This window comes from Mus musculus, chromosome 5, assembly GCF_000001635.26.
Source record: "Mus musculus strain C57BL/6J chromosome 5, GRCm38.p6 C57BL/6J".
In the NCBI taxonomy this organism is placed as follows: domain Eukaryota; kingdom Metazoa; phylum Chordata; class Mammalia; order Rodentia; family Muridae; genus Mus; species Mus musculus.
The window spans coordinates 95,771,965-95,844,053 of NC_000071.6; the positions used below are offsets into that span (position 1 = coordinate 95,771,965).

The 72,089-nt window shown below is 40.3% G+C and overlaps 1 protein-coding gene across 1 annotated transcript; it reads left to right on the plus strand.

Annotated features, from left to right (window-relative positions):
- Positions 1-3,905: 3,905 nt before the first annotated feature.
- Positions 3,906-32,266, plus strand: E330014E10Rik (RIKEN cDNA E330014E10 gene). Its single transcript, NM_001122668.1, has 4 exons — positions 3,906-4,121; positions 28,741-29,054; positions 29,719-30,309; positions 31,270-32,266. The coding sequence occupies exons 2-4, from the start codon at positions 28,768-28,770 to the stop codon at positions 31,835-31,837; spliced, it is 1,446 nt and encodes a 481-aa protein (NP_001116140.1). The 5' UTR covers positions 3,906-4,121; positions 28,741-28,767; the 3' UTR covers positions 31,838-32,266.
- The last annotated feature ends 39,823 nt before the right edge of the window (positions 32,267-72,089 follow it).

Sequence of the window (72,089 nt, forward strand, 5' to 3'; positions counted from 1 at the left end):
TTGGTGCAGTTTAGACCCATCAAGGAAATATACCTGATGGCGTTGTGTAAAGAGGTTTTGGGCAGATGCTCCAATCTGAATTTGGAGGTGCTGTTTCATAGGCTGAGGTCATCAACCCATATGCTGGTGTCATAAGAGAATAAGAAAGGGAGTGCAAACTGACTATGACTCTCTGCTCCAGATGGTGCAAACATCCTAACCACTTGCCTCTCACTCTTGACACCATGTCCTCCTTTCCATGATGAACAGTATTCCCTTGAACTTTGAAACAACGAAGATCCTTTTCCAGGTAAAAATGCTTCCCTTGGGAATTTCTTCACAGCAAGTGTCACTGGTCTTACTAGGAATCAGGCAGAGGTATTGGGTTTCTTAACAGATGTTAAAGGAAAGCTACTTTCTCTTGGGCATAGAATATGAGAGTTGAGTTATACACCTGACCCTGAGAGAACCTGCCATTTTAATCTGCACCAAAGATTAGAACATTACATTATATTATCCCTTTATCTTATGAGTTAATCCCACAAAGGAGACCATCCCACAGGAGGGCTGGTTCACCTGAAGATATTCCAAGGACATGGGAGGAATGATCAACCCCATAATGAGCGGCTATTCTTACACTTCCCTACTACCAGTATCTTCACTGCCAAACTAGCCTGTTGCCTTGGTTCCAACTCAAAGTTGTAAATGCAGTCTTTCTCCCTCCCAATACCTGTGTAAATTCTAAACATACCTGCTGAAATATTCTGGGCTTTTTGCCATTTTCTTCTGTAGACGGCCTTTTTCTATTCTGTTTGCAGACCTCCACTGCTGCCCCTAACTTTAAAGACATGACTCTTCCTCATTATCTCTTTTTTAAAAAAATTTTATTAGATATTTTCTTCATTTACATTTCAAATACTATCCCAAAAGTCCCCTAAACCCTCCCCCAACCCTGCTCCCCTACCCACTCCACTCCCACTTCATTGCCCTGGCGTTCCCCTGTACTGGGGCATATAAAGTTTGCAAGACCAAAGGGCCTCTCTCCCCAATGATGGCCGACTAGTCCATCTTTTGATACATATGCGCTAGAGACAAGAGCTCTGGGGGTACTGGCTAGTTCATATTGTTGTTCCACCTATAGGGTTGCAGACCTCTTTATTCTTTGGGTACTTTCTCTAGTTCCTTCATTGGGGGCCCTGTGTTCCATCCTATAGATGACTGTGAAAAACCACTTCTATATTTGTCAGGCACTGGCATAGCCTCAAAAGAGACAGCTATATCAGGGTCTTTTCAGTAAAAACTTGTTGGCATATGCAACAGTGTCTGCATTTGGTGGCTGATTATGGGATGAACTCCTGGGTGGGGCAGTCTCTGGATGGTCCATCCTTTCATATTAGCTCCAAACCTTGTCTCTGCAACTCCTTCCATGGGTATTTTGTTCCCTATTCTAAGGAGGAATGAAGTATCCATGCATTGGTCTTCCTTCTTATTGATTTTTTTTTTTTTTGTATTTTGGCAAATGTATCTTGGGTATTCTAGGTTTCTGGGCTAATATCCACTTATCAGTGAGTACATATCAAGTGATTTCTTTTGTGATTGGGTTACCTCACTCAGGATGATATCCTCCAGATACATCCATTTGCCCAAGAATTTCATAAATTCATTGTTTTTAATAGCTGAGTAGTACTCCATTGTGTAAATGTACCACATTTTCTATATCCATTCCTCTGTTGAGGGACATCTGGGTTCTTTCCAGCTTCTGGCTATTATAAATAATGCTGCTATGAACATAGTGGAGCATGTGTCCTTAATACCAGTTGGAACATCTTCTGGGTATATGCCCAGGAGAGGTGTTGCTGGATCTACTGGGTCTGCAACAAGTACTATGTCCAGTTTTCTGAGGAACTGCCAGACTGGTTTTCATCTTATCTGGTACCTTCTTGGATTTACTGCTGGCCTCTCTTCCTCTCAGACTCTAAAAAGATGATATAGACACTTCCTTCTGAATTTCATTTTCAATTCTTTTTAATGTAATTCATCTCAGTAAGAAGGGCCACGAAGGGATTCCCATGAAGCTGCTGAGTCTTCAGAGGCTGACTGGCTGACTGGCATTCACTGACATAGGGAAGATGGAATGCTTCAAGCGGGAAACTAGATGCAGTAGACTTGGGGAAGCATTAGTATCTTAAATAGCCATGCCTTGCTCTCCCAACATATCCCACTAAACATCCTGTCACTAACAAATAAAACAGGACCTAATACCCTAATAGATTTTTTAAAATCTTATAGTATATTAAATTAAAAACACCAGTCCCACCAATCAAAAACTTTAGAATGTTCTCAGATGGCATTTGAGGCTGATATGAGAGATTTTTCAGCTTTTCAAATCATACACAATAACATTTCCAGCAATGTAAATATTTTTTTAATTTAGTTTTTAATTAGGTATTTTCTTCATTTACATTTCAAATACTATCCCAAAAGTTACCCAGACCCTCCCCCCACTCCCCCCTCCACTCCTACTTCTTGGCCCTGGTGTTCTCCCGTACTGAGGCATATAAAGTTTGCAAGACCAAGTGTCCTCTCTTCACAATGATGGCCAACTAGGCCATCTTCTGATAAATATGCAGCTAGAGATACGAGCACCGGGAGTACTGGTTAGTTCATATTGTTGTTTCGCCTATATGGTTGCAGACCCCTTTAGCTCTTTGGGTACTTTCTCTAGCTCCTGCATTGAGGGCCCTGTGTTCCATCCAATAGCTGACTGTGAGCATCCACTTCTGTGTTTGCCAGGCCCTGGCATAGCTTCACAAGAGACAGCTATATCAGGGTCCTTTCAGTGCTCCACTATGTTCATAGCAGCCTTATTTATTATAGCCAGAAGCTGGAAAGAACCCAGATGTCCCTCAACAGAGGAATGGATACATAAAATATGGTACATTTATACAATGGAGTACTACTCAGCTATTAAAAAGAATGAATTTATAAAATTCCTAGGCAAATGGATGGACCTGGAGGGCATCATCTTTAGTGAGGTAACCCAATCACAAAAGAACTCACATGATATGTACTCACTAATAAGTGGATATTAGCCCAGAAACTTAGGGTACCCAAGATATAAGATACAATTTGCAAATCACATGAAACTCAAGAAGAACGAAGACCAAAGTGTGGACACTTTGCCCCTTCTTAGAATTGGGAACAAAACACCCATGGAAGGAGTTACAGAGACAAAGTTTGGAGCTGGGACGAAAGGATGAACCATCTACAGACTGCCATACCCGGGGATCCATCCAATGTAAATATTTTAAAATTTTTACCAATATATCTAAGAATTGATTTAAGATTTCTTTTTTGAGTTGCTACCATAAGAACTTCATGAAACTGCTTTTATGTTCAAATATGAAATTTGGTGTGAAGTAAATCTTTTTTCAGAACATTGCTACTCCTATTTGGCACCAGAATAAAGTATGTATTATTCCCTTAGAGATCAGAGCTGGTTTGTCTGGTTTTCTTTTGTTTTGTTTTGTTTTGTTTTGTTCTTGTTATTGTTTTGTTTGCTTGGTATTTTTTTGGGGGGAGGGGTGTTGGTTGTTCTTATTGTTTTCTTATCAACAAGAGGAACTCCACTTCTCCCCTGGATTGATGTGTCAATGTTAACTCTTTGTTCATGACACAAAGAACCTGAGCATTGTATTGTGAGACATCATGGGATCACTTCCAGTAACAATACACATACAAAATTACACATACACACATGAACTTACGGGTGTGTGTATAGATGCCTAATATATATAACTACAACCTGCTGAGTCTTATTTACTCTTTACTGTGTATATGTGTTTTCAAGTCCAACCACCTGGAACTGCACAGCAATTAGGAGGCTCAGGTTTTTGTAATAATTCCCCCCTCACTCAGCAGCCCTTAGTTAACTGCAATTTTTGAACTAGAGGTGGGGCTCTCTGAGATTTACCCCTTCCCATCGAATCAAATTGTAGCTTGTGGGTGGATCTGTGGTGCCAAAGAGGAGAAGTGAGGAGGAAAGTGGCTTTTTGCTCCAGAGGAGTCAGGAAAACTTTCAGAGTTGTAGAACCTAAAACTTCAGCCTGTCCTTGCTTGCAATAGGAACACTGTCACCTCAGGTAAGTTAAACACCTGCATTCTGCAGCCCACCCTGCCACTCCATGCTGAGGACATTGGGTGGCACAAAGCACTGTAATTTCTGACCCAAGATTTGCAGATTAGAGATTTGTTTCAAACCCAAATTCAGTTTTAGCTTTAACTGAGTGTTTTCTTTGATAATTTGTAAGTCTTTTAATTTTTGAGACAGCATTTTGCTATGTTGCCCAGATTGGCCTGGAACAGACCATGTAGCTAAGAGTGGTTGGAACCTGAAATCCTCCTGTCCCTGTCTCCTGAATACTTGAGTCATTGGCATGTGCCACCAAATCCAGCCTCAGCTCCCAGGGGCTCACATTACAGGCTGTTGTTACTCAAGAATCTTCTGTTTCATTTTAGTGTTTCTAGCTAGTTTGATTACTTAGTTAGTTTTTGCTAAGCTGAAACATGGTCTCCAGGCTACCCCAGAAATATATATGTATCTTAGATTAGTTTGAGCAGCAGAGACTTTCTGCCTCTACCTCATAAGTGGTGGGACACAAATCCAAGCACCATATCCTCTTAACAGCGTGTGGTGATGAAGAGTGCTCAAAGCATGCTAGACAAGCCTTCCTGAAACTCACTACATGTCTAGTATCTACATTTAAACTTTTATTTCAATTACTTTTTGTCAGCATTCAGGAAACATAGACTCATTAGAGAAAAGTGAAATTCTCATGGATAAGAGAAATTTATAGAAAAATACATTAAATATCTTGAAGAGGGGTTTTCCTCTGTTGCCAATAAGAGAAAATTCTGTTGGGTTGGAATTTGTGTGTGATTGTGTGTAAGTGTATAAGTGTGTGTGTGTGTGTGTGTGTACAGAGAGAGAGAGAGAGAGAGAGAGAGAGAGAGAGAGAGAGAGAGAGAGAGAGAGAGAGAGAGAGATGTGTATGTGTTTTGGACAACCTGACAGTGGCTAGAGTCATCTGAGAGGAGGGAATACGCCTCCATAAGACTGTGCTATAGGCAAGCCTGTGGAGCATTTTCTTAATTAGTGACTAATGGGGAAGGGCACAGCCCATTGTGGTTAGTTCCACCCCTGGGCTCATGGACCTGGTTCATCACAGCAAACAATCCCAAAGACATAACCTGGTACTGGCAGAGTGGGCTGTTGTTTTGACACACCTGGTCATGTTTTAGGGAGGATTGTGAAAGGACTTTGGAAATTTGGACTAGAAAATCCATTGAGTGAGGAGATCTCAGTTAGATGTTCTGTAGGATGTTGGGAGGTAAGAGCATTGAGAGCAGTACAGATGATGGAGGCATGGCTTGTGATGTTTCAGAGGGAAGCCAAGACGCTACTGAGTCATTTGAGTTAAGTCTTCATAGTTCAGATTTTAGCTTAAGAATCAGCTCTTGATTAACAAGTCACCAGAACAAGTAAAGTGAAACCTTTGATTTCCTTAAATATCAACAGGTCAGCTGGGGCTGAAGAATCAGCTGAGATAATAGACCAGCATTATTGAGGTAAGGTCATCTGGAAAGTGTTCTCTCAGAATCCAAAGAAGCTTTATTCCAAGGTTGACAGGTGAACTCGGTAGTGAAAGAATCACCCTGGTGGTGCTGGTTTTGAAGTTACGGGAGAACAGGTGAAGCTTGGCACTGGAAAGCAGTGCTGGAGTCTTGGAGTCTAGGAAGGCTATGGGTGAAAGTGCTACCCAGTTGAGAGACCCCAGCATTTGGAGATGCAGTACCTAGGCATGAGTAACAAGAACAGCAGATATGGAATGGAGCCAGCCTGAGCCTAGAAAACAAGCTCTGTGTGCTATACAGGACAGAGTGGAGAAGTGATCCAAGCCCTTTGAAGGAACCGAGAAGAGACAGGGTAGTACCCAGACATTGGACATTGAGTACATTATACTCTTGCCATTGAGGTTGGCTCTAATTTGATTGTGACTGTGCCCTGGTTCTCTCCTTTTTTGACATTTGATTTTCACAGGAGCCCAAACTTGAGAGACTTTGAATTTTAAAAGGAGATTTTTGTATTTTAAAAGGGAATGGATTTTTTTTAGAATATTCTTCTCTAATATATATGACACATCTAAAGCACATTTTCCTCTTCTACTCCTCCCAACTCCCTGTCAACATATACCTCCCTCCCCAGATCCTATCCCCCTTTGTTTTCTCTTCAGAAAAAAAGCAGGTTTCAAAGGGATGAAAGCCAGAGACAACAAAACAAGGCAAGACAAAGGCCCCAAGGCTGTACAAGGGAACCCAATAGGAGAAAAGAGACTAGATGATTTCCATTAATGTATTAATTTATTTATTTTACATCCAGAATGCAGCTTTCCCTCCCTGTCTTCCCAGTCACTCCCTCTCACCTCCCTTCCCTCCACTCCCCTTCATTTCTCCCCAGAGAAGTGGAGGCCTCCAATGGATTTGCCTTGGTATATCAAGTTTCAGTGGACTAGTTGCATCCTTTTCTATTAAGGCAAGAAAAGGCAGCCAAGTTAGGGGAAAGGGATCCAAAGGCAGTTAGCCCCTGGTCCTGCTATTAGGGATCCCATGGAAAGAACAAGGTGCACATCTGTTACATCTGTGTAGGGAGCCTATTTCTATCCTATGGATGCATTCCGGTTGGTAATTCAGTCTCAGTGAGCCCCTATGGGGCAAGGTTGGTTGAATTTGTAGGTTTTCTTGTATCCTTGGCTTATCTGATTCTTCAATCTTACCTCCCCCTCTTCCACAGATTCTTCCAGCTCTGCCTAATGTTTTGCAGTGGGTCTCTGCATCTGTTTCTATGAGGTGCTGGATGAAGCCTCTCAGATGGCATGTATGCTAGGCTCCTGTCTGTAAATATCCACACTATTGTTACTATAACATCAGGGGTGGTGTTTCTCTCATGGCATGGGTCTCACATTGGGCCAGTCATTCATTAGGCATTCCCACAATTTCTGCTGCTTCTTTATCCATGCATATTTATAAGCAGGAAAATTTGTGTGTCAAAAGTTTGTGGGTCAGTTGTTGTCTCCATCAGAAGACTTGCCTAATTACAAGAAGTGACTGGTTCATGTTCCATAGGTCCTATTGCAAGAAGTCATAGCTAGGGTCACTCTCATAGATTCCAGGGAGTTTCCATTGTCCTAGTTATCTAGCTCATCTCAGATATTCTCCGCAGTCACAGATTCCACTTCTCTCTCGCTTCATCTTCACCATATGTGACGACTCTGGTTACTGTCCAGAATTTCCCTTACATATAGTTCCCTCCATCCATCTACTCCTAAAGTGTACTTTATTTATGTTCTTAGTTAGATTCAAATATCTTCTACTGGGCCTTTCTTCTTTTATCCTGTACTTTATGGTTACAATAAACTCCTGAGTACATGCAACATTTGTCTTTCTGAGTCTGGGTTTAGCCTGCAAGTTTCATGATGTCATTGTTTTTAACAGCTGAGTAGTATTCTGTTGTGTAAATGTACCATATATTCATTTTCCATTCTTCAGTTGAGGGGCATTTGGGTTGTTTCAAGTTTCTGGCTGTTTCCAATAAAACTGTGCACATAGTTAAAACACTATTCTTGTGGTATGATGCAGCATCTTTTGAGTATATGGCTAGGAGTGGTATAAGCATTTCAGAGATAATTATTTCCAATTATTTGCAAAAGCACTGAATTTATTTTCAGACTGGTTGTACAAGTTTGCACTCCTATCAGCAAAGGAAGAGAGTGTTCCCCATGCTCCACACTCTAGCTAGCATGAACTGTTGCCCTTCTAAAGGGTGTAAAATGAAATCCCAGAGTCATTTTGATTTGGATTTCCCTGATGACTAAGGATGTTGAGCATTTCTGTAAGTGCTTCTTGGCCATTAAATATTCCTCTGTTGAAAATTCTATTTAACTATGTACCCCATTTTTAAAATTTAGGCTATTTGGTTTGTTAGTGTCTACTTTTTTTAGTTCTTTAGGTACTTTGGATATCAGCCCTCTTTCAGATGGAAGGTTGGTGGAGATCTTTTTCCAATCTCTAGGCTACTGTTTTATCCTTTTGACCACTGTCCTTGACAAAATCTCCTTTTCCATACAGGAGATGTTTTAGTTTCATGAGGTTCCATTTATTACTTTTTGATCTAGTGACTGAGATGTTGGATCTTTCAGGAAGATGTCTCCTGTACTAATGGATTCAAAGCTATTACCCACTTTTTAATTATATTTAATGTATCTAGGTTTAGATTGAGGTTTTTGGTCCGCTTGGACTGGAGTGTTCTGTAGGGTGATAGATATGGACCTATTTGAATTCTTCTACATGCAGACATCCAGTTAGAACAGCACCATTTGTTGAAGATCTTTTCTTTTTTGTTGTATGGTTTTGCCTTCTTTGTCAAAAACCAATGTCAATAATTGTAGTGGTTTATTTCTGGGTCCTCAATTTGGTTCAACCTCTCTGTCTTGTACCAATGATTCAAGGTTTATTACTATTACTCTCTAGAACCACTTGAAGTCAGAGATGGTGATGACTCCAGAACTTTTATTATACAGGATTGTTTTAATTATCTTGTTTATTTTTCCATATGAAGATTATAATAGTTCTTTCCATGTCTGTAAATAATTGTGTTGGGATTTTGACAGGAATTGCATTGAATCTGTAGATTGCTTTTGGTATTACAGCTATTTTCACTAGATTGAGGCTACCAATCCATGTATGTGGAGATTTTTCCATGTTCTGATATCTTCCTCAATTTCTTTATCCAATTTCTTTCAATTTTCTTTCTTCAAAAACTTGAAGTTCTTGTCATTGGTGTCTTACACTTGCTTGAGTAGAGTTACACCAAGATATTTTGTAAGTATTATAAAGGGTAATGTTTCTATAATTTCTTTCTAAGTCAGTTTATCATTTGTCTAAAAAAGGGTTATTTTTTTTACAGTGAGTTTTGTTATCTAGCCATTTTGCTGAAGGTGTTTATCAGCTGTAGGAATTCTCTGAAAGAATTTTGGAGATCTCTTATCTATACTATCATATGATCTGTGACTAGTGATTCTTTTTCTTCGTTTCCAATTTTTGTCCCCTTGAAATCCTTTAGTTTTTGCTCTAGCTAGAATTTCAAGTACTGTGTTGAGTAGATAGGGAGAGAGTGGGAAGACTTGTTGCTGGTTTTACTGAGATTGCTTTAGGTTTCTCTTTTTAATTTGATGTTGCCTATTGGTTTGTTGTATGTTGCTTCTATTATGTTTACATATCCAACATGTATCCTGATAACCTTAAGACTTTTAACATAATAGGCTGTTTTTGTCAAAGGCTTTCTTATCATATAGTGATATAGATGGTCCTGTGATATTTTTAAGTTTGTATTTATGGTGAAATACATTGGTGGATTTTCATATGTTGAACTCTCCTTGCATCCCTGGGATGAAGCCTATTTGATTATGGTGAATTATGTCTTTGATGTGTTCTTGGATTCAGTTTCCTATATTTTATTGAGTATTTTTGTATAAATGTTCATAAGGGATGTTAATCTGAAGTTCTCCTTTATGTTGAGGCTTTATATAAGTTAGGCAGCAGGGAGACTCTGGTCTTAGAATGAGTTTGTCAGTGTTCCTTTTGTTTCTATTATATGGAATAATTTGAGGATTATTGGCATAAGCTCTTCTTTGGAAGTATGGTAAAGTTCTGCACTAAAGCCATCTGACCCTAAGAATTTTTTGGATGAGTGATTTTTAATGACTACTACTATATCCCTAGGGGTTATAGGACTAGACAGTTAACTTGACATTGAGTTTTAACTTTTGTAAGTTGCATTTGCCTTGAAAATCATCCATTTCATTTAGATTTTCCAGTTTTAAGGAGTACAAGTTCTTGAAGTAAAACCTAATGATTTCTTTGGTGCCTGTTGTCATTATTTTCATTTCTGATTTTGTTAATTTGGGTAGTGTCTCTCTGCCTTTTGTTAGTTTGACTAAAGATTTGTCTGTCTTGTTGGTCTTCTCAAAAAACCAACTTGTTTGCTTGATTCTTTGTACTGTTCTTTTTGTTTCTAATTGATTGGTTTCACCTCTATTGTCTACAACTATTGGATGTCTTTGCTTCTTTTCTTTCTAGGTGTAGTATTAAATTGCTAGTATGAGAAATCTAATTCTTTATAAAGATATTTAGTGTTATGAATTTACCTCTGAGAACTGTATTCTCTGTGTCCCATAAGTTTCGATATGTTCAGCCTTCATTTTTACTGAATTATCAAAAGATTTTAATTTAGTTCTTCTTTGATCCAGTGATCATTGAGTAGAGAGTTGTTCAGCTCGTATGAGGTTGTTAGTTTTCTGTTGTTTCTATTGTTATAGTAATTGATAAGACACAGGGATTTATTTCAACTTTCTTATATCTTTTTAGGTTTTCCCTGTAACCAATTACATATTTAATTTGGTGAATGTTCCATGAGGTGCTGAGCAGAAGGCATTTCCTTTGTAATTGGGTGAAAGGGTCTGTAGATATCTGTTATGTCCACTTGAAACATACATCTCTTTCATTATTTCTCTGTTTACTGTTTGTCTCAATGACTTGTCTTTTAGTGAAAGTGGGGTATTGATGTATCACACTATTAATGTGTGATATTCCAGGTTTGAATTTAACTTTAGAAAAGTTTGTTTTATGTTTGTGTGTGCTTTGCATTTGGAGCATAAATGATCATACTTGAAACATTCTCTTAATGGATTTTTTTTTTACTATGAAGTGTCCTACAATAATTTTCATTGAAAATCTGTAAAAATATCAAGATGGCTACACTAACTTGCTTTTTTTGGTTTGTTTGCTTGGAAAAATCTTTTTCGAGACCTTTATTCTAAGGTAATGTCTATCTTTGTTGTTGAGGTCTGTTTATTATATGGAGTAGAATGCAGGATGTTCTTTTCACATCCATTCTGTCTGTGTCTTTTTACTTGAAAATTGAGTCCTTGATGTTGAGAGATATTGATGACTAATGATTGGTAATTCCTATTTTGATGTTGGTGATGGGTGTTTGTGCGTGTGTGTGTGTGTGTGTGTGTTCCCATGCTTTTGGTTTTGCTGGTGTGGAATTACTGTATTTGGGTTGGAGTGTTCCTTCTAGTATCTTCTGTAGGGCTGTATTTCGAGATAAATATTGTTTAAATTTTGTTTTCTCATGGAAAGTCTTGTTTTCACCATCGACAGTGATGCAGTTTTACCTGGGTATATTTGTCTGGGCCAGCCATTCGCAGTTTCTGCTGTAAGACATTTGCCAAGGACCTTCTGGATATAAAGTCTCTTTTGAGAAGTTGGGTGTAATTTCAATAGATCTCTCTTTATATGTAACATGACCCATGTAGCATCAAGTGGAGGACACTGGGATTCAGAGAAGCAACATACTAAAACTTTGACCCACTTGGACTGAGTATTTTGCAGGGTGATAAATATGGATCTATTTACATTCTTCTACATGCAGGCATTGAGTTAGACAAGTACCATTTGTTAAAGATCCTTTTTTCCATTGTCTGGTTTTGGCTTTGTCAAAAATCAAGGGACCATGGGTGTGTGGATAATCAATTCACTTCCACTGATCAACCTGTTTGTCTCAATACCACCATGCAGTTTATATTACTACTGCTCTGTAGTACCACTTGAAGTAAGGGATGGTGATAACTCCAGAAGTTTTTTTTTTATTGTTCAGGATTGTTTTAACTATCTTAAGTTTTTTGTTTATTCATATGAAATTGAGAATTGCTCTTTCAAGGTCTGTAAATAATTGTGTTGGAGTTTGATGGGAATTGCATTGAATCTGTAGATTGCTTTTGATAAGGTAGCCATTTTCACTATGTTAATCCTACTGATCTGTAGAAAAATGGTATGACTCCCAGCCTGCTATCTGCAAGGTGACTTAAGGATTTCTGTAAATCTCAGCATACTGGAACATGGGAAAGACATTCTTTCTCAGCAGAGAACCCTGATGTTCAGTCAATTTAGCTGTGTGCCTGAGGAAATAGCCTTCATGGCCATTATTATCTCATTAGAAATGTACTTTGTTTTTAATTAAACTAAGCAACACTTAAAAGAGGTGGGCTGCTGAGAGACTTCTGACTCAGCAAGGAGGTTTGGGTCACCATGAACCTAGATAAGTTATTGCTTGGAATATGGAAGCTGTTGAGAATTAGAAACTGTAGGAAAACTTTATTCTGCTTGCCTATAAAGATGATTGAATGCTCAATAAACTATGCATTGGCACACTGTTACTATGCATCCCCTGTGTACTGATTAATGCAACTCTACCCTTGGTACCCAATGAGTTAGACATTGATACCAATCTGTGAGCCTGGAAGATCTTTCCACGTTCTGATGTCTTCCTCATTTTCTTTCTTCAAGGACTTGAGTTCTTGTCATACAGGTCTTTCACTTGCTTGGTTATACAAAGATATATTATTTGTGATTGTTGTGAAGGGCATTGTTTGCCTAATTCCTTTTTCAGCCCATTTATCATTTGTATAAAGGCAGGATACTGATTTTTTAAATTAGTTTTCTATCCAGCCACATTACTAAAGATGTTTATCAGCTATCAGATTTCTCTGAAAAAATATTTGGACTCATAAACATATGTTATCATATAATCTGTGAATAGCAATACTTTGGCTTCCACTTTTCCAATTTATATCCTTTTTTTTCTATGCCTTGTATCCCTGATCTCTCCAAGTCTTTCAATATAAAATGTTGGATTTTGTCAAAGTCTTTCTCAATAGCATATAATTTTTCCCTTGGTGTGTTTATATGGTAGATTACATTCATGCATTTTTGGGGGGGGGGGGGGCGTCAAGACAGTGTTTCTCATGTAGCCCTGGAACTCACTCTGTAGACCAGGTTGGCCTCGAACACAGAAAATCGCCTGCCTCTGCCTCCCAAGTGCTAGGATTAAAGGTGTGTGCCACCATGCCTGGCTGCATTTTTGTATTTTAACCCAACCCTGCTTCCTTGGTATGAAGCCTACTTTATCTTAGTGGATTGTGACTTTGATGTCTTCTTGGGTTCTGTTTGCTAATATCATATCGAGTATTTTTGCATCAGTGTTCATAAGGGAAAGGTGTCTGAAATTTTCTTTGTTTGTTGAGGCTTTGTGTTGTTTAGGTATCAGGATGACTCTTCCTTCATAGATTAGGTTTGGCAATGTTCATTCTGTTTCTACATTGTGGAATAGCTTGAGGGGTATTTGTAGCTGTCCAGTTGCCATGGAAGAACTGGGTTGCCTGGAAATGATAAAGGATGGAATGCAAGAGAAGGATGAAGGGAAGATAAAGTTTATGATCAAGGCTCCAAGTTAAATATTCAGCATTTTGTTTATACAGGGAAACCCCACAGACCCCATTTTTTCTTTCAGCTGGATTATGTTGCAAAGAAAGCACAGAAGTCAGTCTATTCCTCTAAGTTCCTGTAGGAAATTTCAGGTGCAGACAAGTCCACCTAGGTTGTAAAACCCATTGTGGCAAGCACTCAAGATCTGTTTATCCTGCTCAAGTCTGGGGAAAGGGAACACAAGTAATGATATTATCTGCTCTTGGAAAGTCTGGTAAAATTATGCACTAAAAACCATCTGCCCCTGGCCAAGTTTTGGTTGAGGTTGGTATAGAGATTCAGAAGTTCAAACCATTGTCATCAAGGCAGGAGCATGGCAGCATCCAGGCAGAGCTGAGAATTTTACGTCTTTATATGAAGGCTGCAAGTGGAAGACTAGCTTGCAGGATGGTAGGATGAGGGTCTTTAATCCCACAATGATACACCTACTCCATACCTACTCCAACAGGGCCACACCTTCTAATAGTGCATGTACAACCCATCAAATTTTTATAGGACTAGATCATTTACCTGACCTTGATTTAATTTTGTAAGTTTTTGTCTGTCTAGAAAATCATCCATTTCATTTAGATTTTCCAATTTTGTGGAATACAGGTTTTTGAGGTAAGAAATAATGATTCTTTAGATTTCCTAAGTATCAAATGTTATGTCTCCCTTTGCATTTCTGATTTTGTTAATTTGGGTACTGTCTCTCTGACTTTTAATTTGGCTAAGGGGTTGTCTATATTGTTGAATTTCACAATGAACAAGCTCTTGGTTTCATTGATTCTTTGTATTCTCTTTGATTCTAATTGATTGATTTCAGCCCTGAATTTGATTATTTCCTGCTGTCTACTCTTCTTAGTTGTGTTTGATTCTTTTTTAATAGAACTTGCAAATGTACTTTAAATTGATAGCATGAGAACTCTCCAATTTTTTATGAAGGCACTTAGTGCAACAAAATTTCCTCTCAGTACTGTTTAGTACTGCTTTCATTGGCTCCCATAAGTATGTCCTGCCTTCATATTCATTGAATTATAAAAAATCTTTAATCTCATTATTTCTTCCCTGACTCAGGACAATTTAATGGGTTGTTGTTGAGTTTCCATGAGTTTGTAGGCTTTCCATGAGTTTGTAAGCTTCATTATTTCTATCATTGCCCAGCTTTAATCCATTGTGGTCCGGATACAAGGTGTTATTTCACTCTTATCTGTTGAAGCTTGCTCTATAACCCAATTCATGATCAGTTTTGGAATAGGAATTATGAGATGCTGAGAAGTAGATATATATTCTATTGCATTTGGATGAAATGTTCTTCAGGTCTGTTAGGTCTGTTTGATTCATAAGATCAATTACATTACTTCTGTTTAGTTTCTATGTGACCTGTCCATTGGTGAGAGTGGGGTGTTGAAGTCTACAAGAGGTTTGTTGTGTGATTTAAGCTTTCGTAATGTATTATTTATGAATGTGGATCCCCTTGCATCTTGACAAATGTTGAAAATTGAAACATCATCTTGGTAGATTTTTCCTTGAAGAGTATTAAATATTCTTCCTCATCCCTTTTGATTAATGTTGGTTAAAAGTCTTATTAGATGTTACAAAACTATTCCAGCTTCTTTCTTGGGTCCGTTTGCTCAAAAATCTTTTTCCAGGCCTTTACTGAAGTCATGTCTATCATTGTTGCTGGGCTCTATTTCTTATATGCCACAGAAAAATGAATCCTGTTTATGTATCTACTCGGTTAAGCCCCACCTTTTAAAAAGTAAATTGAGTCCATTGATGTTGAGAGACATTAATCACCAGTGAATATTAATTCCTGATATTTTGATGGTGGTGATTGCGTGTGTGTGTGTGTGTTGGTTTTGTTGATGTATAATTATTTATTGGGTGTAATTATCTGTTTAGTGGCAACCCTGGTTAGGTAGAACACAGCTGTCAACTGAAATTGTCCACTGTTTGTGGAGAATCTCCTGGCATAGAGGCATCAGTCAGTTCCACCCTGTAGTTAGTATTACCACAGAGACCTCAGATGTTACTATTAGGAGTAATAGAAAACTTAAACTTTTTTTTAGAATTATTTATTTATAATATGTACAGCATTCTGTCTGCATGTATCCTGCAGGGCAGAAGAGGGCACCAGATCTCATTATAGATGGTTGTAAGCCACCATATGGTTGTGGGGAACTGAACACAGGACCTCTGGTAGAGCAAACAATGCTCTTAACCTCCAAGTCATCTCTGTGGCCCAAACATAGACATTTTAAATGTCATTATCTTAGGGTTTCCATTGCTTTGAAGAGATAGCATGACCAAGGCAAGTCTTTTCATCAATTCAGCTTTTCATTAACCAACCAGGGATAATTGGGGAGCATTTTTACATCACAAAGAAAGACACAGGAGACGGTTAAATACTCTTGACAATGCCTGTGCCTAGACTGTACCCAGTTCTCAGGATACAGAAATCATCATCTGAGTACACAACACACAAGATCCTCCTCCAAAATCTCCCACCTTTAGTCCAAAAAAAGGCTTTATCCATATAACAAACTACAATAAGAACAATGATGAAAAAGTTATGAAAACTTATCAGGTAAGAATTAGTCATAATATCCACTCCATTTGTATTAGCCAGCTTTGGAGAATGTACTGTACTATCTATCCTCTCTCATTGAGTTCAGAGTCCTGTACTTAAGTCATTTTCTATCATAGCTTGCAGTTGTCATCCTGAAAAAAAATCTACCTAGACCTAAAACTATCTTTTTAAAGCATTTTGCTTAATCTAAAATATCTTCAGGTTAATTGTGAGATTAAAAGCATCTAGTGCTCCACCTCATTAGAGATTTGATAAGGAACATAACTTTAGTGTGCTTGCACAATAAGCAACTTCTAAAATTATTGAAAAAAAAAAAACAGACAGCAGTCTACATGGAGAACTACCCAAATTTTCTATATAAAATTGGATTATCCAACTTAAGTCTTCTGACCAGTATGATATAAATTTTTGAGAAGCAGGAAGTATGAAGAACTTGCCCCCCTTGCTCTCTCTCTCTCTCTCTGGTGTGTTAGAGGTTGTGATTGTGTGTACTTCCCTTATTTTGGTTATTCTGTAATGGAATTATTGTCTGTGTTTTTTTTTAATCTACATGAAATGGATGATTTTATTGTATTTTTTATTATTTTTTTTTTTATGTATGAGTGCTCTGTTGCATATGCACCGACATGCCAGAAGAGGGCATAAGAGCCCCTTATAGATCATTGTGAACTACCAAGTGGTTGATGGAAATTGAACTCAGAACCTCTGGAAGAGCAGCCAGTGCTCTTAACTGCTGAGCCATCTCTCTAGCCCCCCTGTAGTTTTTAAGTTGTAGTTAACCCGTTGGGCTGAAGTTTTTCATCTAAAATTTTCTGTAGGTCTAGATTTGTTGAATAGATATTTTTAAAATTTGCTTTTGACTTGGAATATCTTTTCCATCTATGGTGATAGAGAGTTCTGCTAGGGATAGTAGTCTACATTGACATCTGTGGTCTCATAAAAGATGCAAGACATCTGTTCAGTTCAGGCCCTTCTATATTTTAGAGTCTCTGTTGAAAAGTCAAATGTAGAGCTCTGCCTGACCAGTGGCACGAGTTCCTTCCAGTCTGGGCCAATGTCCTGAGCAGAGCTTGGGTGTGAACTCCACAGCCAATCCCACAACACCCAGAGAAGATCCACTCCAAGTGCTAACACTCCCGGGATCATAGAGGAGGACACAAAATCTGCCCCAACACCTGAAGTAACTGAGACGAATGGGACCCGGGAACCCAGGAACTCCATCTGACCAGTGGCATGGATTTCTTCCAATCTGGACCATTGCCCTGAGCAGACCTTGGGTGTGAACTCAGAAGCCAGCCCCACAATACCCAGAAAAAAAATCCACTCCCAGACGCTCTAACATGCCCAGGTCCTCAGGGTCCCAGGAGCTTGGTCACACCATGATCGCATGGTTCCAGAGAGAGCTTGACTTCCAGGAGCTCTGACATACACAGGATCTCAGGAATTCAGGATCCTAGGACTTCAGGAACCCAGAACCACAGGATCACAGAGAAAGCTGAACTCTGAGGAGTTCTGACACAACCAGGATCACAAGAAGGACAAGCTCCAGTAAATAGCAAGGGCAGGTAGCTCTAGAGATAATCAGGTAGCTGGAGGCTATAAAAACATAAGCAACACAAACCAAAGTTACTTGGCATCATCAGAACCCAATTTTCCCTCCATAGCAAGTCCTGGATATACCATCACATCTGATAGAGCAAGATTCAGATCTAAAATCGCTTCTCATGGTGATGATAGAGAACTTTAAGAAGGACATAAAAACTCTCTTAAATACAGGAGAATACAGGTAAATAGCCAGAAGCCCTTAAAGAGGAAACATACACCCTTTAAAGAAATACAGGAAAACACAATCAAATAGGTGAAGGAAATGAACAAATCCATCCCAGATCTAAAAATGGATATAGAAACAATAAAGAAATCACAAAGGGAGACAACCCTGGCGTTTAAAACCTAGGAAAGAGATCAGGCATCACCAACAGAATACAAGAGATAGAAGAGAGAATCTCAGGTGCAGAAGATACCATAGAAAACATTGACACAACAGTCAAAGAAAGTGCAAAAAGCAGGTTGACAGATTCCAAGTAAGAAGGCCTGTCAAGTTGACAAACTGGGAGACGGTATGGGTGGAGGAAGATAAAAGGAGCTGAGAGACATAGATATTGTTTTTATGACTTTTCTCTACCACAGGCTGCCACAGACCACCACAGCTGGGTAGGAGAGTCCCTGGGATGTGGATTCTCAAAGTCAGGTGGGTAAGGATTTGGTGGTGACAAACAGAAACAAACACAGAGGCAGTTTGAATCTGAGTGTATTCTGTAGCTCTCAATCAATAGAGAAACAGGTGTTACAGCTCTGAAAAGCTGTATTCAGTGAAGAATCAAAATAGAACAGACATAATCATTTACAATAATCATAATCATGTGCAATAATCATTTTATACATCAAAATACAAAGTCATCTAGGGATAGTGGCAAATTTCCAAGAACAAGCTAATGAGTTTTTATGATCAGTTACTATTTAACCTCTAGTTCCTGTTCTTCTGTAATTCTTCAAAACATAAACTGTTTTAATTCTATTTAAGGCTTTCTTAAACAAGATTCCAAAACCTACTTCTGATGACACACATGCAGACACATATAATATTATTGTTGGGAAAGTTTAGATTTATCACTACTATCTTATACGTGATTTATAAAGTGAAGTCCTGGTTTTCCAAGAGATGAGGTCATGTTTAGTGATTCCATTTCAAGAGATGGTTTTGTAGCCATAATACTTAAGATCTTGGCCTGGGCAATTAGGAACATCTTGTATATAGGAAAAGGAATAGAAAACATAAAACTGATATGAGAACTACGGCTCATTAATTTTTTCTCCTGTGAGGAATTTCACAACTGGTTCCAGGAGGCCTCCCCCTTTTGAAGTCAAACACCTTAGACTGTGGAAATTGTCACACAGATCTTTACTGGAGGTGATGTGGCAAAAGGCCAACCTAGATATCCATATGTGAACTACCTTAGCTGATAACTTTATCCACCTACTCAAGATTTTGAATCCTGGCACATCTGGCATCCATGTGTTCATTTTAACTCATCCCAGAAGGCATTTGTTGCAGAATCCTTCAATTTAGATACTTTATTCTACTTAAACAACAGTAATGTCATCTAAAGAAGGGAACCATGTTTGTTTGCTCTTTCTTTCTTTCTTTCTTTCTTTCTTTCTTTCTTTCTTTCTTTCTTTCTTGATATTTTCTTTATTTACATTTCAAATGTTACCCCCTTTCCTCCCTGCCATTGAATTCTCCCTATACTGGGACATAGAGCCTTCAGAAGACCAAGGGCCTCTTCTCCTATTGATGCCCAATAATGCCATCTTTGGCTATATATGGTGGAGAGACATGGGTCCCTCCATGTCTTGGTTTGGTAGTTTAGTCCCTTGGAACTCTGGGGGTTCTTGTTGGTTGATATTGCTGTTCTTCCTATGGGATTGTAAAACCCTTCAGATCCTTCAGTCCTTTCCCTAACTCCTCCATTGGGGAGCCTATGCTTAGTCCAATGGTTGGATGTGAGCATCTGGCTCTGTATTTCTCGGGTTCTGGCAGAGCCTCTCAGGAGAGCTATATCAGGTTCCTGTCAGCTCACACTATTTGGCATCCACAATAGTGTCTGGGTTTGGTGACTGTATATGGCATGGATTCCCAGGTGGGGCAGTTTCTAGGTAGACTTTCTTTTAGTCTCTGCTCCATACTTTGTCTCCATATTTGCTCCTGTGAATATTTAGTTCCCCTATCTAAGAAGGGCCAAAGTACCCACACTTTGGTTTTTCTTCTTCTTGAGCTTCATGTAGTCTGTGAATTGTATCTTGGTTATTCCTAGGTTTTGGGCTAATATCAAATCAGTGATTGCGTACCATGTGTGTTCTTTTGTGATTGGGTTACCTCACTCAGGATAAGGCCCTCCAGGTCAAACCATTTGCTAGGAATTTCATAAATTCATTCTTTTTAAAGGCTGAGTAGTACTCCATTGTGTAAAGGTACCACATGTTTTGTATCCATTCCTCTGTTGAAGAACATCAAGGTTATTTCCAGCTTCTGGCTATTATAAATAAGTCTACTATGAACATAGTGGAGAATGTATCCTTATTACATGTTGGAGCATATTCTGAATATATGCCCATGTGTGGTATAGCTGGATACTATGGTAGAACTATGTCAAATTTCCTGAGGAACAGAGAGAGACTTATTTCCAAAATGATTGTACCAGTCTGCAATCCCACCAGGAGTGGAGGGGTGTTCCTCTTTTTCCACATCCTCATCAGCATTTGCTGTCACCTGAGTTTTTGATCTTAGCCATTCTGACTGGTGTGAGGTAGAATATCCACTGTAGTGGATGTCTGGTTTTCAATTTTACTATATCTGAAATGAACTGCAATCCAGAATTGGAAGGCTCACCTGTGATCCTGATCTTGAGGCTGGGAGATACAGGATTCTGCCTTGGATCTTGACATGGAGATCTTGGGGCATAGTGGCTATGAATCTCAGGAGACTAAAGCAAGGAGATCTTTAAATTCAAGGTCATCTGGGGCAATGTAAGTTCCAGATTCGGGTGTGGTGGTACACACCTTTAATCTGGGCCACACCTTCTACTGGAGATTTACACAAAAGTGGAAGAAGAAAGACTCTCTTCTGTGTGCCTGTGGGACTGAGCAACTGCTAGATCCTTGGACTTCCATTCACATCTGCTGCTGACCATTGTTGGGGAGTTGGACTACAGACTGTGAGTGATCATCAGTTCCCTTACTATACAGTGATCACCAGTAAGTTCTCTAACTCTAGAAAACCTGGACAAGTACATCCACGTTAGCTTGTGTTAGATGCTGTGTATCCATTTTTATGTTGAGGTTTTGATCAGTTAGACTTGAGAGTATTGGAGGATGATAAATACAGAGCAGCTTGCTTTCTTATACATGCAGATGTCCAGTTAGACAGGCACAATTGGATAGGGATGATTTCTTTTTTACAATGTCTCTTTAGCATTCTCTGTTAAAAGTCTAGTGTCCATGCTTGATAGCTGTGTTGGTTTATTTCAGGTCTTCAGTTGTATTCCATTGATCAATCTATCTGTTTTACTGCCAATACCACACAGTTTTCGTTATACTATGGGCATGTAATACTACTTCAGATCAGAGATGGCGATACTTCTAGGAATTCACGTGTTGTAGAGGATTGTGGTCCTTGGTCTCAGTCCAATGGTTGCCTGTGAATGCCTGCAATTGTCTTAGGTGCTATTAGAACCTCTCAGAGGACAGCCAAATCAGGCTCCTTTATGTAAGCACATCTTGTCATCAACAATACTATAGGTTTTTGATGTCTGCTGATGGGATGGATCTAAGGATGCCTGTTCCTGGATGGCCCTTTCTTCAGTCTCTGCTCCAGTTTTTGTCCCTGTTCTTCCATTAGACAGGAACAAGTCTAGGTTAAAAATTTTGAGATGTGTGAGTGGCACCTTCCCTCAACTGGAAGCCATGCCTAGCCACTGGAGGTGGTCTCTTCAGGTTCTGTCTCCCCTGAATGACATATTTCATCTTGAATTTTATTCTTTGATTGCTTGGTTATTTATTGTTTGATTGATTTATTCTCCTTTTTGCTCTTGACCTTCTTGGTTAGAATCCTATTCTGAGACACATGGTTGTTCTATTGCTAGGGATAATTTAGAATTGCAACTCAAGAGGGATCCTCTTGCCTTGGCCTTCCTGCTGGAAGGATTATTATGTGAGGCACATCACCTGGTTATGTTTTCCTCATTTGTGACCAGCATGGTTCAGAGGGAAATTCACCTGGGAGCCATAGTCTGTCCTTGAAAATACATGCAAGAAACCATAAAATACCATTGTAAGAGGACCTGACAAATACCTTTGTGCAGAACTTTTGGAGAGTCCTTGTAGGAGTTTGGCAGGAATTTGATATTGGCCTAGAACAGAGAAGTAGGCTCAGCTAAGAATATTAACTTTTGCTGGGGGTGGTGGCACAAGGCTTTAATCCCAGCGCTCAGGAGGCAGAGGCAGAAAGATTCTGAGTTGGAGGCCAGCCTGGTCTACAAAGTGAGTTCCAGAACAGCCAGGGCTATACAGAGAAACCCTGTCTTGAGCTCCACCCCCCCCCCAGGGGAAAAATATTTACTTTTGGGCTAATACAAAGTTCAAGGAAAACTCAGCAGAGGAATGTAGCATTGAGTTTTTCCATGGTCATCGTGATAAGCCCGGAGAACCAGGCAACATGGGACTTTCATTTGTTTGTTTGTATCTTTGTTTCTTTGATGGTTTTTGTCGATAAAATTTTTATTGGATATTTTATTTATTTGCACTTCAAATGTTCTCCACTTTCCCATACCAATTTGCCCTCTGAAAAACCTCTATCCCATCTCCTCCCCCAATCTTACATTTCTATAAACGTGCTCCCATACCCACCCACTACTGACTACCCACCCTGGAATTCCCCTACCCTGGAGCATCTAGCCTTCACAGGATCGAGGGCCTCTCCCCCAACTGATGCCCAACAAAGCCATCTACTGACACATGTGCAGCTAAAGCAATGGGTCCATACATGTGGATACTTTGGTTGGTGGTTCAGTCTCTGGGAGCTCTTGGGTTCTGGTTGGATGATCTTGTTGCTCTTCCTATGGAGCTGCAAACCCTTTCAGCACCTCCAGTTCTTTTACTAACATCTCCATTGGGGACCCCTTACTCTGAACTTTGTTTATTGCCTTGTTTGTTCCTTGACCTAAAACTGACTTTATCCTTTGCATGTATTTAGACTGGTATAAAAGCAGACTAGAGAAAAGTGAATCTACTTCAGCCTTAGCACTGGATAGAGTCATGGAATAATGTTGTCTAATGGTCATTGTCTTTTCAATCGTCATTCACAACCTTGAGACCCTGTTGCCTGACTGAGCTAGCTTTGTCATACTTTACACAATTATTTTTCCATTCTGGAATAAAGAGGCTCGCTTCATGCTTTGCCAATCTTTAACTGTAGTAGCACTCAGAAAGCTGAGGCAGGATGGCTTCATCCATTTTGCAGGGAATTCTGTGGTGTAACTCCAGTAGTAAATCTTTGCTTGGCATTCATATTTTAGGTTATAAACCACTGTACAATCTAGAAAAATGGGGGCATGCCTGTGTTCCCAGAACATGTGAGTCTGAATAGAGGCTCAGAAATCCAATGGCATCTTTGCTTTAATAGATAGTGTGAGGCAAGCCTGCTCTGTACTAAAATGTTTTCAAAACAAGTTAAAAGGTATGTCAGGGAGGGGCATGCCATCAATGATTCTAAAAAGTTGGAGCAGATTTGAGAAAAGAATCACTGGACATGGAGAGATGATCAGGGTTTACTGGGCAGAGAGAAAATCTCTAGGATTAGGAGATTTTCAGAATACCTGATATTTGCAAAACACATAAATTCAATGCCCAACAAGTGTGGTTGTGTCTTGGAACTACCTTTAGCTTCAGTGTTTCTGGGATCCTCTTCCCTTTCCTAGGCTTAATAAGTAGTATGCTACCATGCAGAAACACACACACACACATGCACACACACACACACACACACACACACACACACACACTCTCTCACTCACTCACACAGAGACCTTGGATGATTCAGACCTAAAGGGGAATCTTCATCAAATCCTCTCCTCAAGGCTCAGGGAATCCTGTAGAAGAGAACAAAGAAAGAGGGATAGAGTCAGAGGGAAGGAAGCCAGGCCTTCTTAAATACAGGAGAACTAAAACACATATAAACTCAGAGAGACTGAAGTATAATTCTCAGGGCCTGTGTGGATCTATACCACATAGGCTATCAGTGTTGAGAAAGGAAGTAGACACAAGTTCCCATCCCAAACCCAGAAATTATTGAAAACCATTTACAAATGAAAAATTAGTTTTCTCAAATGGACTCTCCTTGAGGGTACAAATCTCATTCATATGGGCAGGTCTACAGGCCAACACAAAGTGAACTCAGAGGCCTCTTTGGAGGTCCTATGTCTCATAATGTTTTGTCAGGCCTCTTGTCTTTTGGGGTTTTTTGGTTTTGCTTTTTAATTTAACTCTTTTTTTTTTTTAATCTTACAACCCACTAACTGTTCTCAAGGTTACACCCTAGCACACTACTTCTAGGTACCTTCTTATCATGTCCTCTGAGTGGTTGGAGGCTCCCTGGGCATCCCCACATCCTGGTACTTTAAGTATTTTCAAGGCAGGACATATCCTCTCCCTCTGAAGCCAGGCAAAGTAGCTGAGTTAGAAGAACATACCCCACAAACAGGCAATAACTTCTGAAGTGGCTGCACTCCATTTGTTAAGGGACCAATATGAAGACCAAGCTATACATCTCCTACATCTGTGTGGGGAGGCCTACTCCCAGCCCATGTACGTTCTTTGGTTGGAGCTTCAGTCTCTGAGAGCACCAAGGGTCCCAATTAATTGACTCTTACTGGATTTCCTACAGTGTCTTAATAACCTTCTGCTCCTTTGCTCATGTATTATGACTACCAATTTTGGTTTTTATTGGATTCTTGTTTGTGTGAACCTGTCCTGTATCTATATGCATTCCTTGTGGTTTTTTTCATGGGCTATTTTTTCTGTTTCTTTATTTTGTCATATTCCAATATGTAACAGTTACCTAGGTTTTATATTCCATCTATGTCTTCATATATTTCCTGGATCCCAAAAATGTGTTGGTGGTCTAGAAACCACTAGACCCTAAAGGGTTTCTCTCCTTATACCTGTGGGTCCCATTCTGAATTCAGGCTTGGTAACAAGTACCATTGATCACTGAGCCATCTCTCAGTTTACTAAACTCCCTTATAGTTTTTTCTTAGAGCTGGGTGTGGTGGTGCATGCCTTAAATCAAGGCCAGCCTCTGGTCTACAAAGTGAGTTCCAGGACAGCCAGGGCTACACAGAGAAACACTGTCCCCCCCCCCCCAAAAAAAAGTTTTTTCTTAGAAAATACACGTTTCATTTTTTGTTTTTAGTTTTTTTCAGACAGGGTTTCTGTTTAACAGGCATAGCAGATCCAGAACTCAATGTGTAGACCAGACTAGCTCAAACTCCCAGACCTACCTACATCTGCCTCCTTAATTCTGGGATTAAAGGCCTATAGTAGCATCTCACACCTAGCTAGATTTTGTTTTTATTTGTTTGGTTCGGTTTGGTTTGGATTGTGAGAGAGTGTTTCTCTATTTTGGAGCCCTCCTTGTCCCACACTTTAATCTGTAGATCAGTCTGGAGTCTAAAGATCCAGCTCCTCCCTCTGCAGCCAGGGTGCTGGGATTAAAGTCTGGTCCTACCCTACCCCACTCTGCCTTAATTGTAAAACAGACCTTAGTCAATAGGCTTCACTGGCTAAGAATTAGCTACTTAGATAAAACTAGCCTTGAATTCACTGTGCCCAGTTTGCCTTTGCCTCCAGAGTGCAGGGATTAAAGGTGTTTGCCACAATTCCTTTTACAAATTTAATTCTCTTAAAGATTTAGCCTGGCAGTGGTGGCACACGCCTTTATTCCCAACTCAACACTTGAAAGGCAAAGGCAGACAGACTTCTTAGTTCAAGGACAGCCTGGTCTTAGCTTGAGTTCCAGGACAGCCAGACCTACACAGAGAAACCCTGTCTCAAAAAAAACAAAACAAAAGCGTTTTCTTCACTGTGTTTTGGTGTTTTTCCTACATGTATGAATGTTCAGCACATGCTTGCCTGGTGTCCAAGAAGGTCAGATGGAGTTTTCAGGTTTCTGGAAACTGGAGTTACAGATCATTTCAAGTCACCATGTAGGTGTTCAGAATAGAGTATTAATAGGTGCTCATTATTGGGGAGCAAACTCTTCAGCACACGGCTCACTCCTGATTTCATCTTGGGCAAGCATGCTGGTCAGATCCTACCTGACACATTATCTGTTTTCTGTCAGCCAAAGGCAGCATCTCCCTCAGACCCTCCAATTTCTGTTGCTCTTTAGGTCTATTTAGAAGTAGACCCAAATGTAAGCTCAGGCTGTCCTTCTATTTACAATATGGCTGATGATGGCTTTGAATTTATTCCCCTGCTTCCAACTCTTGAACTGTGAGTTTCCAGGCATAGCCATTATGTCTGCTGCATACAGTGCTGGAGAGAGGAATGGCTGTATGCTGGGTAGCTCCTTACAAACTGAGTGCACACCCAGCACACTTGGACACTGTTAATGGAATCAGACAATGCTCCTTCCTCTAACATTTATGTAGGTGCTACTGCAGTTTATTGAAAAAGCATCCAATTCAGGCCTTGAGCTCCAGAACATACTCCTTTCTATTAAAAACTCTTTGTCCTAGATCCAGTGACAATAATATCGATGAATTATTTTCTGTCTATTATCATCAATAGATTAAACCCTGATCTGAGGCAAATCAGACTGACTTTGTGCACATGAATAAAATTGGCCCAGGTGTGGTGTTTCTCAACATTAATCCTAGCAGCAAGAACTATGCTGAGGCAGGAGGATTGCTAGAACTTAGAGTTTAGAAACAACCCTGGCTTCACAGCAAGACCCAATCCTGTAGCAACCTCAAAACTATGTAATCATAAGGCAAATGAAGGAGAAAATCTACAAATTCAGTGATGTGTTATTAAGTAACAAGTGAAATGTTTGAGGGATATGCTATGGAGGTATTCTCACTGAGAGCTCTAGTGCAATCAATGAAATGGCTGGATGTTACATATAGAATTAAAAGGGCAGAGTTTAACCATCCAATCCAATTCTAGTTTGAGGTTGAATTATATGGCTGCAATAGGAAGGGTTATTCAGAGAGGCTTCAGTGGAGACAGAAAATATTCAGATCTGGAGATTGGATAACTGCCTGGGTTATCTAGGACTCAGAGACCTATCTGCAGTACTCAGAACTGGTATGTAACTGGTTTCCCTAGGGTTAAGCAGTTTGATTTGAAACCCTTTAGATTCCAGGATAGTACAGGAAATTTCATTTTCTGTTTCTTTAATAAAATACATTGAAGACCTTGGGTTTCATTCCCAATGATGTTTTAGCCTCATCTCCACTATATCTCTAAGATAACTTGTATATTTCATTACTGTGCTTGATATATTTTTTGACACAAGAATTTTCTAAGATGTTGGGCGTGTTGCTCTGGGTTAGCTGAAAATCAGATCATTCTGACTAATGTGGTCTTTCATATTTCCTTTCACTGAAATGATGATTTGTTTTTGTTTTTGTTTTTGTTTTTGTTTTTATTTTTGTTTTTGTGAGACCTTAGCTCATGTAACTTTGATCATCTTTAACTCCTGGTAGCTGGAATTACATTTGTAAGTTACTCAAATGTCTTACCTTAGTCTTTGCTTTAGATCATTTTCACATAGCTGTGGTTTTTGGATAACGTCTGCTTTTGGAACCAAGGTGAGCCTGACAGTCTTGGTAGGAACCCACAGATGTTATCCTCCTTACTGGAAATTCAATATTGTTATACAACACACGAACTTTTTGGTTGTATTATTGTTTCTTTTCTTGTTTTGTTGTTGTTGTTGTTGTTGTTGTTGTTGTTTGATTGCTGGTCTTTTTTTGTTGTTGTTGTTTTGTGTTGTTTGTCCTTTTTTTTTCTTTTTTATTACTAAATTTAATTTCTCTTCAACTAAGTTTTACAGTCCAGTCATTATTCCCTTCCTGGTCTGCCATTTGTTCCTCATCACATTCTTCATTCTCATCACCCCACCCTTTTGATGATTTTACTTATTTACATTTAAAATGTTATCTCTCTTCCAGGCTTCACCTCACAAACCCCCTCCCATGATGTGTTCCCTTTACCTCTAAAACATCACTCCCCCACCTACCCACATACTCCTGCCTCACCCTTCACTATGACAATAAGCCTCCAAAGGACAAGGGGCCTCCTCTCTGAAATAAGCCATTTGCTACATATGTTATCAGGAACCATAGACCCACTCATGTATGCTCCTTGTTTGGAGACTTAGTCCCAGGGAAATCTGAGAGGTCCACTTAGTTGATGTTGTTTTTCTTCCTATGAGGTTGTAATCCCCTATATTTCCTTAAATCCTTCCCTATCTCTTCCATTGGGGTCCACATGCTCAATGCAAAGGTTGCCTGTGAGTATCTGCAGTTGTCCTTAGACAGGTAGTGGCACAGCCTCTCAGAGGACAGTCATATGTTGACAACAGCAATAGTGTTTAGGTTTGGTGTCTGCTGATTTTATAGATCCCAAGATCCCAGTCTCTCAAGAGCCTAATCTTCAGTCTCTGAACCATCTCTTTTCCCTGTTTTTCCTTTAGTCAGGAACAATTCTAGGTTAAAATTTTTGAGATGGATGAGTGGCCCCTTCCCTCATAAGGGAGCCATGCATATCGACTGGGGTGTCCTCTTCAAGTTCTATCTCCTCTATGTTCCATATTTCAGCTAGGATCATCTGTACTGGGTCCTGGGAATCTCTTCCATTTTGGTTCCTTTCATTCTTTCCTTTGTAAAGAAAGGGAAACACATAAAAATATTTTGACCCCAAAATTATGTGTCCATTAGAGTACTAGAGAGGCTCCCATGATGCCAGTCTGTCTTTACACCACCAGTTTAGGATGCAGAAATAAATTGATGTCTCTAGCACTGTAACTCTAGAGCAGTAATTCAGAAACTAAATAGTTAATGTGGTGGTGAGGAAGTATTATAAAGTTGTCTTGAATATGTATTCTTTTCTAACTACTTCCCCAGGAGCCTTCTTCCTGAAGACCTGAGAGGATGAGTGGTCAGACCCCACCCACACTCCAGAAGCTAGCAAGGCAGACACTGCTGAGAGATGAGGCTTTGGCCATATCCTCTCTGGAGGAGCTGCCAGCTGTGGTCTTCCCACCACTGTTCCAAGAGGCCTTTGCTGGCAGACTCAACAAGCTCATAAAGGCAATGGTGGCAGCCTGGCCTTTCCACGATCTCCCTGTGGGGCCATTGATAAATATGCATAACCTGGAAACCTTGCAAGCTCTGCTAGATGGAGTAGACATGAGACTAACAAGAAAATTTCACCCCTGGTAAGCAATATCCAAGTATTGTATATGGGAGCATAAAGAGTACACAGTAGACATTGCCAGGGAGAATGGCTTTGTCCTAAGTCTATTAGATGCTTCTGATTGCATAAACAAGCAGAGATACAAGGTTTTGGAAATCTACTGTTTACTTGTAGAGAGCACATTTGGATATGGATTAGACTTGAATATGGACTAGAATACACTTAGCCTCACAGTAGAATGAGCCTATCCCTGGCCTTCCCAATAATAATAATAATAATAATAATAATAATAATAATAATAATAATAATAATAATAATAGAAATAATGTGTACCTTAGTGAAAGAAAAGTATTCAAGTGTACAGAAGCCCAGGAAAGCTTTTGTAGCATGCCTGAGTCCACCTTGGATATCGAAGTGCTTAAAAACAAAAACTGTAGCAGGGTCGGGCATGGTAGCACACGCCTTTAATCCCAGCACTTGGGAGGCAGAGGCAGTCAGATTTATGAGTTTGAGGTCTGCCTTGTCTACAGAGTGAGTTCCAGGACAGCCAGGGCTAAACAGATAAACCCTGTATCAAAAATATTTTTTTAAAAATTTAAAAAAAAAAAAAGCTTTAGCAGGGAGGAGAGCTGAGTTTAGATATATATAGCAAGATGACTGCTGACATTCATAAGTTTCACCCACAGGAGGCCAAAACTTCAGGTTCTCGACATGAGAAACGTGGACCATGTCTTCTGGAACATATGGAGCGATGCAAATGACAGTGACTCTGATGCAGAGACCTTGGATGAAAAGCAAGTAGTGAAGGCCCCTCGCAGATATGCACTGAGGCAGCGTCTGAAGATCATAGTTGATCTGTCAATCAGTTCTCAGCTCAATGAACAAAAAGCATATTTCTTGAATTGGGCCAAGCAGAGAAAGGGGTCCATAAATTTCTGCTGTACAAAGATGAAGATCTGGGATGCACCAGACGAAGTTATCAGAGAAATCATGAATGTTTTCCATCCAGAGCACATTACAGAATTAGAACTGTATACCGACTGGACTCTGTTGCGGCTGGCACATTTTGCTCCCTACTTTGGGCAGATGAAAAATCTTGAAAGAGTCTTCCTGGCACCACTCCACAAGAATACCTCCCCTATTATGAATTTGACAAGGGACTCAAAAGTCAAGTGTATTAAAAAAATTATTTCTCAGTTTTCCAAATTCAACTGTCTCCAACATGTCTTCATGAAACGTGTCCATTTTCTCAGAGACCACCTGCATCAGATACTAGGGTAAGCAAGTATAGAGACCTGGGTCAGCTACCAAAGCAAATCTGTCTCTCTTCTCTTAAGGATTAGTGGTACGTAATGCCTGCCACTCACTAGGAACAAAATTTAGATACTCATAACACTCTGAAAGTTATGTCTTGTTTCCATGTATACTGACATATACAAGGGAAATTTTACAAGTTAATTCAGTGTTTCAAATAAGCACTCATGGAGTACAGAAGTGATTTGATGTAAAGAGGAGGTCAGTTCTAGTAAGCATGGGTTGTAATTCTTCGTCAATCATGCCCACTCAATCAAATGGAAAGGGACCAGCAGGGGAGTGTGTAGTAAGGTGTCAGGGTACACCTCAGCTCATTGTGAATGTGAACTATATGCTCAGATCTGTGGGAACAGCCTTCTATCTTTGCCCAGTTCCCCTGGATGAAATGTTTTGAGCCCAAGTAGCACTGAGTGCATGGGACAAGGAGTATAACTTGGACTGAAAATTAGAGCCAGCATGACTGCAGAGGAAATGATAGAATGGAGATTCAATGAGTTCACAGCAAATATCAAAATCCTGTCAGGGGTTTCTTGGGTTGGTCTTTTGGAGACAGGGTTTCTCTGTGTAGCCCTGGCTGTCCTGGAACTCACTTTGTAGACTAGGCTGGCCTCGAACTCAGAAATCCACCTGCCTCTTTCTCCTGAGTGCTGGCATTAAAGGCGTGCACCACCAAGCCCAGCTTCTGTGTGCCTTCTTAGCTTAAGTGATGAACTGGTTTTCAGCTTGAGGGTGAGGCCCAAGGGTGAATTGTGAGATTGGCATGACTGAGCAGTTTCCAACAGGAAGCATCATAGATGTTGTCCTTGATCATTTACTTAAACTGACCTTGGGGCACTTGGTTCATTCTACCACTGTGTACATCCCAGCCAAACCTTTACAACACCACTTGCCAGAACTAACCCTCTGGTCTCCTCTATCCCTAGGTGCCTGAGGACGCCCTTGCAGACCCTCTCCATCACTCACTGCCTAATTTCACAGACAGACTTGGATTCCTTTTCCTGCTGTCACAACCTTTTTAAGTTAAAAAATCTGGAAATCAGAGGAGTGACATTATTTGCTCTCGATCTTATGCCTCTGAGAGGTCTCCTAGGAAAACTGGCAGGTACTCTTGAGTCTCTGGATTTTCAGTGGTGTAGCATGAAGGACTCCCAGCTCATTGTCCTCTTACCTGCCCTCAGTCAATGCTCTCAGCTCAACCAGATCAACTTCTACAGCAATGACTTCTCCATGGCCATCCTGAAGGACCTTTTGCAGCACACAGCCAACTGGAGCAAGATGAATGTGGAACAATACCCTGTCCCTCTGGAGTGCTATGATGCATTGGGTCATGTCTCCAGAGAAAGATTTGTGGAACTTTGTCAGGAGCTCATGGATACCCTCAGGGCCAAAAGAGAGCCTAAGAGCATATCTTTTGCAACAAATGTCTGCCAAAATTGTGGCAAGACCTGTGTCTATGGCCAGGGGGCAAGACTTTGTTCCTGTTTGCAGTAAACATGGATACAGGACTTCTGAATATGAATAAATGACATGCCTGGGACACATCTCTCATCCAGGGTGCTCAGAGACTGTGACTTCAGACACTTCCCATATGGTTAGAAGTAAAGAGATGGGTAGTGACTGGGACCCTGAATGCTTAGATAGAAATGTGGACTATTCCAATAGACTGTTGGACCAGGGGCATGATGGAATCAGAAAAACAGTTTGGCATTTATATGTGGCTTCTGCCCAGACAGTATATTTAGATGCTTTTTTGTGTACCTATAACCTCTCTCTCCAGGGTCTTTGACTTTTACCAACCTTACTACCAGGTTCAGGGTCAGGATGATAGAATAGGTCCAGGATTGGAAAGACACTGTTATTTTATGAAGGAAGCAAAGTTCCAGGTGAATATGGCATGTATAAAATAAAAGTTTTCTTGACACATCTTTCCCTAGTCTCTTGCTTGGGCTACATGTATAACACTTTTGTGTAGTTGATCAGTTATGTGCACAAAACATTTACATTAATGTGAGCAACATAGACACAAATCTGGTGAAGACAGATTAAAATGATCACAGATGGTTAATATCCAGTATGTTGAGACCACAAGGCACCTTGTACCCATCAAAGATGCCTAAAGGTAAGAAGACAACATAGAGCAAAGTAAACAGGCTTTCCATTCTGGCTTTGAACTCCTGATCTTTTTCTCATGCCTTAATGGGCTTACTAACAAGAACCTCTATATACAGTCTTTATGCCACATGTCCCTAGAGCCCTATTCCTATGGAGTCCCAAACTCTATGAAGTAACCATAGAGTATAAAATGGTGTACAATATTATGTGGGTAACTTTGCTACATAAAGTATTTACTTTAAAAAAGACTTGTATTTTAAGTCTCCAATTATATTAAAAGCAAAAGAAAAATCTCCTTCTGCCTAGTCATTATAACCCTTTCTGTATGGTAAACTGTCAATAAAATAATTTATTGTTACTCTGTATTTACCGAACACTTAGAACATGAGTTCTCTGTTTAAATATCATTGTTATTTTCTGCATTGAATAGCATAGCTAAACTTAAGGCCTCGGCAACAGATGCCCTCTGGAGATAAGTCAAAATGTACACATTGATGCCAGGCCTGTCACAATTCAATCTTTGGAAGGTGGATAAAGGAATCAGCTATTGTGGGACACATGGACATCTAGGCTGGCTTAAGGGATAGAAGACAAAGAAACAACAAACCTCTCTCAGGCTCCTTTCTGTCTTTCCCCACAACCTGACTCCCTGTCTGAATGTCAGGTTCTCTGGCCTTGTTCCTTTGGACCAGTGAACTCACCTGAGATTTGCTAATAATAAACATGCATTCAAGTTCTTTAAACAAGCAAGCCATATATTGAGAGAGATTGCTCACAGCTTAAGAGTATGTGCTGCTTTTGCAGAGGACCAAAGTTTGATTTCAGTGGAAATAATCAGGTTGTTCTTTACAGGTACTCAGTCTTCAGGTGATAGGACCCTCTTTTCTGGGTTATGTGGACCCTGACTTTCACAAGCACAAATCCACATAATACTCATTTAGCTATAGGCCTAGCCAAAGAAGTCTTTAAATAAAAAATAAATAAATAATGACTTAATTTCACAAAGAAATAAAAAATGGCTCAATTAATTAAAATGGTGATGTTGATCAGTAGCAGTTTGTTGTGGCTGGCCAGCAGCTCACATGTGTGGGTTCTAGTCTGCAAAGGCATCTTGGAATCTGCAAGAGAAGGGGCGGGGGGGGGGGGGGGCGCTAGGCGGTGCGATAAAGATGGAAACAAGACAGCCAGTCTGATCAAGGTTCGATTTTACTATTTCTGACCCTCGGTTATGAAGCAGGGGAAGGGGCCCTTTCCTGCCAAATCATCCTGGAGTAAAGTTGCAAGTGACCAATTTTACTTACTCCAGAACAGTAAGCGGCAGTGGGAGTGGCAAAATGATAGGGCTGCAAGCTCCGCCCTGATGCTCTCTTCTAGCTAACACTGAAACCTGAGCAAACAGGTTTCAGGCTGGGGAGGTGACAGCAGTTGTATGGCTCAGTGAAGAGAGCATGTGGAGTTTCAGGTGTGTCCTTTGACCTCTGTTGGTGAGCAATAGTGTAGGGTGCTCTGGGCTCCAGAGTTTGACATCCTGCACCATGGGTAAGTGAGAAGAAATTAGGAGGTTGTCAATGTTCAATATTTATTTCTGTATGTTCTTTATGTATATTCCTGTTCTAGCTGCATGTTGGCTTACATGTCAGGAAAAGGCATCAGAACCCTATATAGATGGTTGTAAACTAGCCAGGTGGTTGTGTAGAATTGAACTCTGGTTGTCTGGAAGAGCAGCCAGGACTCTTACTACTGAGCCATCTTCTCTCCCGGCCCATGTTTGACAATGCAAGAAGTACTTGTGGATACACAATCACAAGGAATGAGGTGTCTATTTTACATAAAAACTTACCAGTTTGGCATTATGGTTAATTCATTACATTTCAAATGTTTTTTTTCTTTTTCCAATTTTTTATTAGGTATTTTCTTCATATACATTTCAAATGCTATCCTGAAAGTACCCTATACCCTCCACTCCACCCTGCTTACCTACCTACCCACTCCCACTTCTTGGCCCTGGCATTCCCCTGTACTGGGGCATATAAAGTTTGCAAGACCAAGGGGCCTCTCTTCCCAATGATGGCTGACTAGGCCATCTTCTGCTACAGAGACACGAGCTCTGGGGGTACTGGTTAGTTCATATTGTTGTTCCACCTATAGGGTTGCAGACTCCTTCAGCTCCTTGGGTACTTTCTCTAGCTCCTCCATTGAGGGCCCTGTGTTCCATCCAATAGGTGACTGTGAGCATCCAGTTCTGTGTTTGCCAGACACTGGCATAGCCTCAAAAGGGACAGCTATATCAGGGTTCTTTCAGCAAAATCTTTCTGGTGTATGCAATAGTGTCTATCAAACGTTTTTTGTACGTGTGTGTTCCAGGTTTGCTTGTTGGTTTCTTACATATTCACTATGTAGGTCTGCCAAAACAATTGCAATATCCAGCCGGGGTCAGTCCAAGAAAGGTCTGGATGTAGTTCACTTCCTAGAGTTTTTATTTATCCATTCACTGGATCTGTGAACCCCATTAAACAGGGTGTTCATAACTGTTTACTCAACACCATACAGGTTGAGACTTCAGAGCAGAAATTCAGTATCATTCTATCTACTTTTATAAATACCTACTGTGAAAATTCAAGAAACCTCTTTTTGACATGGAGCTAGTGTCCCTCAGCACTTTCCTTCTGGTCTCTCTTGACTTTATCTTATTCCTGCTCAGGAATGGAATAAAAGCTGTGAAAAATAAGTAAATAAAAATCAAAATAATAAAAAACCTTAGCTGGGCAGTGGTGGCGCCTGCCTTTAATCCCAGCACTTGGGAGGCAGAGGCAGGTGGATTTCTGAGTTCAAGGCCAGTCTGGTCTACAGAGTGAGTTCCAGGACAGCCAGGACTGCACAGAGAAACCTTGTCTCGAAAAACCAAAAAAAAACAGAAAAAAAACAACCTTAATGATTTCTATAGTATAAATCTTAAGCACATATTAACAAGAGAGGAGAAAGGAAAAAAGGAAAGAGGGAGGGAGATACAAAACTAAGAATAAATATAACTTTATCTATTTATGTCTGTAGGGAAAGGGCTGACTGAAACAAGATTCTTTGTATAATTGGCATATGCTAATCATCAGTTATAAGTACATACTAATGACAGCCATCAAGCTTCAAAACAATCTTTAGAACTTTATTTTATACCAAAATACTTGCATAATTCATGAGGTTTTTTAGTGTAATTAAAAGTGGCCCATGAAAACATATGTTGCTAACATGTTTCAAGGAAAACTTGTTTCATTTCTGTTTGCAGTGGACAAAGTTTAATTGTTTAAAATATCTACTTCCTTCTTTATCGTTTCTTTTGGTTTCCATTAACTCATTTATTCTCTTTACCAGGTGATCACATCATGCCTTTCTTTGCCCTCCAGTCCTACCTACCCTCTGTCTTTTCTCCTCATTTCCTTCTCCCATTCTCCCCAGAAAAGGAGAGTTACTGACAGAATATCCAAAATGAATCCAAGACCACCAGTACCTTCCGCCTTCAAAAAGGACTTTCCAAACTGTACTAGCAGGCCAAGTGCAGAGCCAAATAAGGAAGCTGGATGACTAAACAAATGTAAAAACTTAGTTTGGGTGTTCAAAATGATTAAGCCTACAAGCTGCCAAAACAATATTAGCCGTTCTCAGAGAAATAACCATAACAGGATAGCAGCTCCCAGAGAAATCCCCTACCCCGCCCCACACTAAATTCTGAGAAAGACCACAAACCGCACTGACCTTGCTAGGATTCCCTGTGACGTTAGTAGCTGTGACTGACCCATAAGTTCAAAATGTACTATTGCTTTGCTGACCAAATCATAATAACCCACCATGGGGGCAACCAAAGTGAGTCACTAGGTCAGAGGTAGTCACTACAAACCAACCAATGTCTGAAAGGGTTACTTGCTACACCAATGAGAACCCTGTTGCTTAAATCTGCTCCTTACAAGGTATAAAAAGTGTGTTCTTTTTTTGTTCTGGGTCTCTCCTCTGGCCTGCATACAGAGAGGGGAGTCCCCAACATATTGGATCAATAAAATTCCTCATGTGGTTTGCAGTGATGGCGATCTCTGTGGTCTTTGTGAGTAAGACTTCAACACCTACTCCTCACCCCCACCAGGTACCATACCACCCTGGCACACCAAGTTCCATCAGGACTAAATGCATCCTTTCCCACTGAGGCCAGACAAGGCAGCCCAGTACCTACCTGCTGGCTGGTAAGGAATTTGCATGTTGGTACTCCTTTTCCCTGAATTAGGAGTAATCCATGGAAATGAACCCTTGCCAATCCCAGTTGTAGACAGCTGCTCAACATAAGAGGGCAATTCAGGTTGTGCCACTCTAAGTCACTGCAGGAATAGCCATAGGAGCTGAAACTTGAATCACAGGGATAATGACTTCCATTTCCCAATATAATAAGTGCACTTCTAAATTTGAAAGCAGTTTTCAAAAAATGTCTGAAACTATTCTTACTATCCAGAAACAGACCAATTCTTTGACAGCTGTGGTGCTTCAGAACTGATGGGGGCTAGATGTCCTGACAGCTAAAGAAGGTAGTCTTTGCTTGTTCCTCCAAGAAGAATGCTGTTTCTAAGTCAACCCATCCAAGATAGTGAGAAATAAAATCCAGTAGCTAGAATCAGACATACAGAATTTCAGGGAACCCAAGACCTCCAGTTCTGGGATTTTCCAGAACCCAACATGGATACCCCCAACCCAAGTGGATACTCCCTTTTGTAACGCCTCTCCTAGCCATCTTCCTGGTTTTATTATTCACACCCTGCCTCATTAATCTTCTACATTCCTTCAATGGCAAATACAAAAAAATTATAACCAAACTATTAATCAGTTCCTATTATAGGATTACTAGACACTGTCTACAGAGGAGCTGCTGTCAACAGATGGACCTGGTGTGAACGTTTACCAAGTAGACCCCAATAGTGAATGTTGGCTACACCCCAAAATTAATGACCACCCTAGACAGCAGGAAGCAGTTTAAGAGAATCCATACCCCCATTCTTTTAGACTGACATTTTGTCCTATTGATGCTGTCCTTTGCCTTACAGAGGATTTTCAGTTTCATGAGGCCCCATTTATTGTTGATCTTAGCACCTGAAATATGGGTGTTCTGTTCAAGAGGTGGTCACCTTTCTCAATTAGTGCAAGAGCCCTGACACTATAATATTCTACAAACAGGAGACCTCCATAAGTGTTCTTTGAGAGATTTCACCCAGCTACTGATGGAAACAGATGCAAAGGCCTACATCCAAATATTTGACAGAGTTTGGGGAATCTTCTGGAGGAGGGAAAGAAGGATTGAAGGAGCCAGAGAGGTCAAGCACACCACACCACACACACACACACACACACACACACACACACACACACACACACACACACTAACAGAATCAACCAACCTAGCCCCATAGGTGCTCACTGAGACTGAACCAACAACCAGAGTGCTTGCATAGGATAGACCTGAGCCACCCAGAAATGTAACAGTTCTGCAGCTTGATCTTCATGTGGCATCTGGAACAATAGGAGCAAGGGCTCTCTCTGACTGTTGCCTGCCTTGGGATCCCTTTCCCCTAAGTTGGCTGCCTTATCTAGACTCAATAGAAAAAGATGCACCTTGGTCAGTCAACATATATTCATGGGAGGCCTCACCTTCTCTGAGAAGGGGAGGGAGCTGGGAGAAGAGAGGGAATGATTGAGAGGACAGGAGGGAGGGGAAGCTATGATCTGTAAACTAACATAATATAGGGTGGAAAATAAATTAGAGAATGACTGAGAACATACCGTTTTCCTCTTGTTGGGTTCCCTTCTACATCCTTGACATGGAGATGTTTGCCTTGACTTACAGCATCTTGTTTTGTCCTGTCTGGCTGTCATCTCTGGGGAGGAGTGTTTCTGTGTATCTGGAGAAGTTAGTAGGAGTGGAGGACATTGAACTATTTACACTATTGCAGTTTGATTTTGCTCTAGTATCATTGGCACTGTGCCCTGGTCCTTTTCTCTATAGTAAGAAAGTATTTCATTTAATTTTTATTTTCACAGGAGCCCACAATAGAGAGACTGTGTAAATACCTAACTTCAAACACACTTTGTCCACAGCATTGGTGTGGGAAGTGCCACACATGGCCTCTTGTTTGCAAGAGCCGAAGGAGGAGGTAGTCTAGGTTACTTTTACCTTCCCATACCCAAGAGCCACCACGAGCTGCAGCTTAAAGAGGAAGTATACATTACAGTGCTCTGGAAACACCTGAGCAAGGGTGAGGAAGAGAGACTGGCATTTCTTATCAATGGTTTCCTGAAGGAGCAAAGTCTGCTGGTAGGAAAGGCAGAAGAATCAAAAGAAGAAAAAATGTGGAATAAAATCACTCTGAGGCCCAGGTGAGCTAAACAACCTTGAAGACACGTGAGGACATTGTAGCCCATTTTCTACTGCCAGAAGGATCAGTACAACCTCAGGTTTTGTTAGCTTTATTTTTAATGAGTTTCTATCTAGTTATATTTTCAAATACAAATAAATCATACTTGCACGTGTTGGGGAGGGGTTGGTGGTGATGGGGACCTTCTTAGCCTAGGCCTTGGTGAGAACACACAACTACCCCAAGCACTTTTAGTGTGTGTCTGTGCTGCCCTCTACTGGCCAACAGGTTGATCTGAATCACAGTATTGCTTCAGAGCCAGTAAGGATCATTCTTCAAAATATGTATTACCTGAGACAGAAAAGTCACAATCCATTAATAGCTGCATTCTATAGATTTGAGAAGATCCTACAAACCAAATTAATTATCTTACTTAGGGTTTCTATTGCTGCAATGAAAAATCATGATCAAAACAATTTGGGGATGTTTATTTGGGTTCCCAACACAGTTACTTGGGGAAGCTTTTGTGTATTAAATAGCCATGCCTTGTTTCTTCCTACAGGTCCCACTGAACATCCTGTCACTAACAAATAAAACAGGACCTAATAGCCTAATAGATCTTTTAAAAACTTATAATGTATTATGTTAAAGAACCCAAGTCCCACCAAAGGGCTTTAGAATATTCTCAGATGGCATCTGAGACCAATATGAATATCTCAACTTTGTTAAACCCACACACTAATGTTTGCAGCAATGGAAATATTTTTAATTTTGTACTGATATACCTAAGAACTGCTTTAACTTAAGACTTTTTTTGAGTTGTAACCATAAGAACTCCATGAAACTGTTTCCATGTTGAAAGATGATATTTGAAGTAACCTAGATCTGGTTTCAGTACATGGCTACTCATAATTGGGCCCAGAAGAAACTATTTTTTCTTTCCTTTGAGATCAGAGCCGTGATTTTGTATCAACAAGACGAACTCCACTTCTCCACTAATAGGTGTCAATCTTAACTCTTTGTTGATGACACAAAGAACCTGAGCATTGCATTGTGGGACATCATAGGATCACTTCCACTAATGATCCTTAAGCCATAAGGAAACTACATCTTGCTTGCAAACAGACCTCTAGGATCAGGCTCATGAAACAGAAAACTCAAGATAATCAAAATAAAAGTACTTTGGTTAGGTAGAAGAAGAAAAACACTCCACTGTGGAGTTAAGCTACATAATAATTTTAAAGTTGTCTTTTAATTTTCTGTTAATAATTTGGTTTAAAACGTTTAATTAAACATTTGTATCTGTGGGTGAGTGGGAGTCCCAAGGGCGGCCAGAAGAATATTATGGATCCTCCTGCATCTAGAGTTACAGAGGGTTGTGATCTAGCAGAAGGGGGTCCTGGGAACCCAAGTGTGGTACCCTAAAAGAGCAGGCAGTGCTCTTTATTGTACAGTCATCTACCTATCCCATATTTTTGTTTTTAAAATAATTTTATATTAAAATATGTTTATACGATTTCTTTTATCTCACTGTAACTCTTTTCATGTATGTATCCCTCCCTGATCTACCAAAATGCAAGACTTCTATTTCTTTGTTACAAATGCACACATACACACACACACACTCACACAGGCACACACAATTACACATACAAACATGAATACACGAGTGTATGTATAGATGCCTAATATGTAAATACAACCTGTCGAGTCTTATTTACTATAAACTGTGTATAGAAGGCTGGAGATCTTGGCAGGTTTTGTTGTTTTTGTTATTTGCTTATTTATTTGTTTGTTTTTGTGCTTGAGTGTGGATTGCTGTCTATTTGCAGGTGAGGGCAGGAACACTTTAAGGCTAGAGCCTGTGATTGGGCAGAGGATAAAGAAAGCAGGCTGAGAGTCTTAGAGACTGGAGAGATGGGGAGACACAAGGAGAAGGAAGAAAGATGGAGGAGAAGAAAGACTAATAAGATCTAATAAGATCTGAGTGGCTTTAAATAGCCACAGGTAGCTATAAATGCCATATAAGGGATAGATAATGACAGGACAAGTTGACTAGTCTAGGTGAACAGTTTAAATCAGTATCTATGGGCTCTGAGTTTATTGTGTGGGCATTTTGTTGGTTGAGAATTTTCTGATATAAATCTGACTGATGAATCACAAGCCTCCAGAGTTTTGATTTTACCGGGTTGTGGGGATTTGTGTCAGCTAACAACAGGGGACATATGGCTGGAAATGCAAGCAGAACCCACAGCAAGAGAACTGGGAGTTGGGCAGCCACACCATGAGTACCATGGAAACCTTGAGGGCACAGAGACCTCGAGAATATAACATAATCAGCAATAGTGTGGGTGTCTTATTTAGTATTTCATACAATGGTGGCGATCTAACAATTGAAGCAAGAATCCACTAGAAATTTAAGATTCTTAGCCTGTGAGTCAGTCATTTAGTCTGGGCAAGCCTCACCGGGACAAGTAACATGATGACTCAAGGGTGCGGACCTTAAAACAAAGAAAATGGACAGATTCCTGCTTGCAGGCTCTGAGGACCCCTGCTCTGGGGAGTACAGGCTGCTCTGAGTCACAGAGAGGCAGAGATTGGAAGCTGCCTACTTCTTGGAGCAGATATTGATTGAACTGTGAATTTATAACATTGGGATTATTTGCTTTTAGGATAGATTTATATACAGATTTTGACCGAATCATATGGGGAATTTTGCCAGTGGTTCAGAGCTAGTATAGGGAAAACTTACTCACTGACTCCAAGCAGAGAGCAGTGATAATTGCCAGCTATGAACAGGTATTAATACAACAAATTTCTGTAGCTCTGGGCAGAGAGCATAACAGATAGATGGTCTAATATATATAGTCTATAGGATACTCATATTCTTTGTGGGTTCCACAGGAATTTTGGGTTAATATCCTGGCATGTCACATTAGAATAGGCCTAAAAATAGGTTTATACAGTATTGGCTTAGTTTCCTTCATTTGTTTTGAATCGGTATTATTATCAAAATGGGTAGGGTTATGAATTTTGTGGTTGTTTTATTATTCCTCTGGAAGAGAAGGCGAGCGACAAGATTTCCTGGTTGCCAAATAGAGGATATGCTGACTTGGGAGAAAGGTTTTGTCTTTGCATTTTTAGAGAAGGTTATTAGACTCTGGACACCTTCCAGAGTTATATGGATCAGCTGTGACAGACGGTGGACCCCCCTGAAGAACTAGAGTCAAGACAATCAAACAAAAAAGGTAAAGACTTTTTGTACCATCCTTCACATGGCACAAATGAAGATTTATGATTGCCACAGAATCTCATCCTAACTAGTCTGAACACACTACCCAGACTAATACAATCCATATGGATATCTTGATAGAACTAAAATTTTGTTTTTGAGATTTGTGTATTACAGAATGCACAGCTTGGTGAGTTTCTTTGCCAGACATGATGAACTGATCTCCTGATCTCATAGACTTTCAGCTGGGTCCAGTCAGGACAGGGACACCAGAGGCTACAGCAACCATTAATGTAGCCTTTTTAAGACCAACCAACTCTGTTGGTTTTCCCTAACCCTGCCCATTCAATATCTCTTAATGCCCATATTAGGCTGGAAAAAGTTATGAAGAGTCATCCCACTTCCCTGGGCTTGGGGGCTGGCAGTGATCATTCTGAGGTTGTCTTTCTGGGGAATTTAGTAATGGTCAGACTTTAACAGGATATAGTTAGAATTGATTGTGTGGCCATAATCTCATTTGGTAGAAATCTTTATAATTGTTACTAACTCGAAGTTATAATTTCTTATACTGGTACAGAATTTATTTTCATGCAGAATCAAGGTTTTTATTAGTATAAATTTCTTCTATTGATTCAAAATTTTTGAAAATACAGAGCTAGATCCACTCCTATAAATGTTATTACAAACTGATCTAAAATGATTATGCATATGAAATAAGGTCCAGATAACAAATTCTTGGCTCTTAGTTAATTTAGCTAGATTATTTGCAAGATATTTTGTTTAGAAATAGCTGAGTTAATGGAAAACAGTCCAGATTACTTTACATAAACAGATAGTTCTCAAAAACCTGAGAAATCCACATCATGTGACATTTAATGATATTTATTCATTTGTTGTTGAGACACATCTGTTCCTGACATCATCATTTCTGGATTCAAAGAAGAAAGTAAGCATCAGTGGAGTTGTTCTAGTTGTGGAGAGACAACCACTAGGCAAGAATTGCCTCAGTTCATCTAAAGTCTCATATTGTTCATGGGAGGACACAGGTTACAGGATAGCACAGCTTAGTTCTGCCAAGACAGAATAAGCTAGTCCTTAATATTTCCTATTTCAAAGGACTGTCAGATGATCCTGGGCCAGAAGGCTGAAGATTTATACTCCAACTTCCTGACACACAGGGGTGGTATAGGTAAGCAGCTGTCTCTACAACTTGTCTCAGTTCTGGAAGCTGTGTTAGGTTCCCTATATTTTCAGATAATATTGTTCCTTCTTGGATTTCTGACAGGATTAAAGACTAGTTATAGTCTCATAGTCAACCCAGGCTATTTAGTATAGAGAGTATATATTTGAGATGATAGTTTTCAAATAGTATGCAAGCTAAACCAGGACATAACAGATATGGAATTATAAGCCTCTTTAAAGTTAGGATACATAACAGAGTATTCTATTTAACTGGCAAAAATGATGAACTCTATATTAGGTGTAAGATACAGTTTATAAATTACAAAATGGTAATAGTGGTGTTCAATTTATTTTGGAGAGGAAAGAGCCTTTTAACTGGACAAAAAAGGAGAAATATGGATTGCTGTCTATATGCAGGTGAAGGCAGGCACAAGATAATAGGACATAACCAACAATCACTAGAGCCTGTTATTGGGTAGTGGATAAAGAAGGCAGTCTGACAGTATTAGAGAAGGGAGAGATAGGGAGACACAAGAAGAAGGAAAGAGCCCTGCACTATCTTGGGTGCGATCTAGGCAGAGGGCCCGAAGTTCCCCAGAGGACTCTCCATGCTGCAGGCACCCTAGCACATCCAGGTCCTTGAGATCACTGGTGAGTGGAACACAACATCAGTTCCAAAAAATCCAGAAAGTCTTGTGCTAGCAGTAACAGGGAAAAAGGACGACTGCTGGCTGGGGTTCATTCTGGTCTGCACCACCCCCGTGTAATCTTCCGTGCGATCTCCACGGAGGGCACCAAGGTCCCCAGAGGTCTCTCCATGCTGCAGGCACCCTAGCACACCAGGGACCCTGAGATCACTGGTGAGTGGAATGCAACATCAGTTCCAAAATACCCAGAGGGTCTTGTGCTAGCAGCAACAGGGTCAAAGCACAAAGGCAGGCCCTAGCAAACCCAGAATCTTGGGATCACTAACACCAATCTACGCAGGAGAGCATGTGGGCAACAGAAGCAACAGAGCTTAGTGGACAGGGTCCCTTCGGGCCTTTATCCTCAGCCAGGAAACAGAGCTGAGACCCAGACCCATGGACACCTTCCCTGCCAGAGGAGAGTCGGCCTCCAGGGAGGGCTCTGACTCCAGGAATCAGGAGGTGGATCTGAGCTCCAGACTTCTGTGCACCTTCCCTGCAAGAGGAGAGCTTGCCTGCAGAAAATGTTCTAACCACTGGGACACAAGAGAGGGTTGGTCTCCCATGAGAGGTGACAGAGGCTAAAGAATCACAGGAGGAACAAGCTCCAGCCAGAGACAGGTAGAATATCTAACACCAGAGATTACCAGATGGCGAAAGGCAAAAAGGATCATATGAACAGTAACCAGGACCACTGGACATCATCAGAACACAGTACGCCCACCACAGCAAATCCTGGATACCCCAACACACCCAAAAAGCAAGATTCGGATATAAAATCAAATCTCATGATGCTGGTAGAGGATTGTAAGAAGGAAATTAAAAACGAATTTAAAGAAATACAAGAGAACACTGTTAAACTGGTAGAATCCCTAAAAGAAGAAGCACAAAAATCCCTTAAGGAATTACAAGAAAACACAACCAAACAGGTGATGGAATTGAACAAAACCATCCAAGATCTAAAAATGGAAGTAGAAGCAATGAAGAAAATCCAAAGGGAGACAACTCTGGAGATAGAAACTCTAGGAAAGTAATCAGTAACCATAGATGTGAGCATCAGGAACAGAATACAAGAGATGGAAAAGAGAATCTCAGATGCAGAAGATTCCATAGAGAGCATAGATACAACAATCAAAGAAAATGCAAAAATATTCCAAAATATCCAGGAAATCCAGGACACAATGAGAAGACCAAACCTACAGAAAATAGATATAGATGAAAATGAAGATTTTCAACTTAAATGACCAGTAAATATCTTCAACAAAATTATAGAAGAAAACTTCCCTAACCTAAAGAAAGAGATGCCCATGAACATAGAAGAAGCCTACAGAACTCCAAATAGACTGGACCAGAAAAGGAATTCCTCCCAACACATAATAATCAGAACAACAAATGTACTAAATAAAGATAGAATATTAAAAGTGGCTACATACTCTGGTGGAGTCAGCTTGACAGGCAAAAGCTTGGAAGCTGGCCGTGAGGAAAGAGTTTCAAGGAAACTCCCTCCTGGAGTCTGGCGATCCCCCTAACCCATAAAATTAATTTTCCACTCCCGCGTTAGTCTAGTGTATGGATCCACGTGCCCTCTATTAAGCATTACCCTATTATAAGTGCCTTTTAAGATTGAATTCTGACATAGCTAAAGCCTCTCCCAGTGTTCCAAGATCCCAGTTTACAACAAAGTAGTTTAACCTATTCAGTAACTAATTAAGCATTACAATAGAGAGAGCCATTAACTCAATTGGTCTGCAGAAAGAGCCTGGGAATCTCACTGAGATAAAAATCTTTAGTACAGGCTACATTCCATGCCAAGAGCAAGTTGATATACTATCCTGATATATGGGGAATTCTCCAGACAAGATAAGATTTTACAAGGACTAAGAATTTAGGGGTCCATGACACTACATTATTCTTGAGGCCTGTCAAGAGTTAAAACCCCCTGGTGCTATTAACACTAAAGTGTGAAACTCTTGCCTGGCACTAGGCTGATCCTAGGCAGGGCTGATGATCTCTATTGTAAACATTTATCTAGTTCCTGCAAATTCCTTTTGCAGTCATTCTCTTGATTCTGGTAAATTTCAGTGTACCTTGTCTTATTGTGATTTGTAGCTCCTGATAATTCGTTGTATTATAAAATAGTCTAATGCTTGACCAGACATTACATTCAGATTCTACACAACCTCTCCTGTGTGCTTCTGTTTGTCAAATTAATCCTAAGCTTTGCCCACCTGCTGAACCCATTCCACGCAGACACAGGAACCCAGAGGGTCTGTGGCAAAAATCAGTAAGGAAAAAAGGTCAAGTACCATATAAAAGCAGACCTATTAGAATTACACCAGACTACTCACCAGAGAATATGAAAGCCAGAAGATCCTGGATAGACGTTATACAAACCCTAGGAGAAGACAAATGCCAGCCCAGGCTTCTATACCCAGCAAAACTCTCAATTACCATAGATGGAGAAAACAAAGTATTCCATGACAAAACCAAATTCACACAATTCTTTCCATGAATCCAGCCCTTCAAAGGAATTCTTTCCATGAATCCAGCCTTTCAAAGGATAATAATGGGAAAACACCAACACAAGGTTGGAAACTATGCCCTAGAGAAAGCAAGAAAGTAATCCTTCAACAAACCTAAAAGAAGACAGCAGCAAGAACAGAATCCCAACTCTAACAACAAAATAACAGGAAGCAAAAATTACTTTTCCTTAATATCTCTTAATATCAATGGACTCAATTCCCCCAATAAAAAGACATAGACTAACAGACTGGCTACACAAACAGGACCCAACTTTTTGCTGATTACAGGAAACCCACCTCAGGGAAAAAGACATACACTACCTCAGGGTAAAAGGCTGGAAAACAATTTTCCAAGCAAATAGTCCAAAGAAACAAGCTGGAGTAGCCATTCTAATATCAAATAAAATCAACTTCCAACCCAAAGTTATCAAAAAGGAGGGGCACTTCATACTCATCAAAGGGTAAAATCTTCCAAGATGAATGCTCGATTCTGAATATTTATGCTCCACAAAGATGCAAGGGCATCCACATTAAAGAAACTATAGTAAAGCTCAAAGCACATACTGCACCTCACACAATAATAGTGGGAGACTTCAATACACCACTGTCAACAATGGACAGATCTTGGAAACAGAAACTAAACAGAGACACATTGAAACTAACAGAAGTTTTGAAACAAATGGATTTAACAGATATCTACAGAACATTTTATCCTAAAACAAAAGGATATGCCTTCTTCTCAGCACCTCATGGCACCTTCTCCAAAATCGACAATATATTGGTCACAAAACAGGCCTCAACAGATACAAACAATTTAAAATTATCCCATGCATCCTACAAACTAAGGCTGATCTTCAAAAACAACATAAATAATAGAAAGCCAACATTCACATGGAAACTGAACAACACTCTAGTCAATGATAACTTGGTCAAGGAAGAAATAAAGAAATTAAAGACTTTTTAGAGTTTAATGAAAATGAAGCCACAACATACCCAAACTTATGGGACACAATGAAAGCAGTCCTAAGAGGAAAACTCATAGTTCTGAGTGCCTCCAAAAAGAAACTAGAAAGAGCATAAACTAGCAGCTTGACAGCACACCTAGAAGCTCTAGAACAAAAGGAAGCAAATTCACCCAAGAGGAGTAGACAGCAGGAAATAATCAAACTCAGGGCTGAAATCAACCAAGTGGAAACAAAAAGAACTACTCAAAGAATCAACCAAACCAGGAGCTGGTTCTTTGAGAAAATTAACAAGATAAACCCTTAGCCAGACTGACTAGAGGGCACAGGGACAGTATCCTAATTAACAAAATCAAAATTTAAAAGAGAGACATAGCAACAGAACCTGAAGAAATCCAACACAACATCAGATCTTACTACAAAAGGCTATACTCAACAAAACTGGAAAACCTGGAGAAAATGGACAAATTTCTAGACAGATACCAGGTACCAAAGTTAAATCAGGATCAGATTAACGACCTAAACAGTCCTATATCCCCTAAAGAAATAGAAGCAGTCATTAATAGTCTCCCAACCAAAAAAAGCCCAGAACCAAATGGGTTTGGTGCAGAATTCTATCAGACCTTCAAAGAGGACCTAATTCCAGTTCTCCTCAACTATTCCACAAAATATAAACAGAAGGTACTCTACCCAATTCATTCTACGAAGCAATAATTACTGATACCTAAGCCACATAAAGACCCAACAAAGAGACAAAACTTCAGACGAATTTCCCTTATGAATATCAGTGCAAAAATACTCAATAAAATTCTCCTTAATCAAATCCAAAAATACATCAAAAGAATCATCCATCATGATCAAGTAGGCTTCAATCCAGGGATGCAGGGATGGTTTAATATATGGAAATCCATCAACCTAATCCATTATATAAACAAACTCAAAGACAAAAACCACATGATCATCTCGTTAGATGCTGAGAAAGCATTTGACAAAAACCAATACCAATTCATAATGAAAGTCTTGGAAAGATGAGGAATTGAAGGCCTATACCTAAACATAATAAAAGCAATCCACAGCAAACCAGTAGCCAACATCAAACTAAATGGAGAGAAACTGGAAGCAATCCCACTAAAATCAGGGACTAGACAAGGCTGCCCACTTTCTTCCTACCTATTCACTATAGTACTCGAAGTCCTAGCCAGAGCAATTTAACAACAAAAGGAGGTCAAGAGGATACAAATTGGAAAGCAAGAAGTCAAAATATCACTATTTTGATATGAAAGTATATATAAGTGATCCTAAAAATTCCACCAGAGAACTCCTAAACCAGATAAACAGCTTCCGTGCAGTAGCTGGATATAAATTTAACTCAAAAAAAATTAATGGCCTTTCTATACACAAAGGATAAACAGGCTGAAAAAAAATTAGGGAAACAATACCCTTCACAATAGTCACAAATAATATAAAATACCTTGGTGTGACTCTAAATAAGGAAGTAAAAGATCTGTATGATAAGAACTTCAAGACTCTAAAGGAAGAAATCAAAGAAGATTTCAGAAGATAGAAATATCTCACATGCTCATGGATTGGCAGGATTAATATAGTAAAAATGGCTATCTTGCTGAAAGCAATCTACAGATTCAATGCAATCCCCATCAAAATTCCAACTTAATTCTTTAATGAATTAGAAAGGGCAATTTGCAAATTCATTTGGAATAACCAAAAAAAAAAAAATCTAGGAGAGCAAAAACTGTTCTCACCATTAAAAGAACATCTGATGGAATCTCCATGCCTGATCTCAAGCTGTACTACAGAGAAATTGTGGAAAAAAAAAACTGCATGGTACTGGTACAGCAACAGACAGGTAGATCATTGGAATAGAACTAAAGACCCAGAAATGAACCCACACACCTATGGTCACTTAATATTTGACAAGGGTTCTAAAACCATCCAGTGACTCCAGCCCCGGGCTTCCTTGCCAGCAGAGTCTCGCCCAACACCCGCAAGGGCCCACACAGGATTCCCCACGGGATCCTAAGACCTCTGGTGAGTGGAACACAGCGCCTGCCCCAATCCAATCGCGCGGAACCTGAGACTGGGGTTCATAGGGAAGCAGGCTACCCGGGACGGATCTGGGGCACAAGCCCCTTCCGCTCCACTCCAGCCCCGGGCTACCTTGCCAGCAGAGTCTCGCCCAACACCCGCAAGGGCCCACACAGGACTCCCCACGGGATCCTACGACCTCTGGTGAGTGGAACACAGCGCCTGCCCCAATCCAATCACTTGGAACCTGAGACTGGGGTACATAGGGAAGCAGGCTACCCGGGCCTGATCTGGGGCACAAGCCCCTTCCGCTCCACTCGAGCCCCGAGCTACCTTACGAGCAGAGTCTCGCCCAACACCTGCAAGGGCCCACACAGGACTCCCCACGGGATCCTAAGACCTCTGGTGAGTGGAACACAGCGCCTGCCCCAATCCAATCACTTGGAACCTGAGACTGGGGTACATAGGGAAGCAGGCTACCCGGGCCTGATCTGGGGCACAAACCCCTTCCGCTCTACTCGAGCCCCGGGCTACCTTGCCAGCGGAGTCGCCTGACACCCGCAAGGGCCCACACAGGATTCCACACAGGATCCTAAGACCTCTAGTGAGTGGAACACAACTTCTGCCAGGAGTCTGGTTCGAACACCAGATATCTGGGTACCTGCCCTGCAAGAAGAGAGCTTGCCTGCAGAGAATACTCTGCCCACTGAAACTAAGGAGAGTGCTACCCTCCAGGTCTGCTTATAGAGGCTAACAGAGTCACCTGAAGAACAAGCTCTTAACAGTGACAACTAAAACAGCTAGCTTCAGAGATTACCAGATGGCGAAAGGCAAACGTAAGAATCCTACTAACAGAAATCAAGACCACTCACCATCATCAGAACGCAGCACTCCCACCCCACCTAGTCCTGGGCACCCCAACACAACCGAAAATCTAGACCCAGATTTAAAAACATTTCTCATGATGATGATAGAGGACATCAAGAAGGACTTTCATAAGTCACTTAAAGAATTACAGGAGAGCACTGCTAAAGAGTTACAGGCCCTTAAAGAAAAGCAGGAAAACACAGCCAAACAGGTAGAAATCATTAAAGAAAAACAGGAAAACACATCCAAACAGGTGATGGAAATGAACAAAACCATACTAGAACTAAAAGGGGAAGTGGACACAATAAAGAAAACCCAAAGCAAGGCAACGCTGGAGATAGAAACCCTAGGAAAGAGATCTGGAACCATAGATGCGAGCATCAGCAACAGAATACAAGAAATGGAAGAGAGAATCTCAGGTGCAGAAGATTCCATAGAGAACATCGACACAACAGTCAAAGAAAATACAAAATGCAAAAGGATCCTAACTCAAAACATCCAGGTAATCCAGGACACAATGAGAAGACCAAACCTACGGATAATAGGAATTGATGAGAATGAAGGTTTTCAACTTAAAGGGCCAGCTAATATCTTCAACAAAATAATAGAAGAAAACTTCCCAAACATAAAAAAAGAGATGCCCATGATCATACAAGAAGCCTACAGAACTCCAAATAGACTGGACCAGAAAAGAAATTCCTCCCGACACATAATAATCAGAACAACAAATGCACTAAATAAAGATAGAATATTAAAAGCAGTGAGGGAGAAAGGTCAAGTAACATATAAAGGAAGGCCTATCAGAATTACACCAGACTTTTCACCAGAGACTATGAAAGCCAGAAGAGCCTGGACAGATGTTATACAGACACTAAGAGAACACAAATGCCGGCCCAGGCTACTATACCCGGCCAAACTCTCAATTACCATAGAAGGAGAAACCAAAGTATTCCACGACAAAAACAAATTCACACAATATCTTTCCACGAATCCAGCCCTTCAAAGGATAATGACAGAAAAGAAGCAATACAAGGATGGAAATCATGCCCTAGAACAACCAAGAAAGTAATCATTCAACAAACCAAAAATAAGACAGCCACAAGAACAAAATGCCAACTCTAACAACAAAAATAAAAGGAAGCAACAATTACTTTTACTTAATATCTCTTAATATCGATGGACTCAATTCCCCAATAAAAAGACATAGACTAACAGACTGGCTACACAAACAGGACCCAACATTCTGCTGCTTACAGGAAACCCATCTCAGGGAAAAATACAGACACTACCTCAGAGTGAAAAGCTGGAAAACAATTTTCCAAGCAAATGGACTGAAGAAACAAGCTGGAGTAGCCATTTTAATATCGGATAAAATCGACTTCCAACCCAAAGTTATCAAAAAAGACAAGGAGGGACACTTCATACTCATCAAAGGTAAAATCCTCCAAGAGGAACTCTCAATTCTGAATATCTACGCACCAAATGCAAGGGTGGCCACATTCATTAGAAACACTTTAGTAAAGCTCAAAGCATACATTGCACCTCACACAATAATAGTGGGAGACTTCAACACACCACTTTCTTCAATGGACAGATCGTGGAAACAGAAACTAAACAGGGACACAGTGAAACTAACAGAAGTTATGAAACAAATGGACCTGACAGATATCTACAGAACATTTTATCCTAAAACAAAAGGATATACCTTCTTCTCAGCACCTCACGGGACCTTCTCCAAAATTGGCCATATAATTGGTCACAAAACAGGCCTCAACAGATACAAAAATATTGAAATTGTCCCATGTATCCTATCAGACCACCATGGCCTAAGAATGATCTTCAATAACAACATAAATAATGGAAAGCCAACATTCACATGGAAACTGAATAACACTCTTCTCAATGATACCTTGGTCAAGAAAGGAATAAAGAAAGAAATTAAAGACTTTTTAGAGTTTAATGAAAATGAAGCCACAACGTACCCAAACCTATGGGACACAATGAAAGCATTTCTAAGAGGGAAACTCATAGCTCTGAGTGCCTCCAAGAAGAAACGGGAGAGAGCACATACTAGCAGCTTGACAACACATCTAAAAGCCCTAGAAAAAAAGGAAGCAAATTCACCCAAGAGGAGTAGACGGCAGGAAATAATCAAACTCAGGGATGAAATCAACCAAGTGGAAATAAGTAGAACTATTCAAAGAATTAACCAAACGAGGAGTTGGTTCTTTGAGAAAATCAACAAGATAGATAAACCCTTAGCTAAACTCACTAAAGGGCACAGGGACAAAATCCTAATTAACAAAATCAGAAATGAAAACGGAGACATGACAACAGATCCTGAAGAAATCCAAAACACCATCAGATCTTTCTACAAAAGGCTATACTCAACAAAACTGGAAAACCTGGACGAAATGGACAAATTTCTGGACAGATACCAGGTACCAAAGTTGAATCAGGATCAAGTTGACCATCTAAACAGTCCCATATCACCTAAAGAAATAGAAGCAGTTATTAATAGTCTCCCAACCAAAAAAAGCCCAGGACCAGATGGGTTTAGTGCAGAGTTCTATCAGACCTTCAACGAAGATCTAATTCCAGTTCTGCACAAACTATTTCACAAAATAGAAGTAGAAGGTACTCTACCCAACTCATTTTATGAAGCCACTATTACTCTGATACCTAAACCACAGAAAGACCCAACAAAGATAGAGAACTTCAGACCAATTTCTCTTATGAATATCGATGCAAAAATCCTCAATAAAATTCTTGCTAACCGAATCCAAGAACACATTAAAGCAATCATCCATCCTGACCAAGTAGGTTTTATTCCAGGGATGCAGGGATGGTTTAATATACGAAAATCCATCAATGTAATCCATTATATAAACAAACTCAAAGACAAAAACCACATGATCATCTCGTTAGATGCAGAAAAAGCATTTGACAAGATCCAACACCCATTCATGATAAAAGTTTTGGAAAGATCAGGAATTCAAGGCCCATACCTAAACATGATAAAAGCAATCTACAGCAAACCAGTAGCCAACATCAAAGTACATGGAGAGAATCTGGAAGCAATCCCACTAAAATCAGGGACTAGACAAGGCTGCCCACTTTCTCCCTACCTTTTCAACATAGTACTTGAAGTATTAGCCAGAGCAATTCGACAACAAAAGGAGATCAAGGGGATACAAATTGGAAAAGAGGAAGTCAAAATATCACTTTTTGCAGATGATATGATAGTATATATAAGTGACCCTAAAAATTCTACCAGAGAACTCCTAAACCTGATAAACAGCTTCGGTGAAGTAGCTGGATATAAAATAAACTCAAACAAGTCAATGGCCTTTCTCTATACAAAGAATAAACAGGCTGAGAAAGAAATTAGGGAAACAACACCCTTCTCAATAGTCACAAATAATATAAAATATCTTGGCGTGACTCTAACTAAGGAAGTGAAAGATCTGTATGATAAAAACTTCAAATCTCTGAAGAAAGAAATTAAAGAAGATCTCAGAAGATGGAAAGATCTCCCATGCTCATGGATTGGCAGGATCAACATTGTAAAAATGGCTATCTTGCCAAAAGCAATCTACAGATTCAATGCAATCCCCATCAAAATTCCAACTCAATTCTTCAACGAATTGGAAGGAGCAATTTGCAAATTCGTCTGGAATAACAAAAAACCTAGGATAGCAAAAAGTCTTCTCAAGGATAAAAGAACTTCTGGTGGAATCACCATGCCAGACCTAAAGCTTTACTACAGAGCAATTGTGATAAAAACAGCATGGTACTGGTATAGAGACAGACAAGTAGACCAATGGAATAGAATTGAAGACCCAGAAATGAACCCACACACCTATGGTCACTTGATCTTCGACAAGGGAGCTAAAACCATCCAGTGGAAGAAAGACAGCATGTTCAACTATTGGTGCTGGCACAACTGGTTGTTATCGTGTAGAAGAATGCGAATCGATCCATACTTATCTCCTTGTACTAAGGTCAAATCTAAGTGGATCAAGGAACTTCACATAAAACCAGAGACACTGAAACTTATAGAGGAGAAAGTGGGGAAAAGCCTTGAAGATATGGGCACAGGGGAAAAATTCCTGAACAGAACAGCAATGGCTTGTGCTGTAAGATCGAGAATTGACAAACGGGACCTAATGAAACTCCAAAGTTTCTGCAAGGCAAAAGACACCGTCAATAAGACAAAAAGACCACCAACAGATTGGGAAAGGATCTTTACCTATCCTAAATCAGATAGGGGACTAATATCAAACATATATAAAGAACTCAAGAAGGTGGACTTCAGAAAATCAAATAACCCCATTAAAAAATGGGGCTCAGAACTGAACAAAGAATTCTCACCTGAGGAATACCGAATGGCAGAGAAGCACCTGAAAAAATGTTCAACATCTTTAATCATCAGGGAAATGCAAATCAAAACAACCCTGAGATTCCACCTCACACCAGTCAGAATGGCTAAGATCAAAAACTCAGGTGACAGCAGATGCTGGCGTGGATGTGGAGAAAGAGGAACACTCCTCCATTGTTGGTGGGATTGCAGGCTTGTACAACCACTCTGGAAATCAGTCTGGCGGTTCCTCAGAAAATTGGACATAGTACTACCGGAGGATCCAGCAATACCTCTCCTGGGCATATATCCAGAAGATGCCCCAACTGGTAAGAAGGACACATGCTCCACTATGTTCATAGCAGCCTTATTTATAATAGCCAGAAGCTGGAAAGAACCCAGATGCCCCTCAACAGAGGAATGGATACAGAAAATGTGGTACATCTACACAATGGAGTACTACTCAGCTATTAAAAAGAATGAATTTATGAAATTCCTATGCAAATGGATGGACCTGGAGGGCATCATCCTGAGTGAGGTAACACATTCACAAAGGAACTCACACAATATGTACTCACTGATAAGTGGATATTAGCCCCAAACCTAGGATACCCAAGATATAAGATACAATTTGCTAAACACATGAAACTCAAGAAGAATGAAGACTGAAGTGTGGACACTATGCCCCTCCTTAGAATTGGGAACAAAACACCCATGGAAGGAGTTACAAAGACAAAGTTTGGAGCTGAGATGAAAGGATGGACCATGTAGAGACTGCCATATCCAGGGATCCACCCCATAATCAGCATCCAAATGCTGACACCATTGCATATACTAGCAAGATTTTATCGAAAGGACCCAGATGTAGCTGTCTCTTGTGAGACTATGCCGGGGCCTAGCAAACACAGAAGTAGATGCTCATAGTCAGCTAATGGATGGATCACAGGGCTCCCAATGGAGGAGCTAGAGAAAGTACCCAAGGAGCTAAAGGGATTTGCAACCCTATAGGTGGAACAACATTATGAACTAACCAGTACCCCGGAGCTCTTGACTCTAGCTGCATATGTATCAAAAGATGGCCTAGTCGGCCATCACTGGAAAGAAAGGCCCATTGGACACGCAAACTTTATATGCCTCAGTACAGGGGAACGCCAGGGCCAAAAAGGGGGAGTGGGTGGGTAGGGGAGTGGGGGTGGGTGGGTATGGGGGACTTTTGGTATAGCATTGGAAATGTAAATGAGGTAAATACCTAATAAAAATGGGAAAAAAAATAAAATTAAATTAAAAAAAAAAACCATCCAATGGAAAAAGACAGCATTTTCAACAAATGATACTGGCACAACTGATGGTTATCATGTAGAAGATTGTGAATTGATCCCTTCTTATCTCCTTGTACAAAGCAACTCTAAGTGGATCAAATAACTCCCCATAAAACCAGAGTCACTGAAATTAATAGAGGAAAAAGTGGGTGAAAGCCTCAAAGATATAGTCACAGTGGTAAAATTCCTGAACAGAACAGCAATGGCTTGTGCTGTAAAATCAAGAATTGACAAGTGGGACGTCATAAAATTGCAATGTTTCTGTAATGCAAAAGATACTGTCAATAAGACAAAAAGGCCACCAACAGATTGGGAAAGGATCTTTACCAATTCTAAATCAGATAGGGGACTAATATTATATATATATATAAAATTCAAGAAGGTGGACGCCAGAAAAATCAAATAACCCATTTAAAAATGGGTTAAACAAAGAATTCTCAACTGAGGAATATCAAATGGCTGAGAAGCACCTGAAAAAATATTCAATATCCTTAATCATCAGAGAAATGCAAATCAAAACAACCCTGAGATTTCACCTGACACCAGTCAGAACGGCTAAGATCAAAAATTAAGGTGACAGCAGATGCTGGCGAGGATGTGGATGGAACACAGGACCCCCAATGGAGGAGCTAAAAAAAGTACCCAAGGAGCTGAAGGGGTCTGCAACCCTATAGGGGGAACAATAATATGAACTAACCAGTACCCCCACAGCTCATTTCTCTAGCTGCATACGTAACAGAAGATGGCTTAGTCGGCCATCATTGGGAAGAGAGGCTCCTTGGTCTTGCAAACTTTATAAGCCCCAATTCAGGGAACACCTGGGCAAAAAAGTGGGAGTGGGCGAGTAGGGGAGCAGGGCGCGGGGAGGGTAGAGGGGAATTTCAGGATAGCACTTGAAATGTAAATGAAGAAAATATCTAATAAAAATTTAAAAAAGAAGAAGGAAAGAAGTTGGAGAAAGAGAAAGACTAATAAAATCTGAGTGGCTTTAAATAGCCACAGGTAGCTATGAGTATCATATAAGGGATAGGTAATGACAGGACAATTTGTCTAATCTAGGTGAATAGTTTATATCAGTATGGATTGGCTCTGAGTTCGTTGTGTGCACATTTTGTGGGTAGAGAACTTACTGATATAAATCTGACTGCTAAACTACAAGGCTCTAGAGTTTTAGTTTTGTTGGGTTACTTCAGTATCACTTCTTCCAGGGGGCAGCATGAACCACAGTGGATCCCTATGACATTACAGAACACAGATCAGTAGTCTTCCAGGCCAGTGCACAACGTGGTAACTCTTGCCAGATACAAGATTGGAAGCAACCTGTCCTTATGACAGGGGTACAATTTAAGGAGCCACTGTCCTTCTCCATGTTGCTTCCTCTCTCTTGTTCTAGGGTTTTACAACTCCCTACTTCAGAGTTTCTACAATTGTAGTATCTCACCAAGTCTCAATATTGAAATCCTTTCTGGTATTGAACCCCAGCACCCATTCTTTATGGATGTCTGGATAAAATAGTTTCCATCTATAACTCAGGCTACACACAAACTTAAGAAGACCCTGTCTCTGCCCTTGAATGTTGGGAAATGAACCTGAGTGGTCTCTTAGAGCAGCCAGTGCTCTTAACTGCTCAGCCATATCTCCAGCCCCTTTGCTTTCCTTTACTGAAAATATTTTTTCAAACACTGTTGTGATTATGGCTTCTCCTCCCCCAACTCCTCTGAAATCAACCCACCTTCTCTTCATCTCAATCCACACCCTTTGTGTCTCTCCTAAGAAAAGAAACAGCCACTTAAAGAATCCTGACAAAAATCCAGGTGTGGTGGTACACAAATATAATCCCAACATTTGAGAGGAAGAGGCAGGAAAACTTCCATCCTGGTCCACTATGTGGGTTACAGAACAGCCTGAGTTATACAGAGACCCTGTCTGGAAAAATAAGCAAATAAATAAAAGACAAATAAAAAGAAAAGCAAAAGAAAAACGCAAGTTGGACCAGGACAAAATAAATAAAGCAACAGAAAAAAGTCAAAAAGAAAAAAGTTAAATAAAAAAATAAAAACAGCCAGGTGTGGTGGTGCACACCTTTAATCCCAGCACTCAGGAGGCAGAGGCAGGTGATTTCTGAGTTCAAGTCCAGCCTGGTCTACAAAGTGAGTTCCAGGACAGCCAGGGCTATACAGAGAAACTCTGTCTTGGAAAACCATAAATAAATAAATAAATAAATAAATATCAACAACAAAATGCCCTTGGAAATATAGAGCACAATGACAGAGGAATCTAATGAAAAAAAAAAAAAACAGGAACTTTTTTAGCTATAATACACAAGCAAAGAACCTAAAATATAAAAACAAAATAAAATAAAGAAAGAAAAGGGCCTGACACATGCTTGTTCAATACAGAGCTGCCTAAACGCACTTGAGTTTGCTTTGTGTTGGCATCTACTGCTGGTCATTCAGCCTTTCCTTAATAGTGGGATTTGCTTCCACATGGAGACTCCATTTGGCTGAAGCAGTGTTTCATTTGCAAGTCTTTATGGATTGGAGATAGCTTCTGGGTTAAGAATGGAAATATGTGTCTACTTCTCTCAACTTTGTCATGTCATGTGATATAAACTTATACATGCCCTGTGCACGCTGCTTCAGGCTCTCTGAGTATATATGTGCATCATTTCTGCTGTGTTTTAGAAAGCATGGTGTCTTCAGTTGAGGGACCGCTGCTATGAACATAGTTTAGCAAGCATCTTTTTGGTATTGTGAGTCCTCTTTGAGAAAATGTCTAGGAGTGGTAAAGCTGGACTAGAAGGTAGAAGGATTCTCAAATTTCTGAAAAAGTGCAAGAGTGATTTCAGAAGTTGTCCAAATTTGTACTATCATCAGCAGTAGAGATGTCTCCCCTTTGTTGTATAAACTCCCCAACATGAGCTGTAACTTGAGGTGGTCATCTTAGTCATTCTTAAATGTGTATGATGGGATCTCAAGAGTCATTGTTATTTGCATTTCTTCGATGATTTAAAATGTTGAACATTTATTTAGGTGCTTCTCGGACTATAGATTACTCTGTTGAAATATTCTGTGTAATTCAGTACCTGATTTTTAAATTGGGGTATTTGGCTTGTGGATAACTAATATTTCGTTGTATTTATAGTGTTTGGATATCATCCTTCTGTCAGATGTAGTGTTAGTGAGGATCTTCTTCCAATCTTTAGGCTGCCATTTTGGCCTGCTGATGTACTCCTAAACCCTATAGAATCTTTTTAGTTTCATCGAGTTCCTTTATTGATCTCATTGTCTGAGCTATAGGTTTCTGTTCAGGAAGTTATCTCCTGTACAAATGTGTTCCAGGCTAATTCCCTACTTTCTCTTGTATTAGATGTTGTGTATCCAGTTTTATGTTGAGGTCTTTGACCAATTAATTGGACTTGAGAGTATGGAAGGATGATAAATATAGAGCAACTAGCTTTCTTATACATGCAGACAGCCAGTTAGAAAGCCACCATTGGGGGGGGGGGGCTGGTGAGATGGCTCTGTGGTTAAGAGTGCCGACTGCTCTTCCAAAGGTCCCGAGTTCAAATCCCAGCAACCACATGGTGGCTCATAACCATCCGTAACGAAATCTGATGCCCTCTTCTGGAGTATCTGAGGACAGCTACAGTGTACTTACATATAATAAATAAATCTTAAAAAAAAAAAAAAAGAAAGAAAGCCACCATTGGATGAAGATGCTTTCTTTGTTCCAATGTCTCTTTTGCCTTCTCTTTTAAAAACCAAGTGTTGATGATTGATAGCTGTGTGGTTTTATTGCTGTGTTTTCACGTATATTTCACTGGTCAATCTATTTGTTTTCCTGTCAATACTATGCAGTTTCTATTATACTATGGCTATGTAATACAACATGAGATCAGAGATAGTGATACTTCTAGAAGTTTATTTATTGCAGAGGATTGTTTTAGCTATCCTTTTCTTTATTTTTCCATAAATATTGGAGAATTGCTCCTTCAAGATCTGATGAATTGTGTTGAAATTTAATGAGAATTGCTTTGAATCAGTAGATTGATATTGGTAAGATGGCATTTTGTACTACATTAATCCTCTGGATGCAGGAGCTTGAGAGACCTTTGCATCTTCTAATGGCTTCTTCAATTTATTTTTTCAGAAACTTGAAGTTGGTTTTTTTTTAAGGTTTAATTATTTTATCTATATGAGTACACTGTAGCTGTCTTCAGACAGATCAGAATAGGGCAGCATATCTCATTAGAAATTGTCTTATGCCCCCATGTGGTTGCTGGAAATTGAACTCAGGACCTCTAGAAGAGTACCACTTAACCACTAAGCCATCTCTCCAGCTCTGAAGTTCTTTTCATAGAGGTATATTTGCTTGCTCAGATAGAGTTACATCAATAAATTTCATATTATTTTAGCTATTTTGTTTTGTGTTTCACTGATCTCTTTCTTAAGCCATTTATCATTTATGCTAAGTAGGGCTTCTGAATTCCTTCAATTAACTTTATAGCCACTTTGAGGAGGGTGTTTATCAGCTGTTACAGTACTCTGGTAGGATTTAGAGGGTCTTTTATTTACAGGATCAATTTGTCTCTGAATAGAGATCCTGTGACTTCTTCCTTTCCAAGCCTATTGGAATTAGTTGTCTTACAACTCTACCTAGACCATCAAATTCTATATTGAATAAATAGGGAGATAGTGAACTGCCTTGCCTTGTCCCTGATTTTAGTGGGATTGCTTTACCTTTCTCTCCATTTAATTTGATGTTGGTTATCAGCTTGCTGTATATTACTTTTATTGTATTTAAGTATATGCTTTTCATCCCTGGTCTCTACAGCACTTTTATTATGACCAAGAGCTAGACATTTTCAAAGGCTTTTTCAGCATCTGATGAAATGATCATGTATGCTTTTTTTGTCAGTTTGTTTATACAGTTTGCTGCATTTTCTCATGTTGTACCATCCCTGCATCCTTGGAGTGAGCCTATTGGATCATGACAAATGATATTTTTGATGTCTTCCTGGATTTTGATTTCCAGTATTTTCTTTAGTATTTTGTATCAATATTCATGTGAAATATTGGTCTGAAATTCTATCTCATGTATTTGTTGAGTCATCGTTGTGTTCTTGGTATCAGCGTGACTGTGGCTTCATAGGATAGATACATACATACATGAATACATAGCTACATACATAGATAGACACATAGATACATAGATGGATAGACAGCTAGACTGACAGACAGACAGACAGAAAGACAGTGTCCTAAGACAAAATGCTAGTATACTTTCATTCATCCATAGTGAAGTCCTCAAACTTGAAGCCAGAGCAAACTAGGCAGTGCTCACGAATTAAGCTCAGTAGACACACCTGAAACTCTACATACTCTCTTCGTTGTGTGGTGTAGCAAAGTAACTTTGTCACCACCCAAATTTCAAGCAAGCATCCTGTTACTGAACATCTCCATTTTCATTAATTAGTTCTTTGTTTAAAGTCCTTGTGAAATGGGGATTTTTTTTCCAATTCTTCCTCAACTCTGTGTATATGCACATGTATTGTGTACATTGTGTATGTATAAGTTGGGATCCACAGACATCTGTAGAAATGGGCCTACCACCTGAAGCCTGAGTTCCAGCTGAGAGCAGCCTTATGATGTTAGTTCTGCAACCAAACTTTGGTCCTCTTCTAAAGCAACATGTGTTCTTAAAACATGAGTCATCTCCCTTTATCTATGGGCTCCTGGGTTTTTGTTTGTTTGTTGATTTGTTTGTCTGAAGACCATGAAAGATTATTGTGAGCAAACCTGCAGCAGGTTCACAGGTTCCAAACAACAAAGCCTTCGAAGATGACAGACAGACAGTGAAACAAAGCATTGGGGGAGGAAGAAAAAGGAGTGTAAGAGACATAGAGATTGTTTTTATTACTTCTTCTGGACCACAGACCAACCTAGGTGTCCATATGTGAACCACCTTAGCTGGTGACACCTACCCACGAATATGAATCCTGACGTGTCTGGCACCAATGTGTTCATTTTGACTCTCTCTAGGGGGAAATTTGTTGCAGAATCCTTAAATTTAGTTACTTTATTCCACTCAGGAAATAGTAATGATATTGAAGCAAAGGACCCATGTTTTATTTATTCACTAGATATTACAGTGAAGAACAAAATTTACAAGTCCATGACAAAGCATCTAGTTAACTGTTCTGGCAGAAGCCACTCAAAACTGCCAAGTTGTCTTTCTGAGTCCACAAGTCACTGTACATCCTTTAGTTTCCAATCATCTGAGCAGTCTCTTAAGCCACAAGCTCTGAGAACCCCAGATCAGAGAAATTTCCAAAGTCGTCCATTTCTTTACATCCAAATCATAGCTCCCTATATGTAGAGGCCTTCCTCTCTACCAGAGCTATATCTATTTTGTTCCTTGACTGACAGCTATTTCATATTGTTGAGAGAAAATAAAGTAAAATAAATATTGTGTAACACATACGGGCATCTAGGTTGGTGTAGGGTGTAAAGAAATACATTAAAACAACATTTCTGTCTCTCGGATTCCTTTCTTTCTTTCCCACACACTATCTCAGGTACAGGGTCAAGCTGACTATGTACCATGTTATTTTCTCTATGTTTTGAGGTTTGTTAAAATTATGGAGTTACACAACCACTTGCACCCAATCAGAATGACAGTCAGTAATAACCTTATTCAGAGCCCAATATCGAGTGGCACTTTTCTATTTTTTTTTCTTTCTGGATTAGGTGGTCCTGTGAAAGCTTCAAGGTCCTGCCTTAGCTCCAGAGTCTGGTTTGCAACGCTAATAAATCAATCTAAGGCTGAGTGTTCAAACACATGGGTATCTGACTCATATTATTGTTTGTGTGGTTTTCTGGCTATTCCTGAAACCCATTATTGTTAACTCCCAGCAAGGACAAAGTCTGGACCTCAGGACATAAACAAGGCAGTCACAGCATGTATGACAGATTTCTACTGCAAAGGAGCTGCTTCCTTGTTGTCTTACGGCCCTGAGTATATCCATGAGCCCAGCACAGGTTTGGGCAAATAGCTCTGTGGAGAGGACACCCAAGTCATTGTAGCACTCCAGAGGGGCAGGGTACTCTTCCTCATTCAATGCGCTCAAGTTGCCTGTGTGCTTCAAGAGGTCCCTCAGGATGGGCACGGAGAAATTATTGTCATATAAGCTGACATTTATGACCTGGGAGCAGTGGCTGAGGGCAGGTATAAGGATAGTGAGTTAAGAGTCACTCATCCTACAACCCTTTAAGTCCAGGGACTGCAAAGTGTATGCCACATTTTCTAGAAGAACTCGAGAGGCATAATATCCAAACACAATAACACTATGCCTGTCATGTCCAGATGTTTGATCTGAAAGAGCCTCTAATAGCAGGAAAAGGGATCCAAGGCTGACTGTGAAATTTGGTAGTGAGTGATAAAGAGGGTCTCCAAGGGCGTCCTCAAGCACCTAAGGATAGAGGAGACCAGAGGGTTAGTTCTGGCAAATAGTGATGGAGAGCATGAAGTGGGGTTTACACAAAAGTAGAAGGAGGTAGGTTCCACAAGATAAGTTTGACCAAATAATTAAGGACATTATCTAAGCTGTTTCCTGTTGGATCCTACGGAGGCAAGTCAATACTATAGTTCATCTCCTGGCCTCAATCTCAAGTAGAAAATGCATTACCTCATAAGCTCTGCACATTCATTCTTGTCATTTATGGAGCCACACTATCCTTCCCTGTCCAATGCATTCAGCCCTACTTGGGCTCAAACATTTGACCCATGGGAAAACAGGCACAGACTGGAGGGTGTTCTCACAGACCTGAGAACATAGCTCACCTCACCACTGTGTGAGTGAGTCCTGAGACTCCTAACCCATTCGCTTCTGTTTCTTTTGAATTGATTGGATGGCCATTATTCCAAGAAGAATTGCATCCCATCCTGACCAGTTTTGGTATATTCCTTACCTCACTTCATTCCTCTGATTTATAAGTTCCCATTTGAGAACTTAATTCACACTACACATAACTTCTATATTCTAATGACTCCCTAAATGTTCCCAGTGTCAGGCAGGGATCGTGGACCACTAATCCTTAAAGTAAAAGGGTAATATATGCTCTGTTAGCTCACCCAGCTGTTCATCCTTGCTTTCCCAAAGACCTGTTTCATATGATCACTGAGAAAGCATAAGCCATCCATGGAGAGATGGTGGAAACCTTTGAAATTGGAGAACTGAGAAAAGATCTTGTTGACAGACTTCTGTTCTCTAGCACTTGTTCTCCTGCCATGTTTAAAGGTGTTCCTGTAGGTGGGTGATAGGAAAAATGTATGAAGGTTTCTCATCTGCCTGAAGCAAGGAGTAAAACATGACACTGTGTACCCAGTCCACTCTGTGTTGAGCTCCAATTTTTCTATGTGTTTTGCATGGAAAACCTCCAAAATCTTTTGAATAACATAGAAAGGCAGAGCCCAGATCTTCATCTTCACATAACAGAAATGAATGGAGCTCTTTCTCTGCTGATCCCACTGCAATAAGCTTGCCTCTTCTACATTCAGACAGTAATGGAGACAAAAGTCAACTACCACACTCAGACACTCCCTCAGCACGTATCTAGGACCTTCCCTACTTGCTTCTCATCCACAGTCTCTGTTGAGTACTCACAATCCTCTTTACCAGCCCATATGTTCCAGAAGACACGGTGCACATTCCTCAAGTCGAGAATCTGAAGTTTTTGCCTCCTGTGTTTAAAAACATGAAGTGTTGGCGGACATGACAAGATGCTGAGTCAGCTTTTACTTTGTCTCTAAATTCAGCTCTACCTCTGCCAAGGTGTGTGTATTTTCAGTACTGAGTGTTGAACATGAACTCATGCATGTAAGATGGTTTCCCTAAACTGCATATTTAGACCTGATCACTTTCCTTCTACTAAGATAATGTTTATTTCAACTTAGTCCCATCAGTATGGTTGCAGGATTATCAGGAATAGGATCCTTCTACTGTGAGGCTTTATCTAGCTACTCTAGTTTCTAAACTATATTGAAATGCCCTTACAAACAAATAATAGCTTTCAAGGCCCCTGGATTCCTCCCTGCATGATGGAAGCCGTTCTCAATGACCCCACAATACCTACTGTATATCCAATGTGTTCCCTCTTTTGCAACACTTGGTTATTGCTCCCCTGGGGTGAAATGTTCTTTCCAGGTACATGTCTACTCCATCTAGCACAGCCTGGAAGGTTTCCATGTTGGGGGTCGTCATCAATGCTCCCACAGGGAGACAGGGGAAAGGCCAGGATGCCACCGTGGATTTCACAAGCTTGGTGTGTCTGCCAATGAAGCCCTCCTTGAACAGTGCTGGGAAGAGCTCCCTGGACAGCTCCTTTATAGCAGAAACTGACAAAGCCTCATCTCTGAGCAGAACCTGCCTTGCTGGCTTCAGGAGTGTGGGTACGGTTTGAACATTCATCTTGTAAAGTCTCTAGTCAGACAGTTTCTGGAAAGGCATTCAGGCAAAAATTTATTTATAGGATAAGATTCAGAAACCTTCATCACACTACAGGAACCACTAAAGAGTACAGTCAGCGAGGCGTGGTGGCACACACCTCTAATCCAAGCACTTGGGAGGCAGAGGCAGGCGAATTTCTGAGTTCGGGGCCAGCCTGGTCTACAGAGTGAGTTCCAGGACAGCCAAGGTTACAAAGAAAAGCCCTGTCTCGAAAAGAAAAAAAAAAAAAGAAAAAAAAAAGTCATGTCTATGGAAATGGTGGAGACATCAAAAGCACCTGTCCTTACTGGTCTTCTCTATTCCAAACTCCCCCAGCAAAAGCATGAGGAACTTCTTACAAGTATCACCAAGGGTTCTGAACTTCCCAGCGTTCCATCCAAACCTAAGCAATTCTCCACTCAGTCCCATGCACATTGGAAGGGGTTCCCAGCAGCCTGAGAGTTGAACACCATCTTTGTGTCTCAACCTGATATAGTTCATGTTACAGGTCCTTAAAAAACAGATTCAACCTGAGTAGCCTAGAAACTAAATGTTTCCAGTCATGATCTGAAATTCCCAAATAGCCCATAAAAATATGTCAGAAAAAATATTATTTGTTACATTATTGACATCCAGATATAAAACCTTTACAATCCAAAAACAAAACAAGGCAAAACAAAACCAAAAAAATAAAAAATAATAATAAAAGACAAAAAGAAAACAAATAAAAATTCCTGTCCAACTTTCCTCTAATATCCCCATTTCAAGTTTTCTGGCCCATGGGGGTTGGTGGGGGGTATAGAGAACTTACAGGTTCTGAACACTGGTGACAGGTCTCTGAATCCCAGCAGAGACAGGCTGTGACTGCAGGCCTCAGGTCTCTCTGAGTGTGTCCTCTGGCTCCCCTGAAGCCTTCCTGCACACCTTTCCCCATTGTAGCTGTGCTGTCCAACCACCAACTGCCATCTGATTGGATATCTGAATCCCAGACAGTTAATCCTAACTAGGATTTTCCCAACTCTAGATTGAATCAAAGCTTTCTTCCAGTGCAAACAAAACAAAAACACACAAGGATGAAAATCATGACTCCATTGACTGATTACCTCTACAACCTTGAATTTTATTGTTTGTTGCTTGCTTGCTTGGTGATTGACTGCTTGATTGATTGATTCTTCTTTTTGTTCTTGACCTTCTTGGTTTGGATAGCATTTTAAGACATCATTGTTGATCTATAGCTAGGGGCAACGTAGAATTCCAAGTCGCAGAAATCATCCTGCCTTGGCCTTCCTGCTGGGAGGACTACTATGTGAACCAAGTCACCTGACTGTGTTTTCTTCATTTGTGACTAGCATTGTACAGAAGGTAAGTCACCTGGGAGTCTTAACTGCTCGTGAAAATACATGGACAAAATCATAAAATGCCATTGTAACAGGACATGATAAACACCTTTTACAATTATTTGTCTGTTATGGAATAAAGAACTGAGCTTCCTGCTTTGCCAATCTTCTCCTGAACGGCACTCAGAAGGCTGAGGCTGAAGGATAAATTGCATCCATTTTGGCAGGGATTTCTGTGGAGTAACTCAGGGAGTAAAGTTCTTGGTTGGCATTCACATTTTAAGTTATACATGACTGCATGATCTAGACAGATGGAGGAACGCCTGTCTTTCTAGAACATGTGAGTCTGAGTAGAGCGTCAGAAATCCAATGTCATCTTTGGCTATAATAGAAAGTGTGAGGCAAGTCTGGTCTGTACTAAAATATTCTCAAAACAACTTAAAAAGTGTGTCAGGGAGGGACATGCAATCCATGATTCTAAGAAAGTTGGAGGTGGTTTCAGAATGCAAGGATCATTGGACATGGAAAGATGCTTAGTGTTTACTGGGCATAGAGAAAATCTCTAGGATTAGGAGAGAACCCTGATATTTGCAGAATACCTAAATTCAATGCCCAGCAGGTGTGGTGGTGGTGGTAGTGGCTTGAAACCATCTGTATCTTCAGTGCTCTTTCTTTCCTGGATTTAATAAGCACAGTGCTCATGCACACAGACACGCACATACACAAAGAGAAAGACAGAGATGGAGACAGAGACCTCATCTTATCAAATCCTTCCCTCAAGACTCAGGGAATCCTGTAGAAAAGAACAAAGAAGGGGTGATAGAGCCAGAGGGGATAGTGGACACCAAGGCAGTCAGGCCTTCTTAAACACAGGAGCACTAATACACACATGAACTCAGAAAGACTGAGGTAGCTTTCTCAGGGCCTGTGTAGGTGTCCTGCTGAGAAAAGAAGTGGATACAAGCTCCCATCCCAAACACAGAAACTGTTGATAAGAATTTGCAAATGAAAAAAATCTTTCTCTCCAGTGGAATCTTTCTGAGGGTACAAACCTCACTCTTACTTGAAGAACTAATGACCAAGTGTACATGCCAACACAAAGTGAACTCATAGGACCCGTTGGAGGTCCTATGTCTAATAATAGTTTGTCAGACCTTTTGTTTTGGGGGCCTTTGTTTTTGCTTTTTAATTTATTTCAATTTAATATTTGTTTCAATTTCTTCATCTTACAGCCCACTTACTGCTCCCCTCAAGGTCACATCCTCCAGCATTCCTTCCCCCATACCTCCTTCCCTTCTCCTCTGAGTGAGTGGGTGTCGCGTCCAACTCAGCCAGCAAGAAAGACACAACCACTGGTTCTTCTTAAAGCAGTTTACTCGGGCAACTTTTTTCTTCAAATCCCCCAGCCTCTCTTGTTACAAGTGTTTTTCTCCACTCCAGCCACAACCACGCCCCCCACCAATAACCACAGGTCACATCACCTCACCAGGCAGGCTCGCTCAGCCAATCAGGGATTAAGGGCGGGCCATCCACCAAACATGGGGTTGTTTACAGCCTGGAATAGGTCCGGCGGGCCTGTTTACAGCCTGGAATGGCTTCCTACAAGTAGGGGCTTTCTGGGTATCCCCACACCCTGGTACTTCTTGTATTTTCAAGGCTAGGTTTATCCTCTCCCACAGGATCATATCTAGTTTGAGTATAGCCTGGGTTATAGACTGGAAGTATTTCACCTAGCCAACTATAAATAATATGTGCTAGGGTTTAGAACAAGAAAGGATCTCAATATCGAGACTTGAAAAGTGAGATAGTACAAGTGTACAAGCTCTGAATGTCAGAGTTCTGGCACCCCGGAGAGAGCAAGCAACACAGATAGGGCCCATGGCTCATTAAAGTGAGCCTGACCGAAGTTTGAACCCAGGTAAACTAACATGCTGGTACCTAGGATTAGTTTCCAAGTTGTTCCCCAACAAAACCTGAGTCTAGCTCCAGTTTCTAGGCTAACCCTCAAAAAGACCATAGTTTTCAGGTTACACCAAGACCAGTGTTTCCAGGTCATTGCCCCTAAAACCTGCACCCCAGGTTACAATCCCACCAGTTTGTGGTTGGAAGTGTGGCTGCAATAGGGAGGGGTAGGCAGAGAGGTTTATAAAGGCTTCAGTGGAGACATAATATTCAGAGACCTGGAGCCTGGATTACTGCCTGATTGGTCTGGGACTCAGAGAACTATCTGCAGTGCTTAGGACAGGTATGTAATGATTTTCCCTTCTGTCATGTAGTTTGATGTAGAGAAATTTAGACTCCAGGATAGGGCTGAAAGTTTTAATTTCTGTCTCTTTAGAGGAACACATTGCAGATGTTGGGTTTCATTCCAAATGAAGTTTTAGCCTCACCTCCAATATATTTCTATGGGAGCTTGTATATTTCATTAGTGTGCTTCATATAATTTTTTTGAGACAAGAATTCTCTATGTTGTTGGCCATGTGGCTCTGGGTAAGGTAGAAAAGTCAGATCATTATTTCTAACATGTTCCCTCATGTTTTCTTTCACTGAAATCATAGTATTAATTTGTTTTTTATGAGCCCCTGCTTCTACTGTAGACCTATACACCATGTATCTTTGATCTCATTCAACTCCCAATAGATGGAATGACACTTGTGAGTTACTCATATGTATTGCCTTGGACTATGCTTTGCATCATTTATGCAAAGTTTGGGGGTGTTGGATATGATCTGCTTTTGGGACCCAGGAACACCTGAAAATTTTAGAAACCCATTGTCATCATCCTGCTTAGTAGGAATTCAGTACTGAGCCACAACAGAAGGGTTTTTGTTTGTTTAATTGTTTGTTAGCTTGTTTGTTTTTGTTTTATTGGTTTTGTTAGTTGCTTGCTTTGTTTTCTCTTTTTTCAATTTTTCTTTTTATTTATTAATAAATTTAATATTTCTTTTTTATATTTTTTATTAGGTATTTTCCTCATTTACATTTCCAATGCTATCCCAAAAGTCCCCCATACCCTCCCCCCACACTCCCCTACCCACTTCCACTTTTTGGCCCTGGCATTCCCCTGTACTGGGGCATATAAAGTTTGCAAGACCAATGGGCCTCTCTTTCCAGTGATGGCCAACTAGACCGATCTTTTGATACATATGCAGCTAGAGTCAAGAGCTCCGGGGAACTGGTTAGTTAATAATGTTGTTCCACCTATAGTGTTGCAGATCCCTTTAGCTCCTATGGTACTTTCTCTAGCTCCTCCATTGGGGGCCCTGTGATCCATCCAATAGCTGACTATGAGCATCCACTTATGTGTTTGCTAGGCCCCAGCCTAGTCTCACAAGAGACAGCTATATCAGGGTCCTTTCAGCAAAATCTTGCTAGTGCATGCAATGATGTCAGCATTTGGAGGCTGATTATGGGATGGATCCCTGGATATGGCAGTCTATAGATGGTCCATCCTTTTGTCTCAGCTCCAACTTTGTCTCTGTAACTCCTTCCATGGGTGTTTTGTTCCAAATTCTAAGAAGGGGCAAAGTGTCCACACTTTGGTCTTCGTTTTTCTTGAGTTTCATGTGTTTTGCAAATTGTAACTTATATCTTGGGTATTCTAAGTTTCTGGACTAATATCCACTTATCAGTGAGTACATATCATTTGAGTTCTTTTGTGATTGGGTTACTTCACTCAGGTTAAGGCCCTCCAGGTCCAACCATTTGCCTAGGAATTTCATAAATTCATTCTTTTTAATAGCTGAGTAGTACTCCATTGTGTAAATGTACCACATTTTTTGTATCCATAGCTCTGTTGAGGGGCATCTGGGTTCTTTCCAGCTTCTGGCTATTATAAATAAGGCTGCTATGAACATAGTGGAGCATGTTTCTTTCTTACTAGTTGGAACATCTTCTGGACATATGCCCAGGAGAGGTATTGCTGGATCCTCCAGTAGTACCATGTCCAATTTTCTGAGGAACCGCCAGACTGATTTCCAGAGTGGTTGTACAAGCTTGCAATCCCACCAACAATGGAGGAGTGTTCCTCTTTCTCCACATCCTCGCCAGCATCTGCTGTCACCTGAGTTTTTGATCTTAGCCATTCTGACTGGTGTGAGATGGAATCTCAGGGTTGTTTTGATTTGCATTTCCCTGATGATTAAGGATGCTGAACATTTTTTCAAGTGTTTCTCAGCCATTCTGTATTCCTCAGGTGAGAATTCTTTGTTTATCTCTGAGCCTCATTTTTTAATGGGGTTATTTAATTTTCTGGAGTCCACCTTCTTGAGTTCTTTATATATATTGGATATTAGCCCCCTATCTGATTTAGGATAGGTAAAGACCCTTTCCCAATCTGTTGGTGGCCTTTTTGTTTTATTGACGGTGTCTTTTGCCTTACAGAAGCTTTGCAGTCTCATAAGGTCCCATTTGTCAATTCTTGATCTTACAGCACAAGCCATTGCTGTTCTATTCAGGAATTTTCCCCCTGTGCCAATATCTTCGAGGGTTTTCCCCCACTTTCTCCTCTATAAGTTTCAGTGTCTCTGGTTTTATGTGGAGCTCCTTGATCCACTTAGATTTGACCTTAGTACAAGGAGCTAGGAATGGATCAATTTGCATTCTTCTACATGATAACTACCAGTTGTGCCAGCACCATTTGCTGAAAATGCTGTCTTTTTTCCACTGGATGGTTTTAGCTCCCTTGTCAAAGATCAAATGACCATAGGTGTGTCGGTTCAATTCTGGGTCTTCAACTCTATTCCATTGGTCTACTTGTCTGTTGCTATTCTAGTATCATGCAGTTTTTATCACAATTGCTCTGTAGTACAGCTTTAGGTCAGGCATGGTGATTCCACCAGAGATTCTTTTATCCTTGAGAAGAGTTTTTGCAATGGGGATTGCATTGAATCTGTAGATTGCTTTTGGCAAGGTAGCCATTTTTACAATGTTGATCCTGCCAATCCATGAGCATGGGAGATCTTTCCATCTTCTGAGATCTTCTTTAATTTCTTTCTTCAGAGACTTGAAGTTCTTGTCATACAGATCTTTCACTTTCTTAGTTAGAGTCATGCCAAGGTATTTTATATTATTTGTGACTCTTGAGAAGGGTGTTGTTTGCCTAATTTCTTTCTCAGCCTGTTTATTCTTTGTGTAGAGAAAGGCCATTGACTTGTTTGAGTTAATTTTATATCCAGCTACTTCACCGAAGCTGTTTATCAGGTTTAGGAGTTCTCTGGTGGAATTTTTAGGGTCATTTACATATACCTGC

What these genes read in the sequence shown, in the direction of transcription:
- E330014E10Rik (NM_001122668.1), top strand. Translation starts at nt 28,768, where the DNA reads ATGAGTGGTCAGACCCCACCCACACTCCAGAAGCTAGCAAGGCAGACA. An exon ending in ACAAGAAAATTTCACCCCTG is followed by an intron (nt 29,055 to 29,718) that starts GTAAGCAATATC and finishes TTTCACCCACAG; the next exon opens with GAGGCCAAAACTTCAGGTTC. An exon ending in CACCTGCATCAGATACTAGG is followed by an intron (nt 30,310 to 31,269) that starts GTAAGCAAGTAT and finishes CTCTATCCCTAG; the next exon opens with GTGCCTGAGGACGCCCTTGC.